Source organism: Cavia porcellus, unplaced genomic scaffold (assembly GCF_034190915.1).
Source record: "Cavia porcellus strain 051 isolate PalLab524CR breed Dunkin Hartley unplaced genomic scaffold, mCavPor4.1 scaffold_29, whole genome shotgun sequence".
Lineage (NCBI taxonomy): Eukaryota > Metazoa > Chordata > Mammalia > Rodentia > Caviidae > Cavia > Cavia porcellus.
The window spans coordinates 46,575,468-46,647,556 of NW_026947512.1; the positions used below are offsets into that span (position 1 = coordinate 46,575,468).

General features: G+C 36.3%; 1 protein-coding gene and 2 pseudogenes across 1 annotated transcript; 1 reads left to right on the forward strand and 2 right to left on the reverse strand.

The window, feature by feature from the left end:
- Positions 1–6,365: 6,365 nt before the first annotated feature.
- Positions 6,366–7,305, reverse strand: LOC100717965 (olfactory receptor 8K3-like; annotated as a pseudogene).
- A 7,054-nt stretch (positions 7,306–14,359) lies between these two features.
- On the reverse strand, positions 14,360–15,325 carry LOC100718524 (olfactory receptor 8K3-like). The gene has a single exon (XM_003460736.3). It carries the CDS (start codon positions 15,323–15,325, stop codon positions 14,360–14,362), a length of 966 nt encoding a protein of 321 aa, XP_003460784.3.
- Positions 15,326–39,455: 24,130 nt separating this feature from the next.
- LOC106028943 (olfactory receptor 5T3-like) lies at positions 39,456–40,419 on the forward strand (annotated as a pseudogene).
- Positions 40,420–72,089: the final 31,670 nt, after the last annotated feature.

Here is a 72,089-nt window from a genome sequence, read left to right on the forward strand (position 1 = left end):
ATAAATTAAAAGCACCACAAAGTTATATCCAAAGTTTCAAGCTCAGCTAGCCTGACCAGAACAAATGACTATCTCTTATGAATTCCTCTGGGTCCTAGAATACCCAGATCCCATGCTAGGCTGCGACCTCTTGCATAAACTAAAAGTTCATCTCAGTTTTGAAAACAGCTGCCCCTACACTGCAAATGGACAATGGCCCACCCGAATTCCTTAGCACCAAGGTCCTTGCCCTATATCCTGAGGGTGAAGGACATTTATTATTGGAAAACCCTAAAGTTTTAAATGACAATGAGCTATTGCACTACTGGATGCAGGAAATCCCTGGGGTTTGGGCAGAACATAATCCTCTTGAGCTTATACCTCAAGCCATTCCTATTCAGCTCAAGAAATATCCTATCAGTCTGAAGGCATACCAAGGCATAGTCAGACATATACTAAGGTTAAAAGAACATGGTATATTAAAATCATGTGTCCCCCCTGGTATACCCCCTTTCTGCCTGTTCAGAAGCTGGGAACCTAGGATTACCAGCTGGTGCAAGACCTCAGGAAAGGAAACAAAATAGTTGTTACTCTCCATTCTACTGTACCTAACCCCTACAATTTGTTGAGCCTGTTGAGGCCTGAGTGGATCTGGTACTTGGTATTGGATTTGAAAGATCCTTCTTCATTCTGCCCATCATTCAGGTAAATCAACCTATTGTTGCCTTTGAATGGACTGACCCCACTACAGGAGAGTCAGAACAATTGACTTGGCCATGCCTGCCACAAGGTTTTAAAATGTTCCCATTCTTTTTGATTAGGCTTTGGCAAGACTTTTAGGGTTTTAGAGAGAACTACCCAGATGTGACACTCTTACAATATATTGATGACATTCTGGTGGCAACAGATTCATATGAAAATTGTGCAAGTGCCACTCAAGCCCTCTTCAGACTGGGCTATAATATCTCAGTTAAAAAGGCTCAGCTATGCCAAAAGCAGGTAAACTACTTAGCTTGCCAAATCCATGAAGGAAAGAGGACTTTTTCCTTTCAGCAGATACAAGCTATCTGGCAGAACCCAGATACGACTAAGAAGCAGGTATGAGAAATTTGGGAGCCATAGGATATTGTTGGCTTTGGATTATTAACTTTGCTAAAATAGCCCAACCACTTTATGACTCATTGAGAGGAGCCACTCAAGACCTAGAGTGGACAGAATCACAATACTAGGACTTTAAGCAACGGAAATCAGCCTTAACAGAAGCTCCAGCTCTGGCCTTACCAAATTTGCAAAAACCTTTCTCCCTCTACATTGATGAAAAATGAGGGATAGCGAAAGGAGTGCTGACCCCAAGTCTAGGACCATGGCAAAGGCCTGTTGCCTATCTTTCCAGATGGCTGGCTTGCTTGTGGTTGATTGCCTTGGTGGCCCTCCTGGTGAAAGAGGCCCAAAAGTTCACATTTGGACAAAAACTCTTGTTTCCTCTCATTCACCAGAAATTCTTATTAATGGTCTACCAGATCGATGGCTGTCTAACTCCCAAATTGTGCACTATCAGGCACTGCTCCTGGATCCAACTACTATGAGTTTCAAGGAAACAGAAGCCTTAAATTCTGTTATCCTGCTGCCTTATGATGACCCCTCCTTGCCTCTACACAATTGTATTGAGGTCATTGATCACCTCACAGGACTTCAACCATATTTGACAGATGAACTGCTACCTGGAATTCCATCATATTTCTCTCATGGAAGTAGTTATATCTGTCAAGGTAAGCAGGTTGCAGGAGCCGCTGTCACTACAGGCTCTCAGATTCTATGGAAGAAAACCTTGGAGCAGGGGATATCAGCTCAACTAGCTGAACTCATAGCTCTTACTGAGGCTCTCAAGTTGTCAGAAGGAAAAGATATAAAGATTTATACTGACAGCAGATAAGTATTCTACTGCCCATGTCCATGGGGCCATTTATCAGGAATGAGGTTTATTGACTTCAGGGGGCCAAAAGATCAAAAATGCTACCCAAATTTTGGATTTGTTGGCAGCCATTTGGATGCCAAGGAAGGTGGCTATTATCCATTGCAAAGCCCATCAAGTGGGAGATGATCATGTACATGAGGAAACAATCTCGGAGACACCACTGCCCAAAAAGCAGCCACAAAATCAGTGGCGATTGAGACAGTCCTGACATTGCTGCTGATTCCACCTACTCTGTCAGAGCCCTTTTACACTCAAACAGACTTGCATTTGGCAGCTCATTTCCAAGGGAAGCCTGATATCCCTGGGGGCTGTTACCAACTGCTTGATAAGTAGTCCTCTTCCCTGAGTTCTTGGGATGAGAACTCATCCACCAAGCTCATTGATCCACTCACCTGGAAGGATCAAAACTCACTGTCCTTTTTCGAGATTGTTTCTTTATCCCATGGTTATTGAAGCTTACTCAGTCTGTGAGCCTTAGATCCCCTCAGTGCCAGTTGGTGAACCCAAAGTGACCACAACAAATGGAAACCATTTGTTATCATGGGACTATGCCTGGAGAACATTGGAAAGTAAGCTTTACAAAAATGGGGAAGCCTGGACTTCAAGGGTATAAGTATTTGCTAGTAATGATTGATACTTCCACTTGATGGATTGAAAACTTTCCCAATAAGTCTGAGTCTGCTCTGATAATACCAAAATGCTTTTATATAAGGTTGTCCCATGATTCAGCCTCCTTTTATTGACAGAGTCAGACAATGGCCTGGCTCTTACAGCCCAAATAACTCAAAAACTAACCCAAGCTTTGCAGATCGATTAGAAACTCCATTGTGCTTACTGGACTCAAAGTTCAGGACAAGTAGAAGGGATAAACCAGGCCTTGAAAATGGTAATAACTAAGATGGCATTGTAAACTGGTGAGAACTGGGTGAGCCTCCTTCCTTCTGCCCTGTTGCACACGTGATGTACCCCCCTATGTTGCAGGTGTTTCCCCTTTTGAAGCTCTATATGGGAGACCTCCTCTTCTTATTCCTTAGATTTCTGAGGAAAAATTAATTTATCTGGCTAATAAAGATCTCATTAAGTTCCTCCAGGCCCTTTTCAGGCAGTACTAACTTCCATCCACTAATTATTCTGACAACACCCTCTGACTGCTGTCCACTTTGAAAATGAACACCCTGCAGTGGAACCTGGGACATTAGTCCTCATCAAGAATATCAATGTGAATCTCTCAAACCATGGTGGTAAGGACCCTACAGTGTGGTTCTTAGCACTATGACCATCATTAAAGTCACTGGAAAGCCTGCTGGATTCATCATTCTCACTTCAAGCCAGTTCTGGCCTCCAACAGTGATCAACCTAGAGATAAGTGGACTGCTGTTCCCTCCAAGGATTCTTTAATTTTTTTTTGTCTTTTTTTTGGTACCAGGGATCGAACTGGGAACCAGGGAATGACTGCCTGCTTGCAATGCAAGTGCTTATGCCACTGAGCTAAATCCTCAGCCCCCTCTCCAAGGATTCTTTAAAGCTTAAAATTGCCAAATGTATCTCATAACCTTGTTCTTATGTATTCTTCCTTATGGACATACCTCATAATCCACTGTTTGGAACTTAAAAAATTACTGTTTCTCTGGTAAACTATTAATAGTCAATGCTACTGTCTATGGGATAATTAAGATATATTTATGTGCCCTATTAAATAACATCCCAACAAAAATTAGACAAAAGAGAATGTTGTTGAGTCAGTATGCCACACTGCATGATTGATTGCTAATGGAGCCTTGCAGGGACCTACAAAGTAAAAAAAAAATTGCAATGCACTGGCTGGTATCTTTGCCCCCAAAAGCAACAGCTAGCCTCTGATCACACTAGTAGATTTTCACAGTCCCTAGAGACAAAATATTTTTGTAGACATTGGAGTTGTAAATCTATATCTCCTTGGCAGGGAAACAAAGGGGATCATTACCTTTTCCTTATGTGGGAGACCCCATCTTTCTGCACCCTCAACCAGTGTAATCTTATAACTTTCAGGCCCAATATCCCAACCAATCCTCTTTGGAAAACAGGATTACATTATGGTATTAGGTTATGAGTCTCCAGATATGACCAGGAAAGCACCTTTACCATTCAGTTATTTCCTGGGCCTGTTTGGACAGCCTCAGCCAGACCCATAGGCCCTCAGGCTCCCCAGCCACCTCAATCTCTTCCTGTCACCCATCTTCCACCCCTTTCCACTAGACTTCCTGCTCCTGAGACCTTTTTTACCTCTGCCATTTCTGCACCATCCCTAGACCCCTTCTTGCCTATGGACATTGCTTACCAGTTTCTCAATCTTAGTGCCCCAAACCTCACTGCTGACTCTACCTGTTTTCTGTGTCAACCTTTGTTCCCTTTTTGAGAGACAAATGTTCCTGGAATTAGCAGACCAATGGCTGTAAATTCCTGTAAGGAAGAAAAGGGCTAACCACTGACAGTGAACATCTCTGACCTCAAACAAGGGGAAACAAAGGCCTTCCTCATTCCTGCTCACTATATACTTTGTGGTGCCTGCAGTTAATGGGCTATAAAACTCTCAAAATTCTAACTCAGTTAGAATTTTGCAATTCTAACAGCTTTGCAAACCCCATCTGTACTTTTTCACTGGTTCCAGCTTAAATAAAAGCACTCTTTCTTTTTAAAAGACATCTTGCCCTGTTTTTTTTTTTTTTTGAACAACATCTTGGGGCTCATTTTGGGGTACATTACCCAGGAAACTTCCACTAAACAAACCCCACCACTTATGCAGAAGTCAGATGTAAGGCTTTCATATTTTCATCACCTTTTAAAATTCCACCTCTACAGGCATAAATCACTGAAGGGACTCCTGGTTCCATATGTATCTTCTCTTTAGTTTTAGAGAAACTTTCTAGGATTTGGTTATACTTCTTAATCCTAAACTTTTAGTAAATATCAAGGTATCAAAATCATTTTGTGGATGAGAATACAATATAGAGAGATGGTTTCCTATACATGTTTGATTTTGAACTTTTCCCTATCATGATTTTTTTTACTAGTATGACTCTTAGTTTCTCTAGAAATAAAAAGAAACCATGCCTTAATGCTTAAAATTCTGCTGTAACCACAGATTGCCCATTTTCCAAATACTCTGAGGGTCTGTAACATATTTATTCATTATATTTACATAATATTGAAATTCTTGCTTAACTATTTGAAAAAATTTGAAATTTTACTTACTAAAATTATTTGATTAATATTATAATCATTACAGTCATCTTGGTTTTTAAAAATAAAATGATATGGGATTATCAGAGTACTACAAAGGATGGTTACTAATCAAGGACAGTGCACTGCTTTATGAACCACAGGTGAGCATAGTTAGTCACATGCAAGTGGAGCAGTGGATCTACTTAATTCCCCATTCAGTGGGCATCTAATCTAAATACACAAAACACTGCACCTTCTACACAAGAGTTCATCCTTTTCCCTATAAATGTAAGGAAGTGTTATCATGAGCCTTAACACTTGCAGTAAGGAATAAACAAACCAGTAAGAGAAATATAAACCACCAAAGACAAAACTAAACACAAAAGTCTGTGAGACTCCATTGAAAGGTTCAAATTTTTATCTTTTTTATTGAAAATATTTTTAGAATGCATAAATTACTCTCTGAATCATAATCATGCCACTTCCTTCTACTCAGTTACACAGAAAAAAGCATTGTATAACCTCTCACTCTGAAGTGGACCTTCCTGGGTATATGCTCTCACTTGCACATGCACTTAATAAGACAAAATTCGATGCCAGAGAGCCCACTGGTTGATGGATAAGCATATATATTTAGTTAATAGATACCATTTCTCCTCTATAAACAGGCAAGCAGATTGCTGAGAGAAGATTGAGATCCAAGGGAGGAACTTAGACACTGAAGCTCCTGCACACAACAGACTCATTTAAACCACCATGCTGCATGCAACTGCCTAAATAGTGAAGGTTTAACTTTTACAGAACCTACACAATAGGAGAGAGCCTAAAACAAATAAAATGGGATTTAAAAATTAAAAACATACATAAAGTCAAACATAGATCCTGAAAACTTTTCTAATAATTGAGAATACCATAAAATATTTTAAAATTTCTACCATTCTACCTTATTCCCTAAACATGTAAAGCTCTTCCATGTGATTCTGACATCTTTGATTTCTATTTTTCCAGAAATTTTCTCAATTCTTATGTTAAAACTCAACTGTCTCCTTTAGGAGGAAAAGTCTTTTATGATTTATTTAATTTTTAATAAAATCATTTAGGTGCTTAGTACAAAGATCAAATTTTGAATGCACTCTGTCCACAACCTGGAGGGAAACATGGCAGGTTCCTACCCTGACTTAATTTCAAGTATTTAAACAGTATGCATCCTTTAAGAAATGACATAGAACAGCTTTTTCCATGTATTTTGTATGGTATATTTTACATCTTTTTCCCTCAAGCTGGAGATAAAAAAATTCAACAGTGGAATAATCAAAGTATAAAATACAGAAGACATTTTGTCAGTGTCATTGGGATCACTGGATTTGGGCTGCACATACATAAATATCAAAGTTCCATAGAACACTGTGAGCATGGTCAAGAGGGACCCACAGATAAAGAAGTCCTGTACCTGCCTCCACAGATTTAATGTTGAGAAAGGCTTCTAGGATGAGCAGATAGGACACAAGGACCACCAGAAGAGAGGATATCAAATTAAAACCTGCAAATGCTGAGATTATAAAATCAACTTCCTGAGTATCTGAGCAAAGTAAGGATATCAAAGGGATATGGTCACAGGAAAAATAATATATGACATTGTATCCACAGAATGACAAAATGACAATCTGTATGACAATTGGAAGAGAAACAAATGTGCAGTAGTGATAAGTAATCGCCACTAGTACCCAACATATTTTTGGTGACAAAAGGGCTGTGTAGAGGAGAGGGTTACAAATGGCCACACAGCAGTCATAGGACATGACAGACAGGATAAAATTCTCAGTACCAACGAAAACAAGAAAGAAAGCCAGCTGTGTGGCACAGGGGTGATAGGAGATTTCATTTTTATATGCCACAAAATTTACCAGCAATTTTTGTCCCACAGCTGTTTACTAGCCAATAGCAGTGTGAGCCAGGTGCCTAAGAAGAAAGTACATTGGTGTTTGAAGCCTGGAGTCCACCTGGGTGAGGAAGATCATGCCGAAGTTGCACACCAGTGAGGTCAAGTAGACAACAAGGAACAGCACAAAGAGTGGAGCCTGCAGCTCAGGAAGATCTGTGATGCCCAGCAGAATGAACTCAGTCACCACTGAGATTTTGTATTTCTCCATCTGGATTTATCAGAATGTTTATTCTCAATAAAATAGATTTCAAATATTATCACATCAGGGATATTTATTATTATGCACAGGTAGTATAAGTAAGATACATCCACTTTTTCCAATTCAAATTGATTGAATGTAAAATTTATTTTTACAAGTGACCTACTGGATTAAAATTTAACTATGATACACAATTCCATAGAGATGATGAATATACACAGAGATTTGGATGTGTTTTGGAGTCTTCTATGCAACATGCCTCCAAATCTTCTTTCAAATATGACAGATATTAATATTAATATATCACTACAGTGTAGCTAAACAAGTGTAAACAAGTGAAATACACCTACCTGAATGTGTCCAAAGAAGGTTTAGAGGTATGTCAAAATGAATGACATTCAAAAATCAAATAGTTACTTTTGTTGTAAAACATTTTTATATTTTTCCTAAATAGAAAGAGAAATATTGACAAACTGCACAATGGAAATCATAATGGCAGCTCCAGACTTGAGCTACAGGCAAGCCAACAACCATATCACACAAGTCAGCAGCATCCTTGTGATGTTAACTGCACACAGAATTGCTCCTGAGGCTGAGTGGTGGCTGCTTGGTCTCCTATTCTGCTCCTCCCAGACTCCGGACTGGAGTTAAACTCACCAAGGGCCAGATTCTAAAACTGGAGGGTACTGTGATCAGTGCACTCACACTCAGTATGAATCACACCTTCACATCTTCTGGTTTGGTCTGATTGTAATTGTGCAGTACTTCCTCTCATGCATAAAACAACTGGGATGCGCTGTCCTACAAAATGGAAAAAAAGATACAGATTGTCCCTCTTATATGCATTGCAGTTAGTAAAAAAAGTGTTTGTTTTCTAATTTTTACTGAATATTCAAGTTTGGCTTCTGTTCCTTTGCTCTCAGGAAGTGTTCAGTGTGATGCACATTCAAGTAATGAAAAGCATTTGACCACTGTCATAAACCTGGGTCCCTAAGAAACTCTTGATGCTGAGAAGTTGATGCACAGATAGAAACAGACCTATCTGTCTGTCTGTCTATCTATCACCTATCTCCCAGACACCCATGGAAGAATTAAGAAAGAATTTGCATCCTAGGTAAAAAAGACATAAGGCTTCATGAGGCCCACATATGCCCATGTCTACAGAAATGATCATATTTTGCTCTGGAAACTAAAGTCAAAATCGATTCTTATCCCAGTTCCTGTGCTTTCTACACTGCCACTCTACATTTCCCACATGGCAATAGGACATGCTCTCCTTGCTTTTTCATATTAATTTATGAACATGTCCCACCATATTGAGAGCTGACAAGCAGCACTGAAATATACTTGTGGTGCATGGGTAGAAAAAATTTAACTTTGAATAATTGTAATTTCATATCTATTGTATATCAAAAGTGACCAATAATAAACAAATAAAAGGAAATCCAAAATTTCCAATTTGGATTGATTTCCTGTCTTTTAGGTTTTCAGTGGACTTAGATTCTTTCTGTGACTGTCTTGAAAGTGTTTTAACCTTTCAGTGTATGTAAATAATTGGAAGAATGACATACATTGTTCACATCTTTATATGGAAAAGTTTCACTTCACATTAACATAGATAGGTGGATAGAAAGATAGATTGTGATAGATGAGAGATAGGTAATATGGGTAAAACAAAATGTATTTTACAGCTTATTAATTTAAATATTTCTATACCATCAATGGATATTATGAACATTTGAATTCTGTCATTGCAGGGTGAATTTTGAAGGGAATTATAATATTGTGTTGCAAATATGAATAAATTAAACTGCACTGTCTATTTTCAGCAAAATAAAAAAATCTATTACCTAAAATAATCCTATTTATTATCAGATGATAGTATACACACGTTTTCATCCTTTAAATAATTATTTTACGCAAATTGAATTACACATCAGGTGCTGTTCTGGACTGAAAGCTTGTTGAACAGCACATTCTTTCCAGTGAGTAGACTCCAGTAGGTTACTAACTGGTCCTGCCATCACTGGTGAGAAATGAAAAGTTTATTAATCTTATAATATTATGATTTGTACTTAGAATACCTGAGATGTTCATGGGAAATATTCATAGCAATCATCCTGCTAGCATGAATCTCTTGAAAATGTAATTATTTGATTTTAACACAACCATATCTTAGTGTATAAAATCTTTTACAGTTTTTTCCTCACACAATTGAAAAATTAATGGGGTCTCAACCTTCGAATCTGAAGAAGGAGACTGGGGGTGGGGGAAGAAAAAAATGGAAGATTGCTAGGGGACTGGATGCAGACTCTCTTTGGAGAAATCAGATCAGATGCTAGAATATGACATCATGGAGAGGGCCAGATGAATGGATAATGATTCTTATTAACCAAAGAGATAACCGAAGGGAAAAATAAAACTAGGAAGAGGAAGGAAAAGCACAGTGGAGAACTGAAGCTCAAGTGTTCACTGAGCCCCATTATACACTTTACTAGGCTCGCCTGGACATCCAAGGTCATGCTGAGACCATGGCGGCCCATAATGGGAGTTGGCGAATCTCAGAACCTTAATGGGAGGATGCGACACAGTGAGCAGTGGATCCAAGAGGAAAAGCTACATTGGCTCTCAGCGACTGCTGGAAATTGAAGCCTGAGGCCCCACAAAGCAGCCAAAGCCACCTGTCCATGCTGGAGGAGACTGCGTGAAGCTCCTGGGCTCCAAAGCCAGACATCACACAGTTTTCTGAACAATCTGTGCTGTGCTGGAAATGCAGTGAAGACACGTGGTGCAGTGAACTTAAGAGGAAGATCTGCATTGTGTCCCGATGAGTACTAGGGACTGAGTCCCACAGCTGCTGTCACTGGCTGGAGGACATCTTGGAATTGGGCAGAGCCCAGCACCATGGTGGTGTCAGTGACACAGAGAGAACTGATGGAGAACATCTTGGAGTTGGGCAGAACCTGGTGCCACAGTGACATCAGATAGTCACCCTTGGTGCAGAGAGATTTGGTGGAGCACATCTTGGATTTGGGCAGATCCCTATGCCACAGTGACATCAATCAGCTGCCCCGGCACAGAGAGAACTGGCAGGGTCTGCTGGGGCTGAACTACACCTCTGTTCAGGACCCAATAAACAGATACAAAATTGTCACAACTCTGTGATGTCCACAATGTACAGCCTAACTTGTGGATTGCCTGCACAGAGGCTGGAGGCTGGCCTGCACCATCCCTGCATCCCTGCCTATACCTCAAATAACAGCAAATTGTGGAGGGCAGCAAAAAATACAGTCAGCATGCTTTGGGAAGAATATGGAGAGGGCCAGAAACCCCCAAGACACACCAGTCTGAAAGAAACCAGAAACATGACAAGAGATAGAAAAAACAAACAAACAAACAAACAAACAAACAAACTCCAGCTGCTGAACCTGGGAAAATAAGCCCAGAAGAAGTAAAGGTAGAAGAGAACCAGCACAGTAACCATCCAATACTAGACACAGCATCAGCCAGCATAAAGAAATACCTTCATGACCTCATAGACCAATTTAAAACTGTACTTCTGATCCAAGTGAGGCAAGATATAAGGAGATTAATTAAAGAAATGATAAGCCCCTCCCAAGAGAACACATATGGAAGAATAGAGGAAATCAGAAAAGAAAGATAAACATCTGATGAAAAATTTAAACATAACATAGAATACATGAAACAGATCCAAAGAGATTAACAGGAAACTAAAAACTCCACTGAAAACTAGCAAAATGCCTTGACAGAAACTAAAGTTAGCCTTTTGAAACTTGAAGAGAGATTTATGATATATGATAGTGAAAGAAAAGACCTCTTAAAAATAATGAAGAACCAGAAAGAAACAATTCAAAGGCTAGAAGACAACAAAAGGATATATAACTTAAGTATAAAGCATGTGAGCAAGGAACCAGCAATAACCAAAAATGAACTACAGAGAATATTCACAGATATGTTAAAGGAAAACTTCCCAAGCATAGAAAAAAATTATATCCAGATAAATGAGGCATACAGAACTCCAGCCATCTACAACCAAAAGAGATCTACATTCAGATATATAATAATCAAGATTCCAGAAATCCATCAAAAGAACAGAATACTAAAAGCAGCCAGGGAAAAGAAGCAGATGACCTTCAATGGGAAAATTATCAAAATAACAACAGATTTATCAACACAAACTCTCAAATTGAGAAGATCCTGGGGAGAAATTATCCAAGCCCTGAAAGAAAATAATTTGCAACCAAGACTGATGTACCCAGAAAAACTCTCTCTCAAAATTAATGGAGAAATAAGATGGTTCCAAGACAAGGAGAAACTGTCAGAGTTCATGGCTACCAACCCAACCCTACAGAGAGTGCTGAAGGACATTCCAGAGAGAGAGAGGAAGGGATACCAGGATTCCAGCAACAGTGGCAGAGAGGCATCAATGAATGGGGCAGACAATGGAATGAGGGAGTAAGGTGGACAAATTATAGCAGTAAAATGGAGTAGCAGACTCTACTTCCTCCAGAAGGCAGAGATGGTAAGCTATAATCTTTAATATATCTATATTATAGATAGATCTATATTATAGATAGCCCTGATACACTAAAATAAAAAAAAAAAAAACAAAACAGGCAGAGTATATTAGGAGACAAAGCTCCACTGAGATGCTCTGCATGGGAAGTACACTCAATCTGAAGGAGGTTTAATAAAGTGAAAGTCAAAGATGAGAAAGCAAAGCTATATGTGATAGAAAACCAGAGAGAAATAGGGACAACTCATCCAGCAGTCTCAGATAGATTGGAAAGCTAAGACACTTTTGGGCAATGTAGAACTACACAGCTGGAAGGAATGAAAACCCTCTGACTTTAGTGAGTAAAGGAGTACAGCTCAAGATCAAGCTCAGGAGTAGAAAGGTTCAGCAACACTCAGACAGACAAGGGGCTGGCCCCCTAATCTAAAGACTAAAGGGGCTAGTGAGACCCAAAACATACAAAGCATCCTGAGAAGGGGAAAGGTGAAAAATAGCCTAAAAAGGGAAGCAGAGGTCATTGTTAATAGTGTATTAGGATTTAAAAGTCACAGTAGTCTTATAGCTCTGTTTAGTTTGAATTTATTTTTTTCCAGTCTGTCCACTCATATCAGATTTGAGGGAACAGATATCTAACCCAAAAATACCAGGTAATACCATGGTTACTATCCTTAATTTCCTATTAGCTTAAACTGAATCCCTGTATTACTTACATTGTCTTAATATGACTGATCTTATTTGAATCTGGTTTGTTAGACCGTGGTTTTGCCTTGGCTGATTTTATTCCAACTCAGTATGCTTGATATTATCAAATCCAAAAGTAGAGGCAACTACTCTGAAGATGACTAGGTGTAAAAGATATCCATACCAGTTTTGAGTATTAACTGCTCTCAAGTACTACAATGTTTTCAAAGTTGTGTTTTTATAAAAATAGCTATGTAATACTATGCTTAACTATATTAAGCCTGATGATGTGGACAAGTCTATTCAAAATAACAAGAAATAGCATAGTAACTACGGTAGATCACCTAATATTGTGGTCTTAATGTGTCTTTTTCATGGCATGTTTTTCTAGGAATTTGTTTTGGTGTCTTGTTATGATTTGTTTTTCCCTATAATACAGAGAGGATAGATATACATGTAGAAATTCACACATGGGAAGAATTTTTTAAACAATTTACGGGAACAGATTATATAATGCATGATGTAATGAACAGATACTCCGAAGAAGAGACACTAAGAAACCCAATGCTATTTCTGTAGTATTATGATACAAAATCTAGCAATACTGTTATTCATTGTTCAGAGTGATATTAGTCTAATCTCTTAAATTCAATTTCAGCATATGTAAAGATATGGACAGCTACTATGAAGAGAATAAGAGACTCTATGGTATTCATCAGTGTCTTCCCCAATGTCAGATCTTGAGGACCTAAAATGCTTAAAATCCTGTAATGATTTGATTAGTTCTATAATATGCAGTATGTATTCAATGTGTGCGAAGATGGGGACAAATATTTGGAAGAAAACTAGAGAAAATAATATAGACAGTGAAGATCTCCAGTGGACTTGCTTTGAAATCTGTATTTCTTTAAATTGTTTCTTTTTGAACATTTTTGATATGTTTAATCTTACCCTCTTTAAGATAAAAAACAAGTGTGTAGAACTGATAACCATGCTATAAGTTTTTGTTGGATCATTGAGCAGAACTGTTGACAGTGTCACTAAATGTCACTTTGTATGCTTTAATTTTGTAAACTGAACAACTATTTCTAAGACGACAATATGTAATTTATCAACGTGATTTCTTACTGTTTATTTTTCTGTAATTCTGTATTATTTCTACCCTTTTTTTCTCAATGTTTTTGTTTATTTCTTTCTCTTTAAATAAAAAAAGAAAAATGAATCACAGACACAAAATCACTCACAGACACAGAAAAATTTATTGCAATGCTGAAAATACCCCCCCCCAAAATTGTTGCACTATAGGAGACTGAAGCAGGAGGAGTATAAGTTGAAGTTACAAGGAAACAAAATAGAGGCTCCTCAAGGACTTGTTTCTAAATACATACATACGTATATACATACATGAATACATACATACATATATACATACATACATAAAAAATAAGTGCAATGTCTGCATGCTGAGGATATAGCATATTGTGAAGGTGGTAGGGTTAATGCCCAGGACCTCAAAGAATAAGCATATTTTATTCATTTTCTGTGTTCAATACTCTTTTACATTCTCATATAGCACACGAGCTCTCTTCACAGACCATATCAGTATAATGTACTAGAAAAGTTCATTGAACTCAATGAACTTTTCTAGTACATTAGAACTTTGTGTCTGTGATTTCTGTGATTTCTCTCCATCAAGGAATCACAGTATGTCAATGCTTTTTTCACTGATGCTTTTATAATATTTTGAAGTTTGAGTAGTACAAAACATTTCAAGGTTTTAAAGTCCATTTCATTTTTAAAGTTAAAGGAGACCATCCATGGAAGAGAGCAGTGGCACTGCATGTCTTATATTTTACTAGACTTGGAAGAAAAATATTTGTGTATCTTTTTCAATGTCCTATGAAGAGCATATTTTACATCTTTGTTCCTTAAGCTATAGATCAGTGGATTCAACATGGGGATGACCAACGTATAAAATATGGAAGCCAGTTTGTCAGTTTCAAAGGAATGACTAGACTTGGGCTGCATGTACATAAATATCAATGTTCCATAGAATATTGTGACCATGGTCAGATGGGAACCACAAGTGGAGAAGGCTTTGAACCTGCCTTCTGCAGAATTCATCCTGAGAATGGTCACAGAGATGAGCAAGTAGGACACGAGGACCACCAGAAGAGAAGAAATCAAATTAAAATCAGCTAAGATCAAAATTATCACCTCTATTTCAAGAGTATCTGAGCAGAGCAATGATATCAAGGGGAGACTGTCACAGTAGAAATGACTGATAACATTATGTCCACAGAAGGATAAAGTAAAAATCTTTATAGTGACCAGAAGTGACACAAATGTACAATAGAGATAGGGAATCATCACTAGTACCCAACATACTCTTGGTGACATGATGGCAGTGTACTGAAGAGGGTTACAGATGGCTACATAGCGGTCATAGGACATGGCAGACAGAATAAAAAGCTCACTAATAATGAACAGGAGAAAGAAAGCGAGTTGTGTAGCACAAAAGTAATAGGAGATTTTACTTTGTTCCTCAATAAAATTTACCAGCATTTTTGGCCCCACAGCTGTAGAGTAACCAAGATCTGTAAAAGCCAGATGCCTGAGAAAAAAGTACATGGGTGTTTGCAGCCTGGAGTCCACCTGGGTGAGGATGATCATGCCCAAGTTGCCTACCAGTGAGGTCAGATAGATGATGAGGAACAGCACAAAGAGTGGGGCTTGCAGCTCAGGACGATCTGTGATGCCCAGCAGAATGAACTCGGTCACCACTGTGAAGTTGTGCTCCTCCATCCTCATTTGCCACAAAACATACTCTAGACAGACATATCAAAAAGAGTGTCTTCACACAGGGAATTAATTATGCAAATCCAGGGCAAATAATATGTATCTTGACTTTCAAGTGTAGATTTTATGATGTTCTCCACTATTATCAGGTGGTAATATACAAGTAGTCAGTTAGCTAATCAAGTTGTTCTCAAAAAAGATAGTTTGACTTATCAGCGAACACTTTTGATATGTAGAGACACTTTGGTTGTTGCCAATGGGATGTGGATATGTCTGGGCATCTAACTGTTAGAGGGAGGATAAAATGTGATTCATCTTAACATATTGAATATCCAGTCCTAAACTTTAGCAAAGCAATAATCTTGTTGTAAGAAGAGAAAAACTCAATATAATTAGATAAACATGGGGTCAGATAGAGAAGCACATGCAGTCAGTTGGACAAAATCATAATTGTGAAAACTTGGCATGTTAGCTACGGTGTGATAATCATACTGTTCTTTAATAGTTGGTTTTCATTTATGTACTTACAATCACATTGTGGTACCTATGTATTACATTTCAAAAATGACATAATGTATATTTCCAAGACTTACCAAAAATTTCTAACAATAAATTGCAAAAATTAATACAATATTTTTGTAACAGTTACTATTTCCAAACCTAGTCTTTTAAAACACATATACTTGCAAGGGTCACAAATGAGATGGTTAAATCAATTTATATATATTTGAAAAAACACAGAAAAATCACAGCAGAAATTGCCTTTATATGAAAAAGCATACCTGCAGAAATACATACATTTGAGTACACAGTCAGTTATTCCTTACATTAGCATACAAAAGGGTTGCCATGGTCAAGTAATTTAACTAAAATACTTAGTCTGAAATACAAAATCAAAATATTCTGAAAGGGTTGTTGAGGAGGAAGATGGTTGACCTAGGCATCTGCTGGGCATCACAGATCGTCCTAGGTCAGGTGACCTAGATGTAGTTCTCTGTGATCATGAACATGTTTTTTCTTAGTTTTATTTTTCTCTTTAAATGGTTAGAGTGCCTCACCTTAAAAACCTTTACTTTCCATATGCACATGCACATTCTTCTGCAAACCGGCTTTTTTTCTTTGGTGTAAAAAATTAAGCAGATGAAAGACTGACAAAGCAGAATAAATACATGCTACACATCTCAGTCCTGATCACATCGTATCTGACTTTGTGCCAGTTCTAAAATTGGATGAAGAATATACTGTTGCTTTGGATCAATTATTTTCTTTTTCACAACTATTTTAATACATCTACAAGATAAGGTGCTTGCATATAAATTTGCTTAAATGCTAAGCTTCCCTGAAATTCATTATCATTATATATGAATAAATATAAATATATAGTTTATATAGGATTTTATATGTAACCATGAAAAATAAGTATATATTAATTGTACAAGTTTAACCAGTGTATGCATTGCATGAAAATTTTATTATGATACACAGTGTTATAGAGACAATAAATACACTAATTCTGAGATCCATGTGGATCCTGGAAGTGATATTAAATCTTTCTGTACATCAGATTCATAAGAAATAAATGTGATAGCACATAATGCATAGAAATACAGAAGTCTCTAAGGCCTAGAGATTGCAAAATACAACATACAAAATGTATGGCTTTGAGATAAAATTACTCATTGTTTTAAAAAATATTGTGCCAATGTTTCCTTAACTAATGAAAGAACTAGAAGTGACAAACTTAGTATTTAAAACTGTAATTCAAGTGAAAGAAATTATATCACACAAAATTAAACACAAAGGCACAGCTTATTGTTACCTCACACAGAATGTTGTGCACAGAGTTGAAGCTGAGTGTTGTCCAACTACCCCCAGACCCTCTCCACTCATAGTTTAGATTTACAATCTAAATTGCCAATGACACCATTAGAAGAATGCTTTTTAATAAATCTACTGAAAGGCAAATCTTACTTTTGTTTGACTTAATTCATAATCATAAAAAATTAGGAAAAATAGATATAAGGAAAGATAAAATACTTTTCTCTCAAATCCCTTGCAGTTCAATGGAACAGGCAAATGACTTTTTCACAGATCATTACCTTTACTGAATGCTCAAATTTTATTTTTTTAAACACTAAAGATATTTATTTCCCTTTTCAAAATGGGAGTATTTTTTGCCTTCAAAACAATCTTGAGTTCTTATCTCCTAAATATTCACTAATGCTTTTCCCTTCTTCACATGAAAGAGAAACTCCTTCCAAGAATCAAAATTGATCATTTTTATCTATGTGATTACATAATCACTGAATCAAATGTATTTCTATAAGATTCCCCCCCCCAAAAAAAAACACTTAGAGTAAATAAGTGTTGGAAGGATGTCAGAATCAGACACTGAAGCCTCAGAGTTTCAAATTATGTCTTTGAGGAAAACTCTGTGGTCCTTTTTAATTATACTCTCTCTCAGATCACTTTTGTTGGACAGGATGGTTTACAAATATATATGACTCTACACTACCAAAGTATTTGAAAATACATAAAATTACTAAGCACCAAGAGTAGACTTCCTAAGGATTCTCAGGAAGGTATGGGGTTTGAGAAGCTACACACACAAACTGACTGGAAAATAACCACCTACCTTAGAAGACAAAGCCTTATTGAACTCTGATCACCAGAGTAGCTATTGGGCAGTTCCTGGAACCTTCTCTCCCTGTCACGTGTGGTTAAAATTCTCTCCTGGTTTTCTCATGTGTTTTCTAACAATGGTTTTGAAAGGCAATTTATGGATTTTTTAACCTTTTGAGACTATCCCTAAGGGAATGTCAAGCAACTGAGAATTAAGTGAAATAACTGGAGGTTGGTAATTGTCAGGGACACTGAGGATACCACGTGAGTCCATGTATTACTTGACTAAAGGCTTACAAGTCAATTTCTGTGTTTTACCTAAAACAAATTCCAATTACACTCTGAAAAGTGTATTAAAATCGTCATGTTTACTGTCACAAAATTTAAATAACCAAAGATGTGAATAAACCTAAAAATCAATTGATAGAATAATACCAAAATAAAATGTGAATTACTTATGCACTATAATATCAATTAGCTTTACATACGAAATCCTCAATATATGGAAAAATAGATGAACCCCTAAGACATTATACTAAAAAAAACTACCGAGTCACAGAAGGCCACATACTATAGACAAATCCAATTACATGAGTTATCTAGCAAATCTGAAGTTAAGAGTTGGGAGAAATGAAGAGTTGTACAGAAACAGTCATTGGGACAGAGTTATTAAAAAGGAATGAGCTCCATGACTGTGCTAAGGATTGTGTCTGTAACAGCAATTCCCTGACTTACAAAAAATCAAGCTTAAAACTTATAAATACAAAATAATGTCACATTACAAAACATTCCAGCAATGAAAGAAATTGAGGAAGTAGCCCAAGTGTCCACTTTAGTAATTTAAGGTAATTGTAAAAATAAAGATAAGTTATTTGCAATGTGTGTGTGTGTGTGTGTGTGTCTGTGTATAGATGAAAGAGAGAGAGTGTACGTTTTGGTATTTTATATTTTACATTTAATATTTGGGTCAAAATATATACATCTTACTTCATAATAATAATAACTGTGGGAGTAATAAAATCCAAAATGTGTAATTGTTATTGTAAAAAAGAGAGGAAAACCAAGTGCTCTAAAGGATATGTCTGCATGTATATTTAAGTGTATAAGATGGATACATATTACTGAGTTTTTGTTAGATCACTGAACAGAATTGTTTGCAGTCTCACTGTTTTGAATGTCCACTTTGTATGCTTTAATTTTGTAAATTAAACAACTATTTCTAAGATGACAATATGTAATCTATTAACTACTAGTTTCTTACTGTTTATTTTTTGAAATTCTGTGTTACTTGTACATTTTTTTCTGTTTTTTTTTCTTTTTCTCTTTAAATAAAATTTTAAAAAATTACTTTTTAGGACTTTCAAACTAATCATACTTAAGAACAATCTCCCTGAAGGGGAATTTGTTTGTCCATGAGGGACTTACTGTACTCTATTACATATTTTCAACTAGATAAATTTATTCTTAAGCAAAACAAAATAAAAATTTTATAACATGCTGCATCAGCTATGAATATCAATGTTTAAAATTTGAAGTATCCAAGACTCATGTGTTATCTTTAATATGAATATTTTATGTGAAATGCCTGCAATTTAAAAATAAAATACACAGAGATGGAGCACAGGATCTGAAGGAACTGAAGAAGAGGTGAAATTTCTTGGTTTGGTTTTGTACTAATGAAAATATTTTAGAAGTGGAAAAATTTGTTTCTTGCAAAACATAGTGAACCTAGTAGTTTCACTGAAAGAGGTAAAACAGTAAATTTTGTGGCATGTTGGGTTTAACTCAATAAATTGTTAGCATTTTTCTTGTGTTTTGAATAAAAATACTTAATTTTGGCAGGAGTTTAAACTCGGGGTCTTGAAGCCCTCTCATATATTGGGTCTTCTTTTAATTTTTTATTGAGGTGGGTCTGTAAATTTCTTGGTACCCAGGTGAGGTGAGAGCCTGTGCTCTTCGTATTCCCTCTGGAAAGCTGGTATAACAGTAGTGCACTACCATGCTTGGCTGGTTGCTGGCTGTGCTGGTAGTACATTTTTCTTACATACATAAAAAAAAATTTAAATTTACTTAAATTTGTTTGTTATAGCTTGAGTTATATAAAGTTTCAGGATTAGTGGAGCCAGAGAAGTGTCTTGAAGACTTCACACAATTTTTAAAATGTGCAATAAACTAAGGAAGTTATACTAATCATAAGAATTCTGATAGATGCAAAAGATACCTGAAGTTTTGCTAAATTGAAATATATTCATTTTCCTAATGAATTTTATGTAAGAATACAGTTTCATTTATAACATGTGTTATTGTGACATTGCTGGGAACAAATATCCACCACCCACAAATTAAAGGATAATTTAATTTTATCTCACAATTTTTAAAAAAAATTTATTTAAGGAGAAAAAGAAAAAAAAACACAGACAAAGGGTACAAATTATACAGAATTTCAGAAAGAATAAACAGTAGGAAATCACTAGTTAATAGATTACATATTGTTATCTTAGAAATAGTTATTCAAGTTACAAAATTAAAGCATATAAAGTGGACTTTCAAACAGTGAGGCTGCAAACAGTTTTGTTCAATGATCCAAAAAAACTCAGTAATATGGTTATCTATCTTATACACTTAAATATATATGCAGTTATATCCTTTAGAGCGCTTTCTTTTCTTTTCTTTTGTACAATGACAATTACACATTTTGGGTTTTATTACTCCCACAGTTCTTATTACTTTTTTTGAAGAGAGTAAAAACAAATGTGACATAACAGAACAGAGTCAGTCAAATCAAAAGGATGGACATATAGATAATGTATAAACAAAATACAAGGTGATCAGCAACAGTTACCATATTGCCTCTTGCTTTCTTAAAAATAATTGCCTATATCATCAGTTATAATAAAATTGAGCAAAACAGTAAAGAATAAAACCAAAACACTAGAGACATTACAGGACTTTAAAAGATAATAGTCAACTAGAATGGGTGTCATAGTGAATCTTGTTGTCTTCAGAGTTGTTGCCTATACTTTTGAACTTGGTACTATCAAGCAAAGCAGAATAGGGGAAAATCAGTCAAAACAAGATGGTTAGGGCAATACAGAGTTTCAAATCAAGTTAATAGGAAATCAAAGTGAGTTACTATAATGTATCCTGCTATTTTTATTCATTTTTCCCTTAATTAAAAAGATAAAAATAAAAAAGTAAATAATTAAAAAAAGGAGATTGAGATAAAAGAGGGCATAACAACAAAACAGCACAGGTAAAAACATAACCACTTAAGCAAAATAATGTTTCACCACAAGATATCATGACATAAAAGTAGTTACCATAGTGTCTCTTTCCTTGAAATCTTTGAGTATAACTTCATACACTGTAGCACCAAACATATCAAGACAACGTAAAACCATTCAAGAGAATGACAGTATTACAGGATATTTAGAACCAACTATCATAAAGTGGACAATGAGTTCTTTATAATCTCCTTGTCTATAAAAGTTTTTGCTTATATTATTACATATAATAAAATCCAATAAGATACAACCTGTTAAGAGTGATGGAGACAGAAGAATAAAAGCTTGATGGGACTTCAAAACAAAAATCATCACTAGCTATTATAATGTCTTGTTTTCTCCAAAATAGCTATTCCTACCATCCAATCTTCTCTGCCTCATTTCTGTTGAGATCTTTTTGTGTTGTTTGTCTTCTTCATTTCGCTTTCTGCTCCATTCATTGTGGCCTCTCTGCCACTGTTTCTGGAATGTTGGTATTTTCCTTTTTTAGAATATCCTGCAGTATTCTCCGTAGAGTTGAATTGGTGGTTGCAAATTCCCCTAGTTCCTCTTTATCCTGGAAGTACCCTGTTTTTCCATCAATTTCCAGGGACAGTTGTGCAAGATATATTAATCTTGGCTGGAGGTTATTATCTTTCAAAGCTTGAATTATTTCCCCCCATGCTCTTCGTGATTTGATGCTTTGTGCTGAGAAGTCTGCTGTAATTCTGATGGGTATTCCCTTGTAAGTGATATGTTTCTTGTCTCTGATGGCTTTTGATATTCGGTTCTTATATTGGATTTCTGGAATTTTGATTATTATATTCCTGTGTGTAGCTCTGTTTGGGTTGTAGGTGACTGGGGTCCTGTATGCCTCATACATCTGAGTATCTTTACCTTTTACTAAATTAGGGAAATTCTCTTGGATTATTTCTGTAAATAGCTTTTATAGTCCATTTGTTTGTGTCCCTATCTCTTCTTTTATGTTCTTAATTCTTATCATCTTCTAGCCTTTGTATTATTGCTGTTTGTTTTCTTGTTATTTTTAAGAAGTTTTTCATTTCATACTGCCACATTACAAATCTACCCTCCAGTTCAGATAACCTATCCTTAGATTCTTTCAAGCTATTATGCCAGCTTTCGATAGAGTTTTTAGTTTCCTGGTAATCTCTTTGAACCTGCTTCATGTATTCTATGTTTTCTCTATTTTCTCCATCAACAATTCTCCTTTTTTTTTTCTGTTCTTCCATCCCACCATCTGTTTTTCCTTGGGTGGTGCTTAGCATTTTTCTAACTATTCTATTTATATCTTGCTTTATTTCATTAAATACTTCTCTTTTGAACTCATTTATGAGGCTCCAGAGATATCGCTTTATGTCTGTTGGTACCGTGTCTGATATTGCATGTTTTCTTTCCTCATTCTCCTTTGCATTCATCTTTCCTGGATCAGTGTTCTCAGGATTGGGGACTGAGGACCCTTTCTTGTTGCTTCCTCTTCCCATACTTTTTGTTCCTTCTATACAAGCAAATATAGGAGGCCCAGTTTTTTTCTTTGTCAGTTACAGTTTGTTTGAATTGCACCGGCTAGGTGTTCAAACCCATTGCAGTGTACTAGGGAGATACAGACCTGGGCAGTCTCTGCTGGGCCCGCCCCTCCAGGTCAACCTACTGAAGGCTTCAATAATAGGGTGCACCTCCCCAGGCGCTGGGACCTGGTTTGGGCTAGCCTACTGGGTCTTAGTCAGTGGCATCACCCAGGCCAGGCACTCCCCACCAATCTTGCTTGAGAGGGGAATATGCGACTAAAGTTACTGCAGCGTCCTGTTCCGGCAAGTCTGCTCAGTCCCAGTATGTCCTCTGCTGAAGCCTCCTACTCTATGGAAGGGTCCCCGTTCTGCTGACTCACTGCAGGTTGATGTAGGGCTCCCTGCCAGTCCCACTCTCAACTCCGTTCGTTGATTCCCATTCTCAGAGTTTTTGCACGTCTCGCTCCCTGCTGTGCTGATTTGAATGCAGCAGCAGTAGCAGGAAATTCAAATCATGGCTTCCAATGGTGCGGGATCCAGCTTCTGTGCTGAGATTTTATCTGTTCCTGTTATAGCCCTGGGATTGCATTTCCAGTTGGTTTCTCTCAGCTTAGTTCATTCCTGGCTCAGCAGGGTATATCTTGCCTTGCTTAGGACTCCTTGCACTGCCCCATTTCTGGATTCTAAGCAGGGTATCTCAGAGAGCCTACATAGCTGCTGCTATCTATTCCCCATGTTCTCCTGGAAGCCACATTATCTTTGATAAAGGGGCCAAACATGTTCACCTGTCATTATTTGGCCTTCTGAAGTAGTTTTGGAGGACTTTTTCATATCTTTAGTTGTACTGTCATGGCTTGATATTCTGAATCAATCCAAAAAACATTTGCTTTATCCATATGTGGTAGAGCATGCCTGCCTCAGGAGGCTGAGGCAGGAGGACTGTTGTAAGTTTGAGACCAGCCTGGGTTACACAGTGAGCTCAAGGCCAGTCTGACCTGCAGAGCAAGACCCAGATCTAGTGAATAAGATAACCAAGGCACATCATAGAGGCATTGGGTAGCAGCAATCACCAGTTTTTCTTTGGCACATCACACCTCTTAACACTCACGGAAGACTCCAGAACCACTTCAGAAAGTGGCAGAAGGATAGATACTCCATGCTGGTAAGTGCTCAGCTGTCTATGGATTTCCTAGACCGGAAGCCTATCTCACAGTTTTAAATGATCCAGTCATGGTTGTTTCAAAACAGAAATAACATGGTGAAAGTGTATGGTTTAGCTAAACTGCTCAACCCAAGGTACCAAGAAACAGAGAAAGAAGAGAGTGGAGAGGGGAGGGAGCAAGGATAAGAACACAGTCTTTCAGCTCATGTCAACAGTGATGTACTTCTTTAAACAAGGATGTGGATCTAGGCCAAGGATTTGGGTCAGTGGCATAAAGCACCTGCCTGACAAGCACTAGGTAATGAGTTCTATCTGTAGTACCAAAAAAAAAAAATGTGGATCCCAAAGGTACATTCGTCTATGAAAAAGTGCCTCCATGGTTAAATTTTGTTGCAAAGACCCCATCTCTGAACACAAGAGACATTTGAGGCACATTTTATATTCAAAGCAAAATGTGCTAATATTAACCAGCATTTTAAATTCAAAATCAGGTGTTAAAAACTTGGTTGATTTAAATGTCCTTTCCTCTTTCAACAAATAATGATCCTGATCTGTTACAGTTTTTCACAATCTGCCATCTCTCATATCTAATAAAACACCATCATTTTGAAGTCAACATTTAAGTATGTTTAATTCCTGGGTGTGTAAGTGTGTTTGATATGACTTTACTTTTATCATTTGTAGTTAAACTTTAAAAGTAGATTTTATCTTTGGGAATCTCCTTGTGTACCTGTTGTCATATATGCTATTGATTATTAGCCTGTGGTGTAACAAGGAAATATATGATTATATCTATTTTTTCAAGTCTGTGTCTTTTTGTATTTGAATGTTAGTAATTGTCCTACATGATCCAATCTTATACATTATAACCCATAAAACAAAGCACACTGTGATTTAAAATTGTGTTGAATGATCTCTCCCAGATTGCATTATATTTGCAAATATAGGTAAACAATTTACCAGGTTCATTTTAGCAGTATTTTTTTGAGTTGTAACCATACTAGAGAGTTCTAATATTTGAAGGCAAGAAGCACATGACATCACAATGAATGGTCCATTTACCGGGGAGTCGAAATCTCAATGTATAATACAGGGGTAATGTGGGACAGGAGATGTTATGAGTTTACACCATTTTGCTGGAATTTTCTCTCACATACATGAAAAGAATGGTATAATGATGAGTGAACTTTGCCAGTTAAGTGAGAGCCACATGTAGAAGAGGCTTCACTTTCCTTTGCTGTTCTGCAGCATCACAAAAGCTACAGGAGGAGAACACAAGATGACAAGGTGATTAATGTGTGGGATGTCTCAATAGGGCACCCATGCTAGAATACAAAAGAGTTTGTGTGTCAGAACAGAAAGTTTCAGAGAGAGGAGAGAAATCAGGGTAGATGTGTCTAATTATATGGAATCCATGGAAGGGGAGACTGAAGGCATTCATTCTATGTAAAATAGCATGCAGAATTCCACCATCATAGGCCATAAAGATTATGGCACATAGACTCTGCATGCCACACCTACTAAACAGATAATCGGTCTACCATGGCTACATAGAAAACATATTCTAATGTTGGGAAGAAACAGAATTCTGCTTCTCCAGTCACTAAAGCCTGAATCAACCCTTTCACACATCAAAGGTATGAAATAACCTTCTTTTTCTTTGTTTTCCTTATTCAAGTCTCTTCCTTGACATAACTTTGGAAACAAAACAGAGACGTATCAGACATCTGCTGAAAGAAAAAAGAAACACACAAGCATGCACACACACACACACACACACACACACACACACACACAAATGTATTTGTTTGTGCAAGGCAGAATTCCCAGTGAGAAGTGTAATGAGTACTAAATTTCCATGATGACAAAAAGATAAATTGTTAGGAAAGGAAGAAAAGAATGAGAAGCAGTTCAAATTCTTTTTGAATCCCTTCAGTACAAACAGATCAGCTTCAGTGATACTCTTCATGTTGAAATTTCATGGTTCAAAATGGAGGATGCTGAAAATTATAGTTAATATTATTATGGAATAATAATGTGGACTGTGACCCTCAAGGGCAGGAAATACAACCATAAGTGTATTTCCATATGTGTGTCATGAGTGTGTATGTATTTGTGTACTTTAATTATTCTTCCAGCAGTGGATACAAAGATAGTGGCAGGAAAGACAATAGAGTGCTCATACAGCTGAATTCACAGTCGACTGTCAGAGAGTGTTTACACAGATTCTGATCTGGTGTCAGTTCCAAAACCTTCAGTTAAACCTGCTAGGGAGTCACTGAATTATATTATCCCTTTCTGTATTCTTCACTGAATGCACCCAGTCAGCAACCAACTAAATACTCTGGTATCTGAACTCACATTGTGTATCAGGTAAAGAGACCTGAATCAGAATTCTAGGACTGTAAGAAAGAATGTAGAATGGCTCGTTAATACTATACTCATCTATAAAATGAGAACATTTGCATTTACTTTACAGGATTGGTTGACATATTAAAGGATAAACTACTTTAGGTTTAAACCCCTCAATGAACTTTAATTGAAGAATGTGCTGATACGTTGGCTCTGCAAAGCATTCCAGGAAGATTCTTTCCTCTCATTTGAGAAATAAAGCATAAATCTGTTTGTTCATACATAATTTGAGCCATTAAAACTAGTGAAATACCCTGAAATACATAATGTATGAAACAATTTCTAGGTTATACTGCTATGACAGAAATTTTATACAATTGCTTTGTTATTCATGAAATATAATGAAGTAGACAGTTGAAGCAGACAGGTAAAATGTTTTCTTCTCCTCTATTGTTAGATTCCTGCTTGTCTTTGCTTGAAATTGTTTTCACCATCATGAGAAGGAACACGTTTGTACAACCAGGAAACACACTTACTTCTGCAAACATGATTTCAATTTTTAAAAAAAATTTTCTAGAAAATAGTATTTACATGCTATATAGAATTGTGAGTAACCAAATTGGAGAAATACATGTAATTTCTATATAGAATGTGCAGTAACTACTAGAGTTAGCTTATGAAGTTCAGTAATTAAAACACATAGTACAAATACAAAAGACATAATTGTCCTTGCAGTTTAGGTTACATCTTCTAAAGCATTGTTCAAATGATGAGAAATTTTCTTTCTTAAGGAATAGCAAAATCCAATTTTGCTAAGTGTGATGAGGACTAATTTAGTCTTTCTACCCCAGATGGAACCCGTGGTGCAGCTCACAAGAGTCTCCAGGCTGGAAGTAGCAGCATAAAGAGCAGCGCTGGGCTTCTAAATGGAAGCATAAGTAGTTCTAGAATGAAGCCCTCAAAATGCTCCAGACGGATGAATTATGTTCTTTGGAAATTTGCTGTGCTTTAGATTTGCTTTTCCCTGATGACTGGCAATATGGAGCATTTTGTAGATTTTTTGGCCATTTTATTTTTAAAGAAAGTTATATTCAAGTCTTTTGTCTATTTGTAAGTGAAATGTTATGCTACAAATTCAGGAATTTCTTTTTGTTGTAAATATTAGTGTCATATTAGATACATGATTTACAAGTATTTTTCCTACTTCACACTTCACTAGTTTCCCTCCTCACTCTGCTGGTTGTTGCCAGCAGAGCTATACTCTTTTATCATTTTTCGTACCAGGAATCGATTTCAAGGCCTTGCACTTGCCAGGCAGGCACTTGTGCTGCTGAGCTATATCCCCAGCCCACCTTTTTGTAAAGCCTTTGTCTCATTTTTATTCCTGACTTTCAGTGTTGCATTATGGAAATTTATTGCTAAGCACAAAGACTGAAAATTTTCCATAGACTATTTTTTATGAATATGTTCTTCAGTCTCATATTTAAATTACCTCTATATGTTTGACTGATTGCCTGTATGATGTGAGATCAAGTATATTTTTGTACATTTGCACATCTGCATTGCGTTCTCCCACTACCATCTTTGCAGAGAATACATGCTCCTTGCTATTTATTCTTGGATTTGGTTCTCATAATGAAGACTGCTGGAACACAGGTCTGTGAGGTTGATCCCAGTCTCTGAAATGTGGTCCACAAATACACATGCATGATATGAGCAGTGAATGTCAAAGTTCAAGATAAAATGAGAAGTGAGAGTGTGAAAAGATGTGTTCAAGTGGAAGAGGCACTCTGAAGAGGGAAAAGATATGCCCTGCATTCAGGGCAGGCCAGTACCGAGTGGGATGGGTGGTGCAGAAGCCAGGGATACTTTTTAGCCAAAAGCCAAAGTGCTTTCATGAAATCATTTCCACCATGTGGTTCAGTACTCCAGCAGCTGTTACCTGCTAACTTTGGTGAATAAACACAACTTGAAATTCTTCTGTGCAGTAAAGAATCGTAGGGTATCCTGAGGACATTAAAGAACAGCTCTGGAGTTTGAATAAAAATTCGATTTCACAGTAGTCACAGCATGACAGAGCTGAGTGAGCAGTTCCCTTTCATACATAAGAAGAGAGGATTTCATCATTCATATAATACTTTAGAAGCTATGACCTTGACTTTGAAATTCAACTATCAAGCTTGGTACTTGAACCTAAGGAAGGATTCTAATCAACTCAAAGCTGAGTAACATGACTTCTAAAAACTTTTCTGGGAAAACAGAAATGAGTTTTTTCATGCTTTGGTAAATGGGCTACAAAACAGATATTCCATTTAACTTCATTGATGATAGATAAGATCCAGAAGAGCAGCAAAATAGTAAAGGACTACATTTAATCCTTCAGAAAAATAAGCATGTAAAAAGGTAACTGTAAGCCAGCCATTGAATATACTTTACATTGTAATCATTTTAATTCCTCATTAAAAATCACAAATAAATATACATTTAGTAACTAGTCAGCTGCATGACTTAGAAGCAACTTTAATGTTCTTTGAAATATAACATGGAGGATTTAAACTTTAAAAGCTGAGATTCCATCACTTTCAGGGACACTGTGGTGAGAGTTGCGCTGTCTCTGAGTCAGCAGTGTACTAGGGTGGGAGCGGGGCAGAGGGTGTAGTCAGAGGGGCCCGAGGCCTCACCCTGCTTCTACCGCGACCTTGCTGTGCAGCTGAGAATGCTCCAGTTGTAGCTGAGCCCCAGGTTCAGATTTACGTAACCCACTGTAGAGATGCCGGGAAGCAATGCTGCACATGTTTGTATCACTCTGTGAAAGCTGCGTGATGGTGACAGCTGCGTGATGGTGACAGCTGCTGCGGTAGCTTTCGTTACAGAACCTGGTGTCAGTGATTCCACTACTGTGCACTGCTGACTTCTGGTTATTCACAGATTTTTCACCACCGGAATTGAAATTACTTTATTATAGCAATCCATACTGATCAAAATTTGTTGAACATGCAGTATCTGTACTCCAGGCTTTCAAGCCTCTCTAACATCTTAAAATGAAATCAGCTAGATGTAAATATAATGATTTTAAGTGACTCAAATATTAGTCAATGGAAAAATTATTTGAAGCATAACTTGGATAAGTAGCTAAAATTCTTTCCATTTTTTAAAATTGTGAATCAATTTTCTCAGTCAAAGTGATAAGTGTTCAACTGAGACACTAACTGCAGTAAAATAAAATTTCATATGTGGACAGCGTTCTTGGTTTACAGAGACAGTCACAGGCATCAGTGTCACCTATAATATTTCATTGATGAATAGAGCAAGTTAAAAAATGCACTATGATTTTATTGACATGCCGACAGACAGGATGCAGTGAAAGAGCTTCATTTTTAAATGTCTTGCCTGCTAGAATATTCAGAGTCACTGGATGAAAAGCTCAAGAAAACATTATTTTAATATATATTTGGTGTTGTCCAACAATGGCAAAAACATAAATGCCTTTCTTTGGACTCAGTCTGTTAATTTCTCAGTGCCCTTAGTACAAATTTGATTTTGTTTTGGTGCATAAGAGTTGAAGTTTTCATATCCATTCTCCCTCACATATAATTAGAATTTCATAAAGTTCAACAAGCTACATAACACGTTGTTGAAATTTTAGAAATTCTCTAATTTAGAAAAAAAATGAAAAAAAATTAACCTTACACTGGTGCTAGGCACTAAAATCAATGACATGAGATTCTATGATCCAGATGTAATTCACATCAAGAAATCGATGTTTTACTCGGATGCATCTGGAAATTTCTCCATGTACGTTAGTCACAATGTGTTGTGTAGTTGGAAATGGTTGCACACGCCTGTAATTCCAGTAGCTGGGAGGCATAAGCAGGAGGCGTGTTGAGAATTTGAGGCCAGCCTGTGGAACATATTGAGTCCAAGTCCATCCTAACTACACAGCAAGACCATCTCAAAAAAAGTAATTTATGATTGATTACATTAATGTCCTATTTTTTTGTCTTTTTCATTTTTATTGGTACCAGGGATCGAACTCATGGCTGCCTGCTTGCAAGGCAGGTGCTTATGCCACTGAGCTAAATCCCCAGCCCCCTAATGGCCTATTTTTACACCATTCAAAATTTGTTTGTGTCATGTTTTTTGTATTTTTTCTATCTGTTTAACTTTTGTTTGTCCTCAGTGTCTATAACAAATATTTTGCAAAACTATCCTTAATTGTATATGTATGTGTGCATGTGCACAAAACGACGAGACACAGCAAGAGAGAGAGAGAGAGAGAGAGAGAGAGAGAGAGAGAGAGAGATGCAGAGTCAGAGAAGAAGACCAAGATGAGAGAAGAAATGAAAAAAGAAAATAATTGTTAAAAACAGGCATCGCCTCCCTGTGTGTCTGGAGGACTGTGGATTTCTCAGCAAGCAGGCGAGCATCACTAGTTCCAGAGGCCCTGCATCCTGTGGTAAGTGCCCAATGTACTCTGCCTTAAGCCCAGACTGTTTGGGACCCTCCAGGCTTCCGGGTGCAGTGATGTGGCTAAGTGGGCCTGAGGTGCCTACATCCGCCTCCCCATTCTGGCTGCACTTGGAGAACTGTGGAGTTTCCAGCAAGTAGGCGGGCGCACACTATCCCTGGAGCCCAGCCTATTTGGGACTCTTGCATCTTCTGGGTGCAGAGTAAGGGCTGGGCGGATCTGGGGTGCCTGCATCCACCTCCCCGCGTGTCTGGAGGACAGTGGATTTCTCAGCAAGCAGGTGAGCATCACCAGTTCCAGAGGCCCCAATGCCTGCGGTAAGTGCTCAGTGCACTCTGCCCCAAGCCCAGACTGTTTGGAACCCTCCAGCCTTCTGGATGCAGTGAAGTGGCTAAGTGGGCCTCAGGCACCTACATTCGCCTCCCCATTCCAGCTGCGCTAGGAGAACTGTGGAGTTTCCAGCAAGCAGGCAGGCACACAGTGTCCCTGGAGCCCAACTTATCTGGAACTATGGAGTTCTAAACAGGTAGAAGATGGCCACTGGTTCCAGAGGCCCAGCAGCCCGGTGGAACAAGGTGCCAGAGTTCCAGGAGCTGCAAACATAGAAGTGGATTTCCAATGAACCCTGAGGAAGCTTTTGAATCACACTTGAAACACAGAAATATAGGAAAATGACAAAACAAAAGACCAAATTACAACCTCAAACCTCCAGCCCATCTCAAGAAATACTAGGAGTGATGTATATAGAAGAAAATATATGCCATACACCTCAAATATTGGATATAATAGCTACTGAAATAAACAAGCAACTCCAGGAAGTTTTAAAGGAATTCAACCTCGAAATAATCTCCAAGGTAAAAGAAGAAATGATAAAAGAAATGAAAGAGATTCTGAATATATCTAAAGAAAACACAGTGAAAAAATTGGAGGAACTAAACAAAAAGATAGAATCCCTAGATGAGCAATATGAGAAACAAACAGAATGCATAAAGCAGATGCACAGAGATATACAGGAAATAAAAAACTCCACTGAAAGCTGTAAAAACTGCCTCAAGAAAGTGAAGATAGAATTTCAGGCCTTGAAGACAGGATTTCAGCTAGTGAACAGGATAGGAAAGATCTTTTAAAAACAACAAGGAATCAGGAAATAACAATTCAACAACTGCAAGATGATGCAAAGAAAAATAACATAAGATTGATAGGGATTAATGAAAAAGAAGGGGACAATATAAAGGATGTCAAGAGGATATTTAAAGAACTAATAGCTGAAAATTTCCCAAGCATGAGATCAGAAACTGACCTCAGGTTCAGTGAAGCCTATAGAACTCCAAATAGTCATAACCAAAATAAAACTACACCCAGACATGTAATAATCACCATCCCAGAAATCCAACACAAGAAGATTCTTAAAAGCTGTCAGAGAGAAAAGATGGATCACTTATAAAGAAAAACCTATCAGAATCACAACAGACTTCTCAGCACAAACAATAAAGTCAAGAAGAGCATGGAGTGAAGTATTCCAGATCTTAATGCAAAATGATTTCCAACCCAAATTGATGTACCCTGCAAAACTATCCCTCAAAATCAATGGTGAAATACGATACTTCCATGACAAAGAACAGCTGAAGAACTTCATGAACACCATGCCAACCCTGCAAAAACTATTGAGAGACAGTTTAGATACACAAAGGAAAAAACCTCTAAGCAAAGCAGATATTTAAACATAACAGAAAGATAAAAATGCAACAGCAGAGAATTAACGTTAACAATAAACCAGCATATAACAGTTATAACCATTAATGTAAATGGTCTCAATGCACCAATCAAAAGAAACAGACTAACAGAATGGAGCAAGAAACAAAACCAACCATATGCTGTTTAGAGCAAACCCATCTAACCCAAAAGGATACTCACAGACTGAAAGTCAAAGCATGGAAAACAATATTTCATGCAACAGGATTCCAAAAAAAGCAGGAGTAGCCATTCTGTTTGCAGACAACGTGAACTTTAAACCAACAATGATCAGAAAAGACTAACAAGGTCACTACATACTCGTTAGGGGAAAACTCCAAGAGGAAGAGATAACATCTTAAATATATATGCACCAAACTGCAGAGCAAACAGTTGTATAAAACAACTATTAACAGAAATGAAAATTCAAATTATCAGTAACACAATTGTAACAGGAGACGTTAAAATGCCATTGACACCAAGGGACAGATCAACCAGACAGAAAATGAGCAAAGAAATAACAGAACTGAATCACACCTGTAAACAAATGGACTTGATAGGCATATACAGAATGTTCCACCCAACAACATCAGAACACACATTCTTCTCAGCAGTACATGGGTCATTCTCTAAAACTGACCATATATTAGCTCGCAGAACATATTTAAACAAATGCAAAAAGTTGAAATCATCCTTTGCATGTCAACAGATCATACCGCTTTGACATTAGAAATTAATGATAAAAGATACTGCAAAAATCCCACAAACACATGGAAACTGAATAACACACTATTGAGTAATCAGTGAGTCACAGAGGAAATTAAAGAAGAAATTAAACAGTACCTACAAGAAAATGAAAATACAAATACAACTTACTGGAATCTGTGGGATGCAATGAAAGCCATCCTCAGAGGAAAATTTATTGCACTGACTTCCCACATCAGGAAAACAGAGTGAATACAAATAAATAACCAGATGTTACACCTCAAAGAGCTAAAAAAAGAAGAGCAAGTCAAACTCAAAGCCAAAAGAAGGGAGAAAATTATAAAAAGCAGAGCAGAAATCAATGCAATAGAGACTAAGAAAACAATCCAAAAAATCAACCAATCAAAGAGTTGGTTGTTTGAAAGAATAAATAAAATCGATAAGCCCCTAGTCAACCTTATTTAAAAAAGGGAAGAAAAAGCTCAAATTCATGCAATAAGAAATGAAAAAGGTGAAACCACTAGCATCTACAGAAATACAGGAGATCATCAACGCCTATTTCGAAAACCTCTACTCTCATAGGTTTGATAACACAGAAGAAATGGACAGATTCCTAGAAACATATGAAGTACCAAAGCTAGATAAAGAGGATGTAAAACTGCTGGATAACCCAATCTCTATTAATGAAATTGAAAATGTAATTAAGTCCTTACCTACAAAGAAGAGCCCAGGCCCAGATGGATTCACTGCAGAATTCTACAAGAAATATAAAGAAGACCTAATGCCGACACTCCTCAAACTATTCAATGAAATTGAAAGGGAAGCAATCCTAAGTCATTCCTGGAAGCAAATATTACTCTAGTACCAAAACCTGAGAAAGACCCAACTAAAAAGGAAAACTATAGACCAACCTCCCTAATGAACACAGATGCAAAAATCCTCAATAAAATATTGGCAAATAGGATGCAGCAAATCATCAAGAAGATTATACACCATGACCAAGTGGGATTCATCCCAGGAATGCAGGGATGATTCAACATACATAAATCAATAAATGTAATCCACCATATCAGTAAAGCCAAAAGTAAGAATTACATGATAATTTCTATAGATGCAGAAAAAGCCTTCAATAAGGTCCAACATTCATTCATGATAAGAACTTTACAGAAAATTGGAATAGATGGTCTTTACCTCAATATAATAAAGGCCATTTATGACAAACCAACAGCCAGCATCATACTAAATGGCCAAAAATTGAAAGCCTTTACTTTAAAATCAGGCACAAGACAAGAATGTCCTTTATCACCACTCCTATTTAATATAGTACTGGAAGTACTACCCAGAGCAATTAGACAAGAGATAGAAATAAAAGGGGTAAACATAGGAAAAGAAGTTAAATTATCATTGTTTGTAGATGACATGATCCTCTACATAGAAGACCCCCTAAACTCCATTGAAAGACTCTTAGATATAATAAATAAATTCAGTAACGTAACTGGATACAAAATCAATACTCAGAAAATATAGCATTCCTATACCCTAATAACAAAATCATAGTGATGGATATAAGAGAAACCACACTCTTCACACTAGTAAGCAAAAAAAAAAAAAAAAAAAAAAAAAAAAAAAAAAAAAAAAAAAAGAAATATTTAGGAATTACTCTTATGAAAGAAGTGAAAGACCTATACAGGGAAAATTATAATCACTGAAAAAAGAAATTGAAGATGAACTCAGAAAGTGGGAAGACATCCCTTGCTCATGGATAGGAAGAACAAACATTGTGAAAATGGCCATTCTCCCAAAACTGTAATACAGATTCAATGCAATCCCAATAAAAATATCATCAAAATACCTTATAAATCTAGAGAAATCACTTCTAAATTTCATCTGGAACCAGAAGAGACCTAGAAAAGAATAGCAATTCTAAGCAGCAAAGGCAAGGCAGGCGGCATCACAATCCCTGACAGTTATATTACAAAACAACAGTAGTAAAATCAACATGCTACTGGAATCAAAACAGAGCAGAGGATCAATGAAATAGATTAGAAGATACAACCACAATTACAAACACACTCAACCACCTTATCTTTGAAAATGGAGCCAAGAAGTTTCACTGGAAGAACAACAGTCTCTTTAATAAATGGTGTTGGAAAAGCTGGCTCTTCATTTGCCGAAATCTAAAGCTAGACCCATGCCTATCACCATGTACTAAATTAAAATCTAAGTGGATCAAAGATCTGAATATTAAAACAGAAACACTAAATCTATTGGAAGACAAATTGGGTGGAAACCTTGAAGACATAGGAGTAGGTAGAGAATTCATGAACAGGACTCAAACTGCACAAGAAATACTTCCCAGAATCAATAACTGGGACCACCTCTTATTAAAAAGTTTCTGCATGTGAAACCAAATCTCCAGCATGGTAAAAAGAAAACCCACAAACTGGGGAAAGATCTTAGTGAACTCCCCCTCACACAAGGGACTTTTGTCTAAAAAATATAAAGAATTAAAAAAAAAAAAAAACCTCAGACTCCAAAAATTCAAAGATCCAATCCAAAAATGGGCATCTGAGATGAATACACAATTCTCAGATGAAGAAATACAAATGGCAAATAAATACATGAAAAAATGTTCATCATCATTGATCATTAGAGAAATGCAAATTAAACTGAGATTTCATCTCACTCTTGAAAGAATGGCCAGGATCAAGAAAACCAACAACAAATGCTGGAGAGGCTGTGGGGAAAAAACGAACTCTCCTACACTGTTGGTTGGAGTGTAGACTGGTACAACTTTTGTGGAGGTCAGCCTGGAGATTTCTCAAAAAGCTGGGATTGGAAGTCCCATTTGTTGTAGCTGTTCCACTTCTAGGCATATTCCCAGAAGAACTGAAAGCATCATACCACAGTGATATATGTGCACCTATGTTTATAGCAGCACGAATTGCCAGATCTTGGAAACAACCTATGTGTCCATCAACTGAGGAATGGATAAAAAAGTTGTTGTATTTCTATACAATGGAGTATTACTCAGCTATAAAGAAGGATCACATTAAGATATTTATCAATAAATGGGTGCAGCTTGAGACCATACTCATAAGTGAAATAAATCAATCTTGCATGTGTGAATATCAAATAGTTTCCCTAATGTAAGTAATGATTCAAATATATAAAAGTATGTGGTAATCTTGATTCACCATTATGTGGCCTTTGAAGCCTTATAAAGTTTTCACTTATTAATTGGAATGGCTTTATTCTGGGCTGCTTGATATTATTGCCTGTGATGAAATGAACAGCTATTTTGAAGAAAATAAGTAATCATAATAGCTAGTGCTGATTTACTATCATCTTGTTTTGAAGCCCCACCAAACTATGGCTCTTCTGTCTCCATTGGTTTTATGATGATGTATCTTGCTGGACTTTATTATATGTGATAGTATAAACAAAAATTGTTACAGGCAAAAATATAATATAGAAACCATTGTTTGTTTTCTGTTAGATCGTTCTAAATACCCTACAATGCTTTCATCCACTTGAATGGTTTTACACTGACTTGATATGTTTGAAGCTATGTATATGAAGTTATATTCAAATATTTCAAGGAAAAAGACACTATGGTAACTACTAATAAGTCGGATTATTTGGTGGTGAAGCACTAGGTTGCTGAAACTGTCATGCTTTGACCTGTATTGGTTATGTTGTTATGTCCTCTTTTATCTCAATCTCTCCCTTATTCATTAAAAAATTATTTAGTAATTTTTATGATTTTTTAATTAAGGAGAAAAATCAAAAAATTACTAGGATATGTTATAGTAACTTTTTGATTTTCTATTATCTTGATTTGAAGTCCTGTAATGCTCCAACTATCTTGTTTTGACTGATTAGACTCTGTTTCTGTATGATAGTATCAAGTTTGAGGGTATAGGCAACTACTTTGAAGGCAATAAGATTCACTATGATGCCCATTATGGTTTAACTATTATCTTCTTTGGAAGTCCTGTAATGTTTACAAGATTTAGATTTTATTGGTCTTGTTCTCTACTGTTTTGTTCAACCTTATAATACCTAATGAGATAGACAATTCCTTTTAAGGAAGCAAGAGGCATTATGGTAACCATTGTTGATAACCTTGTACTCTGTTTTTACATCATGTACTATGTCTGTCCTTGGTTTTGACTGACAGCTTTGTTTTTCCATATTTGACTTTATTCTCTTCCAAAAAAAAAAGAGTAATAATAACTAAGGGGTAATAAAACCCAAAATGTGTAAATTGTGTTGTAAAAATGAAGGGAAAAAAGTGCTCTAAAGGATACAACAGCAAGTGTGTTTAGGGGTGTTAAATAGCTGACTATATTAATGTTTTTTGTTGTATCATTGAACACAACTGTTTGCAGTCTCACTGTTTGAATGTCCACTTTGTATGCTTTGATTCTGTAACTTGAGCAACTATCTCTAAGATGATAATGTGTAATCTATTAACTGGCGATTTCTTACTGGGTTTTTTCTTTTTTTTTGTAGTTCTGTATTACTTATACACTTATACTGCTTTGTTTTGTTTTGTTTTTTCTCTTTTTCCTTTTAAATAAAATTAAAAAAAATAAAAACAGAAATGTACTTTTGTCACATCTTAACAACCCACTCATTCATACATATATTATTTATCAATCATTTTTATAATTACACACAAAAGTTACACAGCTAAGAGATTTTATATTTTTATGAATAATGTATACATTATTTGAAAAATTGAAAGGCTGCAGTTTTTATTGCTTTTACACTGATTTCTCACTTATTATTTGTTACTGAATATTTCAATTGGATCTCTGAGTGAGTATCTGGGATAATATTTATCCACAGTTTTCTTTTAACAGCAGTGTTGCTTCATTTGTTCATTGTCTTCTTGATGTTTGAGTGTCTTAATGTAAGCTATATATTCTTTTAGATCATGAATGTGAATCAATAATAAATATCTGAAATCAACCTGGGCCTCACTACATCAAATTTTTAATCTTTCTTAAAAATTCATTAGTAATACTCTGAAAGAAAAACAGCAGGCCTGTTATACAAACTTCTCCTTAACTAGAGTGAATCTAACATTTTATTTTGGGTTTATAGAACTGAAGCATTCAATGATAAAGAGATGACTCTTTGACAGTTTGGAAGTTGATGGTGTATTTACACACTTCTCTTATTTAAGAAAAATTATGAGCTTATTATTGGATAAACTCTGAAATTAAGTAACATTATATGGCATTTTTCAAGTTTTAGTAATGGCTTGTAAGTAAAATTATCCATTGAAACTTGTGTGAGATTTATGTTTGAAATGCCACAATTATAATCTATGTTTATTTGGTAGCTGCAATTAATTTTCCAACAAAAATACATCCCAAAATTATTTCAAAGACTTTGAAAGGGAACTGAGCAAATAACTTGAGAAAAACATCACATTGTTGTTAAATTAAATTCAAAAAATATAATGCAATAAAATAGCAAGGTCAAATAAGGGCAACTTGTGTATATACATGTAGGAAAAATTTAAAATTAGGTTAGCAGTAATTTCACTTGCAAATAAAATTCATTTATCTCCTGCTACTCTCTCCTGTTCATTTTATGGTAAGCGCTGTTGTTCATGAGTTGCATAATACATTTTTTTTGCAAGCCCTTATGATAACATCAAATGTAAATGTAAAGTCCCATCTTCTATCATTTGGAAACATTTTAAAATTAGGTAACTTTAACAATCTTATTTCTCATTTTGAACCCGCACAGTCTCATGATATAAACTGGTTTGCTTGCATTTTAACAATAAAAATGAGAGTAATTTCATTTACTTTGTGGGAAATCAAGGATGCGAACTCAGATGCACACTTTACATTGTCATATCTCTTGGCTTAGACATTCTTACATTCACCTCTGAATTTTAAAGTCATCTAATAACAGTTGGTTGAAAGTCAAACAGAAATTAAATGGATAGAAGACCCATTCCTATAGGCAGCATGTTATCTCTTTTTGAATTTTAATTTTTACTTTTTGGTTCCGGGGATCAAACTCACCACATAGTGCTTGCCAGGCAGGTGCTCATGCTGCTAAGCTAAATCCGCAGCCCCCAGCATAAAATTTAGTATAATAAATTCAATCAACAAATGGATCAAGTTATTTCTTTTACAGCAAAAGCATCTGTTTAGGCCAAATTTCTTTATTGCTGATCATCCTGTGCCCACTGATGAAATCATTTCACCACTCAGAAAATCATACATGCTGATATGGCTCAATGAACTATAAGGGCAAATAAAATTCCCCCTAGAACTTATAAATGAAAGCTGCAGTGGAAAGATATCCAGATTTCGGTGTATACAAGTTTCATTTCAAGAATATGAGTGAAGTCACAATGTTTGTATTTTTGGGTTTCACTGATTTGGGCTTGAAAATCATGCTATTTGGGGTATTTCTTGCAATCTATGTTTTTACTCTGACAAGAAACCTGGGACTGGTTGTTCTTGTGGTTGACAGGTGGCTTCACACTCCACGGTACTATATCCTGAGTGTTTTATCACATTTGGATGCCTGCTAGTCTACTTTTGTGACTCCAAAATGCTAATTAATTTCCTGTCAGAAAACAAATCTGTTTCACTTCATGGTTGTGTAGCACAGATGCTTCTCTTTGCTAGTTTTGGAAGCAAGGAATCATTTCTCTTGGTGACAATGGATTATGATTATTATGCAGCCATCTACAGCCCACTCCTGTATTCAGTAAATAAGTCACCCAGAGTTTATGTGCAGCAGATCACTGCTCCCTATGTTAGTGACATGTCTCATGCCATGGTACATACTGTGATTAAGGTTAGCCGAGCCTTCTGTGGATCTAATGAAATTAGACACATTTTCTGACATCCTTACTCTCCTCACTAACTCCTGTTCTCACAGTGACACAAGCCAGCTTTTACTCTTCTACTGGGTGGGCACCATTGGCACTATCCTGATGTCTTGAGTTCCTATGGCTTCATCCTGCTGGCCATTTTGAGGATGCATTCTTTCAAAAGGAGTAGAAATGTGTTCTCCATGTATGGCTCTCACCAAACTGGAGTGTCCATTTATCACTGGACAATTGTCCTCATGTACATAAGACAAAGTTCCAACTATGCCTGGGGTCATGACATAGTGATGTCCATTTTCTACACAATTGTCATGCCCATGTTGACCCAATTATCTACAGTTTGAGGAACAAGGATTTCAAACAGCTAATGCAAGGACTCTTTGCAAGGCAGTTTCATAAGTAATGTACATGTTTAGAGTGGAGAAAACCTAAAGTTGAATCTGTTTCTCTTGGTTCTGAAACTGAAAAAAGGAAATGTTTTGTTTTTGTTTAATAGCACTCTATTTCCTCAAAATTTTCCAAATAAAAAACATTTATCAGTTGTCCCATACAGCTTTTCTCAGACATAAATTATTTGTGTTATTAGTGTCCTGATCACTATGCTCAAAGATATCCATATAAATATTCTATAACATCACTATAGAATCATTAGTTGCATATCTTAAATTTCTAAGAATACATATATCTATGCTTTGTTTATACTAAGTCATCATTACGTATTTTAATTACACTTGCTCATTTTGGCATCTTTGTGAAGGATCTGACTGCCACAGATGTTATTTCACTCCTTGTGCCCTTCCATTTGAAGATCCATACTAGGTTTTGCATATGCTCAATTTTGTTCAACAGCATGTAGCATCATTCCATATCAGAAACACTGAGTCCTTATTGTCAATATTGAAAACCCAGCTAAAAGTCCAGATTTTCGGTTTCAAGAATGGCACAGGAAAAAATAAAAATCAGAGACAAATATCACATTCCAACAATGGCTGGGAATTCATGTATCTCTGGAAGCGACTTTATTCAATCCCAAAACAGCCACTGTTTATTCAGTCTGTACCATGATAGGTGGGGCACACAAAGGAATAAAATTTATCCAGAGAATGACTTCAAACCTGACTATAATCATGTGATGATTTAAGAAGGTGTAGATGATCTTATGCTTAGAACTACGTTGTCTTTGCATATAATCTTCAGATGACTTAAAAAGATGAAGATGATCTTGTGCTTTTAAGAGTCAATGGGAAATCCCAGGTGAGAGGGTGTCAGCAATCCCAATTCCTGCTTTTACCCCATAGGGGAACAAGCAAAACCAGTCACCATGAGTTTGTGATGTGCAACAATTCCATTTCCCATTTACCAATCACAGAAATTGATTATATCTGTGCTGCACAGACCTCAAATAAATTCATATTAGGCTATAATATTATACAAGGTGTATTTAAAATCTGGAAAAAGAATTGAAAATTTATCTTTCAAGGTTTTACCTAAATGCAAAATAATTCCCCCACGCCCCATACAACTCATAAAATTGAATTGACTGTGAGAGTTGTATTCTCCTGCAAATGAGCTTTCTCCTAGTGCTATGGGAGTTCCCAGAGGCCTTGTGCTTACTCGAGTTTTATTGTTTTCCTGATTGTCTGCTTCTCTAAGTAACTTACCAATAGCACCTTCCTCATTGCCCAAATCCTAGAAGAAACAATTAGAGAAGTCTGTCAGTATCATTTTGTCTAACGTTGCTGCCTCATTTTCTTTACAAATGTGTATCTCTCAAATAGGTTTAAATTTTCTGAGTTTTGCTCATTTTTTTTCATTTTTAAATACTATTTTAAATTTTATTTTGTAAACCATTTCTTCTGCTAGAACTTCCTTTAGAAGTCAACTATAGTACAAAAGTAGTCTTAAATGCAAAGTACAAAAATGAATATTTTCCTAAAATATGATTGTATGACTTAATAACACTTCTGTAGAATAGATGTAGAACATTTTCCATGATAATATTTAGCTACACACAAATAACTTTCATCTTTTTGAGTTGCTCTGCTCTATGATATCACATTTTTGCTTGAATCAAATGCCAGAGTCTTGGCCATTGGTGTCTGTTGATCTTCCTTTATTAAGCATACTTTGTATGCTCATGGTCTTGGTATTAAAATCTATTTCAACTGATATCAACACAGCCATTAGAGAATTCTTACTATGTGATGTGCTTTTTACTCCTTTTTGGAATTTTTCCACAATTATTTCCTTTTCTTTTTTGTACTGGTGATAGAACTCATGTCCTCACATTTTCCAGGCTGGCATTAATGCCACTGAGCTAAATCTGTGGCCAATTGTTTACTTTTAAAAAAAATTCAGTTACATACAAGTTCATCTCTTTTTAAAAGTATTTGGCATGGAATTGCTCTTTTATGAAGACTGATAACATTCTTTCAATCTAAGGAAATTCTTTGCAGAACTATTTGCATTTTTGTTTTCTTTTTCACATCTGTTATTTTTTTGCATTTAAAACTCGCTCTGAATTACTATGGCATTTTCATGTTTCCCAGAATTGGCTACAATATTCCAATTTCTTCTCATTTATCATTGCTTTAAAGATTGCAATACACATGCTAATTTATTATAATTTATGCTGCATTGATGTCACATCGTTTTGGGGATAAGAACGTTATCCCAATTTTTGGTTTATTACTGTAATAAATTTGCTTTTGTGAATACTTTTTAAAAAAACTGTACTATTTGTATTATTATTCATTTTAAACTACAGACTGAAAAACATATTCTGTAGCAGAGAACAGACTGAAGATTCTATTTCCTTGACAGCTTCTCAGCTCTGCCTGGCCCAAGGAGAACAGCCATTGAGAGAATAAAGAAGAATATCACAGTGTCCTGGTAAATAGCCAGACTTGGTCCATGTGTTGTCTTTGACCAAACCCTAATTTATGAAATGAATTGTTTCAAATAATTTAAGACATGAAAGATAAATGTCATATATGCTATAATTTAGGTTCCTGGAACATTTTTTAAGTAGTGGAATCTGATTTTTCCATCCTGAATGATAAGCACTATCAAAAACCTCACCTTCCCAGTAGGCCTATCCCTAACCCAACAGTTTTCAGTACCCTTAGCCTGGCCCAAAGATTAATCCTATTAGAAAACATAGCCATAACTCTAACTTAAACACTAACCCTAACCTTAAAATCCAATGGCTCCAATCATAACAATAAAACAAAGCAACGAACTTTCCACATATGAACATTAATCACAAACCTATAGCTAATGCTCACCACACACTAACATTAACAATGCTCTGCACTAGCACTAACAATAACCTTCATTAACACTGATAACATCACTAACTCTGACTCCTAATCCTTGCCTTCACTGTAATTCAAGAGAACAGAAAACTAACCATCACCCCCAGACATTAACTCTATTCCTCACTACAATACTAAAAATGAAGATTGATCTCAACCTATCTCTAAACCTAAACACTAAACTTTACCTTACCCTAAACTTAACCCTAAATATGATCTTGGCTCTGACTTTGATGTTACCCATAACTGGATCTGTGTCCTGTAGTGTCGATTGTAAGTGTAACTTAACCTTTAATCCTAATCAGAATCTCACACCAACCCCTAAAACCTAACCACTAAAACTTGCCCTAATTTCTAACCCTAACCTGAACCCTATTTTTGAACTCTAACCCTAAGCTCTAACCACTGAACCTAACACTATACTTAATAATTTTAACACTCACTCTGGCCCTAAACCTTGGCCTAATCTCCCAAGAGTGGAAGATGCACTTCTGCTGTTTTCCTGCTTTCCAAAGGTCTTGCCACTAAAAGAACAGGAATCAGAGCCTTTTAGATCTTGTTTCCAATCTCACAGTGGATGTTTCTACATATGTTCAGGAGAAGCTGACAAGTCAGAGAGTCCACCCAGTGCCAGTGTAGGCTTGGTACAGGGAGTCTTTCACCACTGGGCTCAGGTGGATGTGAAGGGGCTGACACAGACAGGGGCGAGGTGATAGATACAGAACTCTGACCTGTCCATATCCTATTTCCTACTTTGTGGTTGGAAGCATGACAGTATTGAGCACCTCTAGCTACTGGATTATTGTGGTTTAGTTTGTCTGCATAGAGCTTAATCCAGTGACCTTAAGGGTCATCTATTACCCTCTCTGTTTCAGTATTATATGTATACAATTCCATGCAGCATAATGTGGAGAGACTTTTTAATGCAGTGTGCACTGTGAGGATGAAAGGGAGGGGCAAATGATAACTTGTGGACCAAAAGCCAGGTACTGTGTCTGCAGAGCTCTGTGATGATCATTAGCACACCACATAAAAACTCTGTCTCCTTGGACCCAGAGCAGGGGCATCACAAAACCAACAGTGGCCAATGCTGGTATAGGGCGAAAGTGAGCACAGGATGGTCTCAGCAGGTGAGAACTCATGCTGGCCAGGACTAAGATCCAAGAAAGGGGACACTCCTGGATAATGGCCTAGGGCTTAACATAGAAAGGACCTTTAGTCCAATACTCAAAGTAATTTGGCCTTCCTTACACCCTCTGGTAACTTTAAAAAGTGTAGACATTCATATCACGCACTTTTAGAATCAGAGAAAACATGCTCTTAATCATTTCCCTTTAAACCAAGCTATGGACAACTTCGTTGGTGCCACTGTTTACCTAAGAGATCCAAATATCCCATGTGCAGTAAATTCCAATATCTTTCTTGGCTTTCTACAGATTCAAACACTCACCGTGAGGGCTGCACAAAGAATGAGAGTCTTGTGCACTCACACACAAAAAATGTTTTTCTAAGTTACTCTGTACATTTCTCAATAGTGTCATCTCAAGAAAATATCACTTTGATTCCCAGTACCAAAAATAAATATATCCCTGTAACGATAACAGATGTGCCTTCCATGGCTGTACAATATTGAATTGAGAAGGTTAAATCTGGCAGAATCTCATCATTTATCATTGGTGATGAGATGGCACTCAATGCCATCTTATTCCCAGCCACATGCAGTGAGCAGGCTGTGAGGATGTGTGCCCTAGTAGCTGGTCTCTGGTGGCCAGGGAAATAATAACACAATGGCACAAGTGTAGCCACAGTTCCAGAGGCCCAATGTAAAGTTGCCTCCCAGAAGGATTTCTTCTGATGCCACGCTGAATCTCCCAAACTCTGTGTCTCTGAGGGAAATGAGATTAGAGTACTGCTCCTCTGGGCTCCCCTTAACCTAACTGAGGGGAATACAGCTATTCTGCTTCAGTGAAAAGGTTTCTTTAGTGTTTTGTCCCATGTACTGTCTTCATTATGCAGAGGAAAACAGGTTTCCCCAGACCCATCCTGTCTAAATCAGTAGCAACCCACACTCCATGTACCTTATGGAGAAGTCTACACATTACTCACTATGGGTGATTCTCAGTTCTGACACATGTGCCACTGAGCAGCCAATTGTCATACAGAAGCTTTTTTTTTTGCTTATCCCTAGTATGGATATATTTTTAGAGGACTCAGTGGGACAATATTCTTTATGTAGGTTATTAACAAAGGCAGGTACTGCTGCTCCACAGCTAAAAAAAAAAAACTACCTTAAAGACATCACTTGTTTGTCATTCTCTGCTCCTAAACTGCATTTTTTATGAAAATATTTGAATCCTTTTCACCATGGTCACACATGCCCTCTGTGTTCACAAACATAAAGACTTGAGTCTTTCTTGTCCATACTCTGGATACCATTCTTCTGGTGGTTTGTGCCACTGCTCCTGACTGTGTTTTTTTTTTTTTCTTCATTCTTTCCTCCAATATGAAAATGAACCCTCAGGCCAAGGATTTAGTTCAGAGGCATAAATGCCTGAAAGGAAAAAAAAAAAAAAAAAAGAATCCTCCCTGAAGTTTGTAGTGACCAGCAGAATGTGGACTCTCTGGCCTAGCAAATGGGAGAAATTGTTTGAGTTTTAGTATCCTCCATCCCAATTAGACCCATCTCTTTCTTTATCACCTTCCTATGTTCATTCTGGGACTTTGAAATTGTACTCTACTCTGTATACAAGCTCTTTGGTGGGTGAGTGTGCCCACTATGACACGGTACATACACTCTGGGCATCTCTACGCTCCTCTAAAAAGTGAACTAGTAAAGGAATAAACTTCACTGGCTTTTGTATGGATACATATCATAAGATGTGGCAGGCAATACCCAGGACCTTCATCTTCAGAAAGGGTGCTGGACAGGCTGTTTTTATTCACAATTAAATTTTGTCTCCTGGGAAAAGCTTCTCTGCCTCAGTAGCCCATGTCAATCCACATGCATAAACACTTGTAAAAGCAGACAGGTTTCCATGTTTTAGGGACATTCACCACTTCTTGTAGCTGGTATTATACATACAACAAACAGGGGACTCTTGGGTGCAGAAAGGGGAGCCTGAAAGCATGCCCAGATATCAGGAAAACTTATGTAGAGCTTTCATTCACTCAACCTGCATATATGTAACACTTGCTTTGTCCAGTAACTTTTGTTGATACCCAGCATAATCCCAGGAACAAAGAAAACAACAATTGTTGGATTCAAATTCCATTTGTGAGGTAGACAATAAATGTAGAGGTCACAAGACACAACTCAGGATTGATAGACATTCAGAAAACAGGAGTGGTGAGAATTGATAGATGGATATGAGGGCTTTAGTTAAGGATCAGTGACTGAATCCTGGTGCTCTTACATTTTTTGATTCTATGGTATCTCTTTTCAGAAGTAAGGATCAGGTAGTGTGGTGGGTGTAATTTCTAGAGTCCTTGAAAAAGAGGGGAGAAAGAGCTTCAAGGCAATACCTATAAGGCTCATGTTCAACACACCATCTCTCAGTTCTGTTGGTCCTCCACATCAATCTACCCATCCATACTCAGAGCACTCAGGGCCATACTGGAGTTGGGATGTTCATAATTTTTTCAAATATGGTTGGAGTTCAACACTGAGAGCAGAAATACACAAAGTTTTGCACCTGATTCTCCCTGAAAGAATGCCAGTATGAAGTAGAGATGCATAGGTTTAGAATAAACTTTCTAGACAAAGTCAGCCAATGCTAGGACAGTCACAGAGGCCTAAGGGTGGGATTGGGTTGTCCTCAAGACAGAGAGACAAGACAAGGCAAAACAAAAGGCTGTCTTGAAGAGACAGGGTGGAAAGCAAGACTGGGCCTCTGATTCCATTGCTCATTCATTTCTCCCAGCACCATCTCTACCAATTTGGAAAACTTGCTGGAAACATAAATTCTGAAATCCACAATTAAAAGAGCCCTGAATGCAGGTAAACCAAACTGGAGCACATATGGAGCCTTCTTTGAACCTTCTCATTGCTGAAGTGGAATACCTAGAGTCCAACAAGGCCCAAATGGATGGTAAGGCACAAACACTGCAGTCTGAAAGACTTCCCTGGTTTTGAGTAGGCTTTGAAATTCCCATAAGAGCAGCCCTGTCTTTTGTGCCTGACAAGTCACTGGAAAGTGACTAACCTGCTGAGATTTTCCCCTGTCTAGCCAGAATAAGGTATGAGGGAGAACTGGCACTTTCCTCTGGATATATAGGATCTTCCCATCCTGCACCAGGTCCTAGGTTTCAAAGATTTTTGTGAGATGTGAAATTCTTCAGTCCTGCCTGTGTGAGAACATTGATCTAGGCTCACATGGCATGTGCCATGGAGGTGTAATCATCCTATCTGAGCTTCTTTTTTGACTTTTACTGAAATTCTTCTGCATGATAGTTTTGTTACTTGGGGCCCACTGAGTCCCATTCTGGGGCTCCCTGTGCATCATCTCTTCTAGCAGTGCTAAGGCAGCTGAGGCAGCTGACACCCCAATGGGATGCTACATGCCCACATAAAATGTTTTGTTTGAGCCCTGCACCCAGCAATGCTTGGTAGACTCTGGAATTCTGAGCAGGCAAGCAGATGGGCACCATGGATTCCAGAGGCTGGTCAGCCTGGCATAAGTGCTCCACACACTTTGGAGAGGAATCCTTGTGGCTTCCTGGTGCACCAGACCAGTGCAGCACATCCTGGGTGGGCCTGCAGCAACCTCCTCACACCCAGCAGTGCTTGGCAGACTCTGGAATTCTGAGCAGGAAAGCGGGCTGGTGCCATTGGTTCTAGAGGCTGGGCAGCCTGGTGTAAGTGTTCCACCCATTTCTAATTTGGGATCTAATGCTCAGCTCAGAGACAGAACTTTGTGACTTCCCAGTGCACTGGACCAGCGCAGCAGGTCCTGGGAAGGCCTAGGGTGACCTCCCTGCCCCTGGCTGTGCTTGGGGATCTCTGGAGTTCTGGGTGAGCAGGCACCATCAGTTCCAAGGGCTGGGCTTGGGCCAGACTGCCTCACCCCCAGAGACCCTCTCTCAATCTGGGGAGCTGGGTGGCCAGAGTCCCAGGAGCTGAAGGTATAGAAGAGGATCTCCAACAGACCCTGGGGAAGCCTTGGAATAACACTTGATATACTTGAAACACAGAAATACAGGAAAATGACAAAATGAAAGACCAAATTACAATCTCAAACCTCCAGCCCATCCAAAGAAACCTTAGGAGTGATGTACTTAGAAGAAACTATATGCCAAACACCTAAAATATGGGACATAATAGCAACTGAAATAAAGGAGCAACTCTAGGAAGCATTAAAGGAATTCAAACTAGAAATAATATCCCAGGTAAAAAACAAAATGATAAAAGAAATGAAGAAGATGCTGAACATATCTAAAGAAGACACAGTTAAAAAACTGGAGGAACTAAACAAAAAGACAGAATCCCTGGATAAGCAATATAAGACACAAAAAGAATACAAAAAGCAGATGCACAGAGATATACAGGATATCAAAAATTCCACTGAAAGCTGTAAAAACCACCTCAATGAAAGTGAAGATGGAATTTCAGACCTCAAAAACAAGATTGCAGCTAGTGAACAGAAAAGGAAAGATCTTTTAAAAATAACAAGGAATCACGAAATAACAATTCAACCACTGCAAGATTATGCAAAGAAAAACAACATAAGATTGACAGGGATTAATGAAAAAGAAGGGGACAACATGAAGGATGTCAAAAGGATATATAGAGAAGTAATAACTGAAAATTCCCAAACATGAGATTGGAAACCAACATCAGGATCAGTGAAGCATACAGAACTCCAGTCATAACCAAAATAAAACTACACCCAAGCATATAATAATCACCTTCCCAGAAATCCAACATAAGTATAGAATATTAAAAGCTGTCATAGAGAAAAGACAGATCACTTATAAAGGAAAACCTATCAGAATCACTGCAGACTTCTCAGCACAAACAATAAAGTCAAGAGCATGGAGTGAAGTATTTCAGATCCAAAAGGAAAATGATTTCTAACCTAGACTGATGTACCCTGAAAAACTGAACTTCAAAATCGATGGAGAAATAAGATACTTCCATGACAAAGAATAGCTGAAGAACTTCCTGATACCAAGCCAACCCTGCAAAGAATACTGAAAGACAGTTTAGATACACTTAGGAAAAAACTACTAAGCAAAGCAGACAAACAGAACAGAAAGATAAAGATGCAACAGCAGAAAGACAACATGTCAACTATAAACCAACACATAACAGTTATAACCATTAATGTAAATGGTCTCAATGCACCAATTAAAATAAACAAACTGGCAGAATGGATCAAGAAACAAAATCCAACCATATGTTGTCTACAAGAAACCCATCTAACCTAAAAGGATACTCACAGACTGTAAGTCCAAGGATGGAAAACAATACTTCATGCAACAGGAATGCCCCCCTCTCCAAAAAAAAGCAAGAGTAGCTATTCTGTTTGCAGACAATGCGAACTTTAAACCAATAATGATCAGAAGAGATAAGGAAGGTCACTACATACTTTATAGAGGAAAACTTTAAGAGGAAGAGATAACTATCTTAAATATATATGCACCAAATTCCAGAGCACCCAGTTATATAAAACAAGTATTAACAGAAATGAAAAACTAAATTAGCAGTAGCACAATTATAACAGGAGATCTTAACATACCATTGACACCAATGGACAGATCAACCAGATAGAAAATCAGCAAAGAAATAACAGAACTGAATCACACCTGGGAACCAATGGACTTGATAGACATATACAGTGTTCCATCCAACAACCTCAGAATACACATTCTTCTCAACAGTACATTGGTAATTCCAAGGGGCTGGGGGTTTAGCTCAGCGGCATAAGCACCTGCCTTGCAAGCAGGCGGTCGTGAGTTCGATCCCCGGTACCGATAAAAATGAAAAAGACAAAAAAAAAAAAAACAAAAAAAAAACACAGTACATTGGTAATTCTCTAAAACATACCATATATTAGCTCACAGAACATATATAAATAAATGCAAAAGAGTTGAAATTATCCCTTGCATATTATTGGATCATAGCAGTATGACATTAGAAATTAATGATAAGAGATACTGCAAAAATCCCACAAACACATGGGAACTGAATAATACCCTCTTGAGTAATCAGTGGATCATAGGGGAAATTGAAGAAAAAATTAAACAATACCTAGAAGCAAATGAAAATACAAATGCAACTTACCGTAATCTGTGGGATGCAATGAAAGCTATCCTCAGACAAAAATTTATTGCACTGAATTGCAATATCAGGAAAACAGAACAAATACAACCAAGTAACGTTTTATTACAACTCAAACATTTAGAAAAAGAACAAGTCAAGCACAAAGACAAAAGAAGTGAGGAAATTATAAAAATCAGAGCAGAAATCAATGCAATAGAGACTAAGAAAACAATCCAAAGAATCAATGAACCAAAGAGTTGGCCCCATGAAAAGATAAATAAAATTGATAAGCCCCTAGCCAACCTTATTTTAAAAAGGTAATAAAAAGCTCAAATTCATGCAATAAGAAATGAAAAAGGCGAAATCACTACTGACTCTATAGAAATCCAGAAGATCATTACCACCTATTTCAAAAACTACTCTCAAAGGTTTGATAACACAGAAGAAATAGACAGATTGCTAGAAATATATGAAGTACCAAAGCTAGGTCAAGAAGACATAAAACTGCTGAATAATCCAATTTCTGTTAATGAAACTGAAAATGTAATTAAGTCCTTACCTACAAAGAAGAGCCCAGACCCAGAAGGATTCACTGCAGAATTCTACAAGAAATACAAAGAAGACTTAATGCCAACACTCCTCAAACTCTTCAATGAAATTGAAAGGGAAGCAATCCTTCCTAAGTCATTCCTGGAAGCAAATATTACTCTACTACCACAACCTGAGAAAGACCCAACTAAAAAAGAGAACTATAGACGAATCTCCCTAATGAACACAAATGTAAAAATTCTCAATAAAATATTGGCAAATAGGATGCAGCAAATCATCAAGAAGATTATACACCATGACCAAGTGGGATTCATCCCAGGCATGCTGAGATGGTTCAACATACATAAATCAAAAATTGTAACCCACCATATCAATAAATCCAAAAGTCATAATCACATGATCATTTCTATAGATGCAGAAAAATGTTTTCATAAGGCCCATCACTCATTTATGATAAGAACCTTACAGAACATTGGAATAGATGGTCTTTACCTCAATATAATAAAGGCTATCTATGACAAACAAACAGCCAGTATCATACTAAATGGCCAAAAGCTGAAGGCCTTTATTTTAAAATCAGACACAAGAAAAGGATCCCCCAATCACCACTCCTATTTAATATAGTATTGGAAATACTAGCCAGAGCAATTAGACAAGAGAGAGAAATAAAAAGGGTAAAGGTAGGAGAAGAGAAAGTTAAATTATCATTGTTTTCAGATGATATGATACTCTACACAGAAGACCCCCAAGACTCATAGATATAATAAATAAATTCAATAATGTAGCTGGATACAAAATCAATACTCAAAAAGCAATAGCATTCCTACACACCAAAAACAAAATCACGGACAGAGAACTAAGAGAAGCCACAACCTTCACACTAGCAACCAAAAAAAATAAATGAAATATTTAGGAATTACTCTCACAAAAGGAGTGAAATACCTATACAAGGAAAAGTATAATACATTGAAAAAAGAAATTGAAGAAAATCTCAGAAAATGGAAAGACATCCCTTCTTCATGGATAGGAAGAATAAATATTGTGAAAATGGCCATTCTCCCAAAACTGTTATACAGCTTCAAGGCAATCCTGATAAAAATACCACTGACATAGATCTCAAGAAATCAATCCTAAAATTCATCCGAAGCGAGAAGAAATCTAGTATAGCAAAGACAGTTATAAGCATCAAAGGCAAGGCAGGAGGCATCACAATCCATGATTTGAAATTATTCTACAAAGCAACTGTAGTAAAATTAACATGGTACTGGAATCAAAACAGAGCCGAAGATCAATGGAATAGATTAGAAGATACAACCACAACTACGAAGACCCTCAACCACCTTATCTTTGATAAAGGGGCCAAAATGTTCACTGGAGGAATGACAGTATCTTTAATAAATGGTGTTGGAAAAACTGGTTTTCCATATGCCGAAAACTAAAACTAGACCCATGCTTATCACCGTGTACTAAATTAAAATCTAAATGGGTCAAAGATCTGAATATTAAAACAGAAACACTAAATCTATTGGAAGAAAAATTGGGTTAAAAACCTTGAAGACATAGGAGTAGGTAGAGAATTCACGAACAGGACTCAAACTGCATGGGAATTACTTCCCAGAATCAATAACTGGGATCACTTCTTATTAAAAAGTTTTGGCATGTCAAAAGAAATCTCCAGCATACTGAAAGGAAAACCCACAAACTGGGAAAATATTTTAGTGAATTGTCCCTCAGATAAAGGACTTTTGTCTAAAATATATAAAGAACAAAAAATAATCAGACCCCCAAAATTCAAAGATCCAATCCAAAAATTGGCAACTGAGATGACTACACACTTCTCAGATGAAGAAATACAAATGGCATACAAATACATGAAAAAATATTGAACACCATTACTTATTTGAGAAATGCAAATCAAAACTACACTGAGATTGCATCTCATTCTTGAAATAATGGCCATGATCAAAAAAACCACCAACAACAAATGCTGAAGAGGCTTTGGGGATAAAGGATCTCTCTCCTGCACTGTTGGTGGGAGTGTAGACTGGTTCAAACATTGTGGAGGTTAGTTTGGAGATTTCTCAAAAAGCTGGTATTGGAAGTCCCATTTGTTTCAGCTATTCTACTTCTAGGCATAATCCCAGAAGAAATGGAAGCATCATACCACAGTGATATATTTGCACCCATGTTTATAGCAGCATAATTTGTAATAGCCAGTACTTAGAAACAACCTAAGTGTCCATCAGCTGAAGAATGGATAAAAAAGTTGTGGTATTTTTATACAATGGAGTACTACTCAGCTATAAAGAAGGATCACATTGAAATATTTATAAGTAAATGGATGCAACTATAGACCATACTCATAAGTGAAATAAATCAAACTCACATGTATGAATACCTAATAGTCTCCCTAGTGTAAGAAATAGTACAAATCCATAAAAGTATATGATAATCATGATTCCCCATTATATAGTTTTGAAGCCTTATAAAGTTTTCACTTATTAATTGGAATCATTTTATTCTGGGCTGTTAGATATTACTGTCTGAAATGATATGAACAGTTATTTTGAAGAAAACAAGACACCAAAATATCTAGTGCTGATTTAGCATCATCTTGTTTTGAAGTCCCATCAAATTGTTGTTCTTCTGTCTCCATTGCTTTTATCATGTTGTATCTTATTGGATTTTATTACATATGATATTATAAACCAAATTTTTTATAGGCAAAGAGAGAATATAGAAACCATTGTTCATTTTATGTTAGCTGGTTCTAAATACCTTATAATACTTTCATTGTCTTGATCGTAACTACTATTAAGTCGGGTTATCTTGTGGTGAAACACTATGTTGCTTAAATTGTTCTGTTCTGACCTGTATTGTTATGCTGTTGTGTCCTCTTTTATTTCAATCTGCCCCCACTTTTTAAAAAACTTTTTTAAATTTTATTTTTATTATTTTTTAATTAAGGGGAAAATTTTTAAAAATTAGCAGGATATACTATAGTAACTTCTTTGATTTCCTATTAACTCAATTTGAAGCCCTGTATTGCTCTCACTATCTTGCTTTGAGTCATTTTACTCTAATATAAAATGTTCTGTTTGATATTATCAATTTTTAGAGTATAGGCAACTACACTGAAGGCAATAAGATTCACTATGATGCCTACTCTGGTGTGACTATTATCTTCTTTTGAAGTTCAGTAATGTCTCCAATTTTCAATTTTATTATACCTGATGATATAGGCAATTCTTTTTAAGGTAGCAAGGGGCATTATGGTAACCATTGTTGATTACCTTGTATTCTGTTTTTACTTCATGTTCTGTTGAAGTGTCAGCTTTGCACCCAGGGAGGAATAATTCCTGAATATCTCTCTCTCTCTCTCTCTCTCTCTCTCTCTCTCTCTCTCTCTCTCTCTCTCTCTCTCTCTCTGTGTGTGTGTGTGTGTGTGACTGTGTTTGAATGATGCTATTGTTTTTGTTGCTATTGGTTGTCATCTTGTTTCTCGTGTTTCCTCATAGCCAGGATGGTTCCATGTGTTTCCCTAGTTGCTGAGTTCAGGGCTGTGCACCACAGCTCTTCTGTCTGAGGAGCTCATCAGGACTTCAAACTCAACCAGAAGGAATCAAGAGAACCAGGTTTAAAAGAAAAAACAAAAACACTCCATTTGCAAGAAAAAGGAAAGCAGGGGACATACAGCTTCCCTGTGAAATGTCCAGAGGAGACTTAGAAAAGGCCAATCCCTATAGACGTCAGTCTTCAGCTTCTTACCAACATGATGGAGACCCTCCAGGGGCCATCCCGGAACTCTCCTCAAACCAATCTGTGCTCTGCACTGTCAGTGACACATTCTAGGTCCGAAAACTGTAGCCAGGGTTTCCTTTGTCTACGTGCACTTTCCTAGGTGGGCCAGCTGGTCCTTATCAGAGCATTATCTCTGCAATTCATAGGTTAAATAGGAGGAATCACTCACAAAACATGAAGGCAGTGATCAGTTTCTAGGGCAGCAATATACTAATCCTAGAGTGAGACAGACAGACAGGCAGGCAGAGGCAGACAGACAAAAAGACAGACAGACAAGAAAGAAGGAAGGAAGGAAGGAAGGAAGGAAGGAAGGAAGGAAGGAAGGAAGGAAGGAAGGAAACAAAGAAAGAAAGAAAGAAAGAAAGAAAGAAAGAAAGAAAGAAAGAAAGAAAGAAAGAAAGAAAGAAAGAAAGTTATTTAGGTCCTTTTGCCTATCAACTCCATTGCATTTTACCTGAGGTGAGGAGGGACGCCTGCCTGATTCTGGCCCCTGCCCACTGCTTCAGTGTTTTGTATTTCATCCTTCTCTTGCTTTGTTACTGTTCCCTCCAGCAAAGCTTTAACTCTTTTAGTCAGGATTAGCCAGGAAACCCAAGAAGCCCTTTCTCTGCCTACAGATCCCTTTTCTCTACCTGACAGTCTATCAGATGCGTGCACCTGCTTGTTCACTCATTGGGATAATCTTGCTATATTTTTCTCGCTTTCCATTTATATTCACTCCCCTTTTTATTGCTTCTCTTTTCATAGTCTCTCAGATATTCCCTCCCTCATTTTCTGTTATGCATGAATATTTTCATTAAGGCTATTTTTTCCCTAGCAGGTCTCAAATTATTAATTTCTCTGTCATTTTCTGAGTAATGAAGCCCTTGGAAAATTTTTCAGAGAACTTTTGTTACACGTGGATATATGCATGATTTTTCAGATATTGATATACTTTGTGGTTACTCTGTCCTCAGAAACAGTGCTAAGAATTCAATCTAATGCCAAATTGAAATACAAAGCATTGACTGCATTGTTTCATGCTGGGACCCGAACAGCCTAAGACACATCACAAAGAATAAGTCACTTACTCAAAAGGTCTATGCACAATAAACCTTTCACTCTCCAGTCCCGGTGATCTTCAATCTTCAACATAGTATACACACACACTAAATATATTCAAAAAGTGAGGAAAATAGCTTCCCAGTAGTTGAAGCTCTTTAAAACCAAGCATATTGACATTTCAATGGAAGAAATTTCAAAGAATTTTAAAACATGATAGTGAAATAGTTAATGATATCAAAGATGATCCAAATAAGCAGCTGATCAATGGAATAGATTAGAAGATACAATCACAACTACAAACACACTCAACCACCTTATCTTCGATAAAGGAGCCAAGCAGGTTCACTGGAAGAATGACAGTCTTTTTAATAAATGGTGTTGGAAAAACTGGCTCTACATTTGCCGAAAACTAAAACTCGACCCAAGCCTATCACCATGTACTAAATTAAAATCTAAATGGATTAAAGATCTGAATATTAAAACAGAAACACTAAATCTATTGGAAGACAAATTAGGTAGAAACCTTGGAGACATAAGAGTAGGTAAAGAATTCATGAACAGGACTCAAACCGAATGGGAAATACTTCCCAGAATCAATACTTGGGACTACCTCTTATTAAAAAGTTTTTGTAAGTAAAAAAAAATCTCCAGCATAGTGAAAGAAAACCCACAAACTGGGAAAATATCTTAGTGAACTCCCCCTCAGACAAAGGACTTTTGTCTAAAATATATAAAGAATTTAAAAAAATCAGACCCCCAAAATCAAAGACCCAATCCAAAAATGGGCATCTGAGATGAATACACACTTCTCAGAGGAAGAAATACAAATGACAAATAAATACATGAAAAAAATGTTCATCATCATTGGTTATTTGGGAAATGCAAATTAAAACCACACTGAGATTCCATCTCACTCCTGAAAGAATGGCCAGGATCAAGAAAACCAATAGCAACAAATGCTGAAGAGGCTGTGGGGAAAAAGGAACTCTCCTACACTGTTGGAGGGAGTGTAGACTTGTACAACCTTGTGGAGGTCAGTCTGGAGATTTCTCAAAAAGCTGGGATTGGAAGTCCTATTTGTTCCCGCTATTCCACTACTAGGCATCTTCCCAGAAGAACTAAAAACATCATACCAAAGTGATATATGCGCACCTATATTTATAGCAGCACAATTTGTAATTGCTGGATCATGGAAACAACCCAAATGTCCATCAACCGAGGAATGGATAAAAAAGCTGTGGTACTTCTATATAATGGAGTACTACTCAGCTATAAAGAAGGATCACATTGAGGTATTTATCAATAAATGGGTGCAGCTTGAAACCATACTCATAAGTGAAATAAATCAAACTTGCATCTGTGAACTCCGAATAGTTTCCCTAGTGTAGGAAATGAATCAAATATATAAAAGTACGTGATAACCATGATTCCCCATATGGCCTTGAAGCCTTATAAAATTGTCACTCATTACTTGGAATGGCTTTGTACTGGGCTGTTTGATATCATGGCCGGTGATGAAATGAACAGCCACTTTGAAGAAAATAAGACATAATAACAGCTAGTGCTGATTTAATAACATCTTGTCTTAAAGCTGTACCAAACTATGGTTCTTCTGTCTCCATTGATTTTTATCATGTTGTAACTTGCTGGATTTTATCGTATGTGGTAGTATAAACAAAAATTGTTATAACAAAGAGATAATGTTGAAACCATTGATCATTTTTTCTGTTAGCTGGTTCTAAATACTCTACAATGCTTTCATCCACTTGAATAGTGTTACACAGTCTTGATATGTTTGATGTTATAGAATATGAAGTTATATTCAAATATTTCAAAGAAAAAGACACTATGGTAACTACTATTAAGTCGGGTTATTTGGTGGCGAAGCACTAGGGTGCTGAAAGTGTCATGCTTTAACCTGTATTGTTATGTTGTTATGCCCCCTTTTATCTCATCCTCTCCCTTATTCATTAAAAAATTATTTCGTTTTTAAAAAAATATCAACCAATAAAAAATGCTGCTGGATCTGTAGGGAAAAAGAAACCCTTTACAACTGTTGGTTAGAGAGTAGACTAGTACAAACACTGTGGAAATCAGTGTGGAGATTCCTCAAAAAATTAGGATTAGAGGTCTCATTCAACCCAGGTATTCCCCTTCTGTGTATCTTCCCAGAAGGATTGAAAAACATCACACCACAGTGACATATGTGAAACCATAAGATTCAAAATACACAATAGTCACTGTGAAATGGGAGGAAACTGTTCAATAAAAAGAAGAAACTAAGATAGGGGAAAAGAGAAAGGATAGAAGGGAAAAGAAAAAATGCAAGTTAGTTATACCATTAGTGTCACTTAGTTCACTGAATAGGAAAGGTTGTGCTAATATTGATTGAAGAAATTTTTATGCCCATATTTTGTACTTGAGTGACTAAAGATAATGATGTATAATTTATCAATAATTGTTACTTTTTCATTATTTTGTTGTGAAAATTTGTTTTACCTTTTCTTCTTAATATTAATAAATAAAGTAATTTAAAAAATTATGTACTTTTTCTTTTTATCTTTTTAATTAAGGAAAAAATAAATAAAAAATAGCAGGATACATTATAGTACCCTACTTTGATTTCCTATTAACTTGATTTGAAATCCTGTATTGCCCTCACCATCTTGTTTTGACTGATATTCCCCTATTCTGCTTTGCTTGATAGTACCAAGTTCGAAAGTATAGGCATAACTGTGAAGACAATAAGAATCATTATAATGCCCATTCTGGTTGACTATTATTTTCTTTTAAAGTCCTGTAATGTCTCCAATACTTTGGTTTTATTATTTACTCTTTTGTTCAATTTTATTATAACTGGAAATTCTTCTTAAAATAGCAAGAGGCAGTATGGTAACCATTGTTGATCACCTTACATTTTGTTTTTACATTATCTATTGCATGCATCCTTTTGATTTGACTGACTCTGTTCTGATATGTCGCATTTCGTTTTACTCTCTTCAAAAAAAGTAATAAGAACTATGGGAGTAATAAAAACCAAAATGTGTAATTGTCATTGTACAAAAGAAAAGAAAGTGCTCTAAAGGTTATAACTGCATATATGTTTAAGTGTATAAGATAGATAACCATATTACTGTGTTTTTTTGGATCATTGAACAAAACTGTTTGCACTCATTGTTTGAAAGTCCACTTTATATGCTTCAATTTTGTAACTTGAACAACTATTTCTAAGATGAGAATATGTAATCTATTAACTAGTGATTTCTTACTGTTTATTTTTTAAATTTTGTATTACTTGTACCCTTTTTCTGTTTTTTTTCTTTTTCTCCTTAAATAAAAAAAAAAAATAAAAAGAATTGAACCAGATGTCCCTCCAGAGCTTCATGCCTGAAGAAATAGACTTTTAGACAGCCCTTCCAGGGGGACAACCAGCAGTGTCTCCTGAGATCCACACCATGTTGGAACTTAAGACCCTGGGAAGCCAAGTAAGCACCTCCCCTCTCTGTTAAGCGGTGGTGGTCTGGCCAACTGCGGCCCTTCCAGGGGAAGAACCAGCAGCAGCTCCTGAGATCTGCACCATATTGGAACTGAGGACACTGTGAAAACAAATGACCATCCTGCCTCCCTGCTAAGCAATAGTGAACCTACTGCTACATGGCCTAGAGTCAAATATCCTACTTCCCCTATCCTCCTTCTCTCCCCCCCCCCCCCGCCCATTAGCAAATGGGAACCAGAAAACTGAGCATCTCCTGGGAGGTTGATCATAGCAAATAAGGGGGATTTCCTTCTACCATTTCTTTGAAGGCAAATATTTTTATTACTGTTTTGCTCTTTTCTAATTAATGTTACTGCTCTATTCAATATTCTATTCTGTTTTGTAAGTTCTATAGTGTTCTACATTTAATCTCATTTTGATATATGTGATTGAAAGAACAACTATTATAAAGATAACAAGATATACTGTGATACCTATTACTGTTATCCTGTAACCTGCTGTGAAATTCTGTACCAATTTCACTGTATAATCTTAGTTGGCTTTATTCTGACTTGTTCTGTTGTGTACTTTCAAAATAAAATTTAAAAAAAGAAATAGACTTTTAAAAGGTGATGGAAATATGAGAGCCTTGTAGCTGACATCTGTGTAAGAAGTGGGGTTTGATTAGAGGAAGTTTCCTGGGTCATGACCTAGAAGCACTTCCTGGCTCCTGTCTTGCCTGGATTCCTGATCACCATAACATGTGAGACTTTCCTTTATGCAGCTCCTTTCACCTTGCATGTCGCCCGTGGAACCAACAAAATATGGGCTGAAACATGGCCATAAAATTCTTTTCCTCATTTTCATTGTAGATGTCTGTTGTTCCAACAGGAGATGTCATGTTCCAACAAGGAGAAAATGATTGCACAATATATTTAGCACTACTTAAATATCAAGGACAGACGAAAGCATCATATTAGTGAAATTTCCAAATGAGGATTTACTCGATGGAACTAGTAATATGTGAAAACATTAACATATTAAGCTTAAGTCAGAATTTTGTATTTGATTTCAAATTAAACACCATGTTCATGAATATGAATTCTCAGTAGATACACAGAATTTGTATCCCAGTGTTCCTCAATGACAAAACTTTGACGATACTCATAATAAAAATCAACTTCCTAAGACTGATAATGTTTTGTCTTCCTTCTCTTTTCTTTTTTTAGGTATATTTACTATACTGCAAGAACTGTTTTGTTCTTCATGAATTGGGCTTAATCTGTAACTCAAACTGAAAAATCTTCTTAGAAAATATAATGCAAGCAATTGCCATTTCCCTGAATTCAGACTTCAAAGTTCAAATTACGTATCACAAGTACATATATGGCACTGCCTCCCTCCCTTATGTTCTGACTGTGAAGTCTCTGCCTTGTTTAGAAGGTTCATTCCCATGTTGTTGCCATGATGCCTTCCTCCAAATGAGGAAATTAGATTGTTGTACCTGATTCCCATCATCTGTGTGTCTGCCAGGCACACATAAAGGTGTGTATGTGTGCCCGTGCATATATATGCTGATGTTTAGAGGTCCATGTTTATGCTCAAACATGAGAAACATTTTTAAATATAAATTAAAATAGAAACATGTGATATATCTTTGCAATATTTTTAAATCTGCACAATGAAAAAAGTCACAAACATAGTGAAAGAAACTGGCCATAGTCTAGAGAAAATAGCTGATTTTGCAAGTATGGAATTACAACAAAAAGCACTAAAAGTAAAGTTCATAGAATAATGAGGAAATATCAGGATATTAAGGTTAGCAGAATTTCTTTATGCCTGGTCATTGATAACCAGCAATAGTAGGAACTCAAACAGTATGGCTTATACTCAGAAAATATAAAGAATATTTTTATCTATGTGGAATAATTTATATATGGAATATATAATATTCAATATTTATATATGGACTATACTATATATAATATCCATATATGGAAATATATATATATATATATATACATAATACATGGAATATATGTTTAATTTTTCCTTGAATCATTTATATGAAAATATATCTTAAATGCTACTCAAATTAGAAAGAATAATGAATTTTATGCTTTATAATTTTAAATTTGCATCATGGTGATAAGAACTATATTAATAGAACAAATCAACAAAATACATATTATTACACCTCTACTGAATTAATTTAAAAAAAGATTCCTAGTCCATAAGAATTGTGTAAAGAATACATAGAAAGTTCATAAAGATAGAATCCTATTACGGGTAATGTATTTATTTTATTTTAATGTCCATCCACAGCTTTGAATTATAAAATGATACCAAGCACTCATATAGTCCCCAAATTGATATAAATTTAACACCTGCTAACTTCAAAGTGATAGTAAGCAATGGGAAAAATTAAAATGTTTCTTAATTTGGTGTAAATATAAAAGTAGGACAAATTTTAGGGAACAATTTGTAAATATCTGACAAGTTTATATCACAGAATAATTTCCAACTAAAAGAATAATCATGAGTGGACAAGAGAGTAAAGGCAATTTGCATAATAAAACCTTGAGTAATATATCAAATATATCAAAATGAATTTATAAATGTAGAAATTTTATCATTTTTTTTATGTGTACATGAATTTACCTGAGAACTTTGTTGTAAAGGACAAATAGGCTGCATTTAACTCTAGTGTAGGAGAAAGCTTATTTGGACCAGAATCAAGATGCATGAAAAGAAGTACTATGGAAATATAATTTTTTTAGAAATATGATTTTTGAATTAAAAATAAATTCACAACTTACTAATGTGGGTTCATAAAAACTTAGTTGAACACCTATATAAATATCTACTGGAATTCTGAAATTCAGTGGAACCATCTGAATTAATGATACATTTTTAAAATAGGGTTATTTGCAAGTACAAACTACTTTAAAAGCACCACATAGCTTCTCCAAGCCAGGAAACTCAGCTGGCAGCTGGAGTGAAGCCGCACCATTCTGAGCCCCGGGTAGACTTTAGGAACATCTCTTCTGGATATCATGGACCTGGCCAGAGGCCAGCCACACTAGGCTGTGCTTGGCAGATTTCATGACTGCCCAGGATGGACCCAGTGACCTTCTCCCAAACTGGGAAACTCAGCTGGCTGCTGGAGTGAGTCTGTGCTATCCTGAGTACTGGGTAGACTTTAAGAACATCTCTTCCAGAGTTCAAGGACCTACTCAGAGCCCAGCCACACTAGGCTGCACTTGGCAGGTTCCAGGCCTTCCCAGAACACGCCCAGGGACCTTCTCCCAAACCAGGAAACTCAGCTGGCTGGGGTAAGTCCACGTGCCATGCCGAGCCCTGGGGAGACTTTAAGATCATCTCTTCTGGAGCTCAAGGACCTGCCCAGAGCTCAGTCACACTGGGCTGCACATGGAAGGTTTCAGGCCTGCCCAGGACACGCCCAGTGACCTTCTCCCAAACTGGGAAACTCAGTAGTGGCAGAGGAAAATTTGCATGTGACCCTGAGCCCTGGGAGGCTTTAACATCATATCTTCTGGAGCCCAAGGACCTGTCCAGATCCCAGATCTAGCACACCAGACTAGCTTTGAGAGGTTTTGTGGACCAACTATATTACACCCAGTGACCTTCTTTCAATTACAGGATTTGAGAGTAGGTGAAGTGAGTTCCAGGGCATTGGTCTTCACCCAGATAGAGCTTTAAGCCATCATCCACAGTGGTTAGTGCCTGCCCAACTACCTGAAACACTGAAGGTGGCTTGGAGAGGCCTGAGGGCCTAACTGGACCAGGCTCAGCAACTTCCATTCAGTTGCAGGAGCCTAGGGCACAGGAGACAATTTCCAAAACATCTGGGGGAAGCCTTGGAACAACATTTGAAGCACAGATAAATAGGAAAATGACAAAGTGAAAGACCAAAATGCAATCTCAAACCTCCAGCCCACCCCAAGAAAACTTAGGAGCTATGTACACAGAAGAAAATATATGCCATACACTTGAAATATCTGAAATAATAGCAATTGAAATAAAGAAAAACCTCCATGAAGGTTTAAAGGAATTGAAACTGGAAATAATCTCGCAGGTAAAAGAAGGCATGATAAAAGTAATGAAAGAGATGCTGAACATATCTAAAGAAGATACAGTTAAAAAATTGGAGGAACTAAACAAAAAGATAGAATCCCAGGATGAACAATATAAGAAACAAACAGAATGCATAAAGCAGATGCAAAAAGATATATAGGAAATAAAAAATTCCATTAACAATTGTAAAAACTGATTCACTGAAAGTGAAGATAGAATTTCAGACCTTGAAAACAGGATTTCAGCTAGTGAATAGGAAAGGCAAGCTCTTTTAAAAATAACAAGGAATCAGGAAATAACAATTCAACAGCTGCAAGATGATGCAAAGAAAAAACATATGATTGATAGGGATAAATGAAAAAAAAAAGGGGACAACATAAAGGATGTCAAGAGATATTTAGAGAAGTAATAGCTGAAAATTTCCCAAACATGAGAACGGAAACTGACATGAGGATCAGTGAAGCATATAGAACTCCAAATAGTCATAACCAAAATAAAACTATACCCAGACATATAATAATCACCATCCAAGAAATCCAAAATAAGAATAGAATATTAAAAGCTGTCAGAGAGAAAAGACAGATCACCATAACGGAAAACCTATCAGAATTACAGTGGACTTCTTAGAAAAAAAAATAAATAAATAAAGTAAAAAAGAGAATGGAGTGAAGTATTTCAGATCCTAAAGGAAAATGATTTCCAACCAACACTGCTATACCCTGAAAAACTGTCCTTCAAAATCGATGGAGAATTAAGATACATCCATGACAAAGAACACCTGAAGAACTTCATGATTGCCAAGCCAACCCTGCAAAGAATACCAAAAGACAGTTTAGATACACTTAGGAAAAAACCACTAAGCAAAGCAGACAATGAAACAAAATGGAAAGATAAAGATGCAACAGCAGAAAGATAAAATGTCAATGATAAACCAACATATAACAGCTATAACCTTTAATGTAAATGGTCTCAATGCACCAATTAAAAGAAACAGACTGGCAGAATGGATCAAGAAACAAAATCCAACCATATGCTATCTACAAGAAACCCATCTAACCCAAAAGGATACTCACAGACTGAAAGTCAAAGGATGGAAAACAATACTTCATGCAACAGGAACCCTTCCCCCCAAAAAGTGGGCATAGCTATTCTATTTGCAAACAATGTGAACTTTAAACCAATAGTGATCAGAAGAGATAAAGAAGGTCATTACATACTGGTTAGGGGAAAACTTCAAGAGGAAGAGATAATCTTAAATATATATGTACCAAATTTAAGAGCAGCAGGTTATTTAAAGCAAATATTAGCAGAAATGAAAAACCAAGTTAGCAGTAACACAATTATAACAGAAGACTTTAACACACCATTGACACCAAGGGACAGATCAACCAGAAAGAAAATCACACATATGGAGGAAATAACAGAACTGAATCACACATATCAACAAATGTACTTGATAGATATATATATAGTATTCCACCCAACAACATCAGAATACACATTCTTCTCAGAAGTACATGAGGCATTCTCTAAAATAGGTCATATATTATCCCACAGAACATATTTAAATAAAGGCAAAAGAGTTGAGATTATCCCATATATGTTATCGGATCATAGCACCATGAAATTAGAAATGAATGATAAAAGATACTGCAAAAATTTCACAAACACATGGAAACTGAATAACACACTCTTGAGTAATGAATGGGTCACAGGTGAAATTAAAGAAGAAATTAAGCAATACCTACAAAGAAATGAAAATACAAATACAACTTACCAGAAACTGTGGAATGTAGTGAAAGCTGTCTTCAGAGGGAAATTTATTGCACTGAGTATCCACATCAGGTTAACAGAACAAATACAAACAAGTACCCTGATGTTACACCTCAAACAACTAGAAAAAGAAGAGCAAGTCAAGCCCAAAGCCAAAAGAAGTGAGGAAATTATAAGAATCAGAGCAGAAATTAATGCAACAGACACTAAGAAAACAATCCAGAGAATCAATGAATCAAAGAGTTGGTTCTTTAAAAGAATAAATAAAATTGATTAGCCCCTAGGCAACCTTATTTTAAAAAGGGAAGATAAAGCTAAAATTCATGCAATAAGGAATGAAAAAGGTGAAATCACTACAGACTCTGTAGAAATACAGAAGATCATCAACACCTATTTTGAAAACCTCTACTCTCCCTGGTTTGCTAGCACACAAGAAATAGACAGATTCCTAGAAACATATGAAATACTAAAGCTAGATCAAGAAGATGTAAAATGGCTGAATCGATAATATAATTAAGTGTTTACCTACAAAAAAGAGCCCAGGCCCAAACGGAATCACTGTGGAATTGTACAATAAATACAAAGAAGACTTACTGTCGCACTCCTCAAGTCATTCCTGGAAGCAAATATTACACTAATACCAAAACCTGAGCAAGACCCAACTAAAAAAGAGAACTACAGGCCAATCTCCTTAATGAACATAAATTTAAAAATTCTCAATAAAATATTGGCAAATAGGATGCTGCAAATTATCAAGAACATTATACACCATGACCATACAGGATGCATCCCAGGAATGCAGGGATGCTTCAACATATGTCAATCAAAAAATGTAATCCACCATATCAATAAAGCCAAAAGTAAGAATTACATGATTATTTTTATAGATGTAGAAAAAGCTTTTGATAAGGTCCAACACTCATTTATGATAAGAACCTTACAGAAATTTGGAATACGTGATCTTTACATCAATATAATGAAGGCCATCTATGACAAACCAACAGTCAGTATCATACTAAATGGCCAAAAACTGAAAGCCTTTACCTTAAAATCAGACACAAGACAAAGATGTCCTTTATCACTACTCCTACTTAATATTGTACTAGAAATACTAGCCAGAGCAATTAGATAAGAGAGAGAAATAAAAGGGGTAAAGATAGGAAGAGAAGAAGTTAAATTATCATTATTTACGGATGACATGATACTTTACATAGAAGACCCTGAAATCTCCATTGAAAGACTTCTAGATACAATAAACAAATTCAGCAATGTATCTGGATACAAAATCAATATTCAAAAATCCACAGCATTTCTATATACTGACAGCAAAATCACAGAGACAGAAATAAGAGAAGCCACACTTTCACACTAGCATCCAAAAAAATGCAATATTTAGGAATTATTCTCATGAAAGAAGTGAAACCTATATAGCGAAAATTATCAAACACTGGAAAAAGTAATTGAAGAGGATCTTAGAAAATGGAATGACATCCCTTGCTCATGGATAGGAAGAATAAATATTGTGAAATGGCCATTTTCCCAAAAATGCTATATAGATTCAAAGCAATCCCAATAAAAATACCATCAACATACCTTATGGATCTAGAGAAATCACTCCTCAAATTCATCAGAACCGTAAGAGACCTAGAAGAGCAAAGATAGTTCTAAGCAGTAAAGGCAGGAGGCATCACAATCTCTGACTTGAAGTTACACTACCAAGGAACTGTAGTAAAATCAACATGGTACTGGAATTAAATCAGATCCAAAGATTAATGGAATAGATTAGAAGATACAATCACAACTACAAACACACTCAACCACTTTATTTTTGATAAAGGGGCCAAACATGTCCACTGGAAGAATGACAGCATCTTTAATAAATGGTGTTGAAAAATCTGGCTCTCCACATGCCAAAAACTAAAACTAGTCCCATGATATCTCCATATACTAAATTAAATTCTAAATGGATCAAAGATCTGAATATTAAAACAGAAACACTAAATCTTTTGGAACAAAAATTTGATAAAAACCTTGAAGACATAGGGGTAGGTAGAGAATTCTTGAACAGGAATTAAACCATATGGGAAATACTTCCCAGTATCAATAATTGGGATCACCACTTATTAAAAAGTTTCTGAACCTCAAAACGAATCTCCAGCATAATGAAAAGAAAACCACAAACTGGGAAAAAAATCTTAGTGAACTCTCCCTCAGACAAAGGACTTCTGTCTAAAACATATTAAGAATTTTAAAAAAATCAGACTCCCAAAATTCAAAGATCCAATCCAAAAATGGGCATCTGAGATGAATACACAAATAAATTTTAAAAAAGTCCATCATCATTACTCACTAGAGAAATGCAAATAAAAACCACATTGAGATACCATCTCACTCCTGAAAGAATGGACATGATCAAGAAAACTACCAACAACAAATGCTGGAGCGGCTGTGGGGAAAAAGGAACTCTCCTACACTGTTGGTGGGAGTGAAGACTGGTGCAACCATTGTGGAAGTCAGTCTGGAGATTTCTCAAAAAGCTAGGAATGGAAGTCCCATTTTTTCAGCTCTTCCACTTCTATACATATTCCCAGAAAAACTAAAAACATCATATCACAGTGATGTATGTGCACCCATGTTTATAGCAGCACAATTTGTAATAGCCAGATCTTGGAAACAACCTAAGTGTCCATCAACTGAGGAAAGGTTAAAAAGTTGTGGTACTTTTATACAATGGAGAACTAGTCAGCTATAAAAAAAGATCATATTGAGATATTTACAAATAAATGGGTGCAGCTTGAGACCATACTCATAAGCGAAATAAATCAAACTCACATGTATACATACCGAATAGTTTCCCTAGTGTGAGTAATGGTAACAATACATAAAAGTATGTGGTAAACATGATTCCCCATTATATTGCTTTGAAACCTTATAATGTTTTCATTCATTAATTGGAATGGTTATATTCTGGGTTGTTTATTTTATTATCTGTGATGTTAGAACAGTTATTTTGAAGGAAACAAGACAATATAATAGGTAGTGCTGGATTAATATCATCTTTTTTTTTTTTTTGGTTTTTCATCTCCACATCTCCATTTTGCGACTCCTTTATTGTTTTTTTTTATTTTTATTTTTTATTTAAAAGGAAAAAGAGAAAAACACAAAACAAACCAAAGCGGCGTAAGGGTACACGCAATACAGAACTACAAAAAAAAACAAAACAAAACGAAACAAAAAAACCATAACAGTAAGAAATTACCTGCTAGTAGATTACACACTATTTTCTTGAAAATAGTTCCTCAAATCACAGTATCAAAGAACACAAGGTGGACATTCAAACAGGGAGACTGCAAACAGCTGTGTTCAATGTTCCAAAAACATTGATAAAGTCAGCTATTTAACACCCCCAAACACACTTGCTGTTATATCCGTTAGAGCTCTTTTTCTTTTTTTTTTCCCTCTCTTTTTTACAACAAAATTTACACATCTTGGATTTTATTACTCCTTAGTGCTTATTACTTTCTTTGGGGGGGGGAAGAATACAGTCAAATATGGCAAAACAAAGCTGTCAGTCAATACCAAGGATAGACATAGCACATGGTGTAGAACAGAGTACAAGTTTATCAACAATGGTTATCAACGTTGTCCCTTGTTTCCTTAAAAAGAATTGTCTATCTTATTAGATATTATAAAGTTGGACAAAACAGTAGAGAACAAGACCAATAAAACTTAGGCATTGTAAACATTACAGGACTTCCAAAGAAGACAATAGTCAAACCAGAATGGGTATCTTAGTGAATCTTATTGTCTTCAAAGTAGTTGCCTATGTCTTCAAATTTGATACTATCATATTGAATGGAACAGAGTCTAATCAGTCAAAACAAGATTGTGGGAGTACTACAGGACTTCAAAACAAGTTAATAGGAAATCGAAAAGAGTTACTATTTATATATCATAATTTTTTTGAATTTTTTCTTTAATTAAGACAAACATAAGAAATGACTAAATAATTTTTTTTGAAACAATAAGGGGGAGATTGAGATAAAACAGGACATAACAATATAACAATAGAGGTCACAGCATGACTGTTTCAATAACCTAGTACTTCACCACTATATAACCTGACTTAATAGTAGTTACCATAGTGTCTTTTTCCTTGAAATATTTGGGTAAAACTTCATATACTCTAGCTTCAAATATTTTCATATCAAGAAGCCCAGAATAAAGCCTTTCTAATTAATGAGTGAAAACTTTATAAGGCTTCAAGGCCACCTAATGGGGAATCATGATTACCACATATTTTTATATATTTGAATCATTATTTACATTAGGGAAATTATTCGGTATTCACACATGCGAGATTGATTTATTTCACTTATGAGTATGGTCTCAAGCTGCGCCCATTTATTGATAAATATCTCAATGTGATCCTTCTTTATAGCTGAATAATACTCCATTGTATAGAAATACCACAACTTTTTTATCCATTCCTCAGTTGATGGGCACTTGGGTTGTTTCCAAGATCTGGCGATTACAAATTGTGCTGCTATAAACATAGGTGCACATATATCACTGTGGTATGATGCTTTCAGTTCTTCTGGGAATATGCCTAGAAGTGGAATAGCTGGAATAAATGGGATTTCCAGTGCCAACTTTTTGAGAAATCTCCAGACAGATCTCCACAAAGGCTGTACCAGTCTACACTCCCACCAGCAGTGCAGGAGAGTTCCTTTTTCCCCACAGCCTCTCCAGCATTTGTTGTCGGTTTTCTTGATCCTGGCCATTCTTTCAGGAGTGAGATGGTATCTCAGTGTGGTTTTAATTTGCATTTCTCTAATGACCAATGACGATGAGCATTTTTTCATGTATTTATTTGCCATTTGCATTTCTTCATCTGAGAATTGCATATTCATCTCAGATGCCCATTTTTGGATTGGATCTTTGAATTTTGGAGGTCTGAGTTTCTTTAATTCTTTATATGTTTTAGACAAGAGGCCCTTGTCTGAGAGAGAGTTCATTAACATCTTTTCCCAGTTTGTGGGTTTTCTTTTCACTATGCTGGAGATTTCTTTTGATATGCAGAAACTTTTTAATAAGAAGTGGTCCCAGTTATTGATTCTGGGAAGTATTTCCCGTGCGGTTTGAGTCCTGTTCATGAATTCTTTACCTACTCCTATGTCTCCAAGGTTTCTACCTATTTTGTCTTCCAATAGATTTAGTGTTTCTGTTTTAATATTCAGATCCTTGACCCATTTAGATTTTAATTTAGTACATGGTGATAGACATGGGTCTAGCTTTAGTTTTCGGCAAATGGAGAGCCAGTTTTTCCAGCACCATTTATTAAAGAGACTGTCGTTCTTCCAGTGAACCTGCTTGGCTCCTTTATCAAAAATAAGGTGGTTGAGTGTGTTCGTAGTTGTGGTTGTATCTTCTAATCTATTCCACTGATCTTCAGCTCTGTTTTGATTCCAATACCATGTTGATTTTACTACTGTTGCTTTGTAGTATAACTTCAAGTCAGGGATTGTGATGCCTCCTGCTTTGTCTTTGCTGCTTAGAATTGCCTTTGCGATTCTAGGTCTCTTCTGGTTCCAGATGAAATTTAGGAGTGATTTCTCTAGATCTATAAGGTATGTTGATGGTATTTCTATTGGGATTGCATTGAATCTGTATAACAGTTTTGGGAGAATGGCCATTTTCACAATGTTTGTTCTTCCTATCCATGAGCAAGGGATGTCTTTCCATTTTCTGAGATCATCTTCAATTTCCTTTTTCAGTGTAATATAATTTTCACTGTATAAGTCTTTCACATCTTTCGTAAGAGTAATTCCTAAATATTTCATTTTTTTTGCTTGCTAATGTGAATAGTCCAGTTTCTCTTATTTCCCTCTCTGTAATTTTGTTGTTCGTGTATAGGAATGCTATTGATTTCTGAGTATTGATTTTGTATCCAGCCACATTACTGAATTTATTTATTGTATCTAAGAGTATTTCAATGGAGTTTAGGGGGTCTTCTATGTAGAGTATCATGTCATCTGCAAACAATGATAATTTAACTTCTTCTTTTCCTATCTTTACCCCTTTTATTTCTCTTTCTTGCCTAATTGCTCTGGCTAGTACTTCCAGTACTATATTAAATAGGAGTGGTGATAAAGGACATCCTTGTCTTGTACCCGATTTTAAAGTAAAGGCTTTCAATTTTTGGCCATGTAGTATGATGCTGGCTGTTGGTTTGTCATAAATGGCCTTTATTATATTGAGGTAAAGACCATTTATTCCAATTTTCTGTAAAGTTCTTATCATGAATAAGTGTTGGACCTTATCGAAGGCTTTTTCTGCATCTATAGAGATGATCATGTGATTCTTATTTTTGGCTTTATTGATATGGAGGATTACATTTATTGATTTGCGTATGTTGAACCATCCTTGCATTCCTGGGATGAATCCCACCTGGTCATGGTGTATAATCTTCTTGATGATTTGCTGGATCCTATTTGCCAATATTTTATTGAGGATTTTTGCATCTGTGTTCATTAGGGAGATCAGTCTATAGTTCTCTTTTATAGTTGGGTCTTTCTCAGGTTTTGGTACTAGAGTAATATTTGCTTCCAGGAATGACTTAGGAAGGATTGCTTCCCTTTCAATTTCATTGAAGAGTTTGAGGAGTGTCGGCATTAGGTCTTCTTTATATTTCTTGTAGAATTCTGCAGTGAATCCATCTGGGCCTGGGCTCTTCTTGGTGGGCAAGGACCCAA

Bases quoted from the DNA above. Each gene is read 5' to 3' on its own strand.
- LOC100718524 (XM_003460736.3), bottom strand. From the start codon at position 15,325: ATGAGGATGGAGGAGCACAACTTCACAGTGGTGACCGAGTTCATTCTG.